The sequence below is a fragment of the Solanum dulcamara genome, chromosome 10 (assembly GCF_947179165.1).
Source record: "Solanum dulcamara chromosome 10, daSolDulc1.2, whole genome shotgun sequence".
NCBI lineage: Eukaryota > Viridiplantae > Streptophyta > Magnoliopsida > Solanales > Solanaceae > Solanum > Solanum dulcamara.
Window position 1 is genome coordinate 63,438,758 of NC_077246.1, and position 72,089 is coordinate 63,510,846.

At 33.4% G+C, this 72,089-nt stretch overlaps 4 protein-coding genes across 7 annotated transcripts in view; 3 read left to right on the forward strand and 1 right to left on the reverse strand.

Annotated features, from left to right (window-relative positions):
* Positions 1-14,136: 14,136 nt before the first annotated feature.
* LOC129870609 (AP2/ERF and B3 domain-containing transcription factor RAV1-like) lies at positions 14,137-15,721 on the forward strand. The gene has a single exon (XM_055945428.1). It carries the CDS (start codon positions 14,401-14,403, stop codon positions 15,487-15,489), a length of 1,089 nt encoding a protein of 362 aa, XP_055801403.1. The 5' UTR covers positions 14,137-14,400; the 3' UTR covers positions 15,490-15,721.
* A 12,361-nt stretch (positions 15,722-28,082) lies between these two features.
* On the forward strand, positions 28,083-28,616 carry LOC129869868 (agamous-like MADS-box protein AGL29). Its single transcript, XM_055944453.1, has one exon. It carries the CDS (start codon positions 28,083-28,085, stop codon positions 28,614-28,616), a length of 534 nt encoding a protein of 177 aa, XP_055800428.1.
* Positions 28,617-53,713: 25,097 nt separating this feature from the next.
* On the forward strand, positions 53,714-60,021 carry LOC129869869 (uncharacterized). The gene is made up of 3 exons (XM_055944454.1): positions 53,714-53,994; positions 56,345-56,400; positions 59,741-60,021. The coding sequence occupies exons 1-3, from the start codon at positions 53,714-53,716 to the stop codon at positions 60,019-60,021; spliced, it is 618 nt and encodes a 205-aa protein (XP_055800429.1).
* A 9,071-nt stretch (positions 60,022-69,092) lies between these two features.
* LOC129871119 (uncharacterized) overlaps positions 69,093-72,089 on the reverse strand; it is a 5,277-nt gene continuing 2,280 nt past the window's right edge. For 2 of the 4 annotated variants that reach the window (XM_055945995.1, XM_055945998.1), the window contains 5 exons: positions 71,918-72,082; positions 71,338-71,599; positions 71,090-71,256; positions 70,776-70,922; positions 69,093-69,659 (listed from right to left, as the gene is read on the reverse strand). In XM_055945995.1, coding sequence (XP_055801970.1) covers positions 69,312-69,659; positions 70,776-70,922; positions 71,090-71,256; positions 71,338-71,599; positions 71,918-72,082 — 1,089 coding nt within the window. In that variant the 3' untranslated portion in view covers positions 69,093-69,311. Of the gene's footprint in view, positions 69,660-70,775; positions 70,923-71,089; positions 71,257-71,337; positions 71,600-71,917 lie in introns of all 4 variants that reach the window. The other 2 variants (XM_055945996.1, XM_055945997.1) reach the window with 1 other exon arrangement.

Here is a 72,089-nt window from a genome sequence, read left to right on the forward strand (position 1 = left end):
CTAAACTGTCCCTATCTCTAACTACCTACTCCTTAACTATCTTAACACTCCCCTTCAAGCTAGGAGGTGCAAATATGTTCAAAACTCCTAGCTTGGACATTAAATGCTCATGTTGAGTTCTGGACAACCCTTTTGTCAATATATCAGCAGGTTGTTCTTGAGTTGGTAGGTAGTCGACTTTAATCATGCCTTGTTGCAGCTTTTCTCTAATGAAGTGGCAATCAATTTCTATATGTTTTGTTCTTTCGTGATACACTGGATTTGCAGCAATTTGAATTGCTGTCTTGCTATCACTGTACATCTGCACTGGTATCTCAACTTCAGTTTCCACCTCCTTCAGCATTCCTAACAGGTAAACAATTTCTGAAACAGTTGAAGCCATATTTCTATATTCAGCTTCGGCTGAGCTCCTTGAAACTGTGGTCTGTTTCTTGGATTTCCATGAAATCAATGACTTTCCCATCTTGATCAAGTAGCCTGTGACTGATTTCCTGGTGAGTGGACAAGTTGTCCAGTCTGCATCACAAAAGGTAGTGATTTGATTATCTGAGTGACTGGATAGTAGTATACCTTGTCCAGGTTGCCTTTTTAAATATCTGACTACTCTTAGTGCAGCTTCCATGTGAGACTTCTTTGGCTGATTTAGGAACTGGCTAAGTGTCTGAGTGCTGAAGGATATGTCTGGCCTGGTCATATTAAGATATAACAGCTTACCTATGAGCTTTTGATATGCTGTTTGATCTACAAGAGGGTCATCTTCTTGCCTTTTGTTCACATGGTCATCATACTGCTTTGATGTTAGTTTGAGATTGACATCTATGGGTGTTCCTGCTGGCTTGGCTGCTGTCATACCCCGAGAGGGTACCCTAGACGTAACCGGCACCCGAAGGTCATTTCTGACCTCCGAGCGAACCACCTGGTCCAGTCACACATTCATTCAATCACATTCTCTTAGCCGAAACTCAATTAATGAAATACTATTCACAATATGGGGGCCGAAGGCCAAACATTCATCAACTCAACAAACAAATATAATAAGACTCCTCAAAATAACCGTTCAACCTCCCCACACTCCAGTCTATGAAGCCTCTATCAAAATCTAAAAGGTGTCAATGACAAGTCCATGGCTACCAACAATCAAAATAAGGGAAATGACAACAAAACTGTACAAGAAGGCTCAACATCCTCCGGGAACTAGGAGGACTCACCAACTAGCGGGAAGTGTATGTGGATCTTCAACGGAGCGCCGATTGATGATCTCTAGTACCTGTCTCTGCATCATTAAACGATGCAGGCCAACTGGCGTCAGTACATGGAATGTACGAGTATGTAAAATGGGTGAATACAACGAACATCAAAGAAGAATCAGTCAACTCGGAATGTCAACTCATATATATATATATATATATATATATATATATATATATATATATATATATATATATATATATATACAGGACAACTCACTCAAATATCCTAAGTCTAAAAAAGAATATGATTTAGACGGGACCAATCACATATCATTCAACTCAGTCTGACTCAGAGTACTGTCAAGACCTATTTGGGAGTTTCTCTTATTCGACAACCATCACTTATGAGCTAGTGACAGTACAACAAGCCGACGTTGTTGCCGCGTCCGTTCATACTTTGCTAGGGCATGAATGAGTCAACCAATCATGGATCCAATCCAACCAAGTCCTATAATGTCAAGACAAACATCTCGGGGAAACATCCGACTTTAACGGTTCAATCCCCCCTACGTTTGGCGACGTAGTTATTGGGTTCGAGTATGGACTATACTCTTGCCCAATTCGGTGCTCGATACTCCTCCCAAGACTCAATGCTCATAAAACTCCATCTAATCAACTCAATCAAATCACATCGACAAGTCTCATTACAACCTTGTCCACTCATCAACTCTATCATGATCAAATCTCTCTCAATCATACTATCCGATCAATCTCAATCATATCTTTCAAAAGAAATTTAAAAGCACATTTATAGCAACATATAGACATAACCAATCATTTACTCTATCCATTTGAGAAATCCTTGAGACTCATCACAACTCAAGACTTTAAATCATACTTTAAAATAGGCAACACTTTGTAAGAAAATAACATCTTTTATCATAATCCACATAGTTAAGAAGATCAATAAAACATATTTTAACAACTCATTTCCATCAACTCATACTCACATAAGGGCTCATTTTAGGAACTTCCTAGCTCAGCAACATCAACACATGTAGAATCAAATAAATTGGGGACAAAACTCATTCAACCATAAACCATACCGAGAAACTCAATTCTCATGGACATCTAACCTCAAAGCAAGAGTAGGGCACATGGGTGGACTCAACCCATGTTTTAGATAGACTTACATACCTTAGAATAGACTCTTGAAGAAACCTTATTGTTGGGTCTTCAATGGAAAGCTTGCAGCAAGGTAAGGACACTAATACTTCGAACTCATCCCACAATGCTTTCAACTTTGTATAATACACTGATACAGAGGAAGTACCTTGCTGTAATGAGGTAATTTCTTTGTGTAGGCTGTAAGTTCTTGATCCATCAACCTTATCAAATCTCTCTTGCAGATCAGTCCATACACTTGAGGCACTTGAGGCAAACGCAATTCCACTTAGCAAACTCTTTAAAACTGAGTTCATCAACCACGACAACACAATAGCATTCACCCTTTTCCACTGTCCCCACAGTTCTTCAATATACATCTCTTTTCTGCATGTTCCATCCACTAATGCTAGCTTATTTCTCCCTAACAAGGCAAGTTTAATCAATCTATTCCACAGGGTGTAGTTTTTCACACCTTGCAGCTGAAATGAAATGAGACTAATTCCACTCACATCCGTAGGGCTAAGGAATAGAGGGTGATTGTAGTCAATACCTTTCCCAATGTTGTTTGTAGAGCTTGTAGACACAGGTACACTAACTCATTGCATATTGAACTGATTTTGATTGAGGTTTTGACCTAGATCCGGAATTGTGGCTTCAACATGCATTGTTTCTTCAACTTTTTCTTTTGAGTTTAGTTGCGGAAAAACACTTGTTGTTTGTAGATTTCAGCTTCACTGGAGCTTAGATCCACAAAACACAGCTTTTGATCGGACGAATCTTTGACTCTTGTCTAGAGTCTATAACTCAACTAAGAACACTTTTCACAGTGTTCAAAGCTCTGATACCATGAACTTCTCTGAGAGTGAGTGCTCAGATACACATCAATACACAGTGAAGAGAATGAGGATGAAGATGAAGATGAGAAGAATGAGAGAAAGAGAGAGCTCAGAATGCGTTTTCATTTTGGGGCTGAAAATGCCCTAATCCCTTTTACAAGGTATCATTAGCTATATATATATACACAGCTAACTAAGTGTTAACTAACTAACTAATTCAGTTAGTTAGTTTTATAACACTGTAAATAACTAAACTGTCCCTATCTCTAACTACCTACTCCTTAACTATCTTAACACATTTCAACAAAGTACTTTCGGACAGAATCTTCAACACTATTGAAAATAATAATTTTGCTGAATATTTCACTGAGGCATTGCCAATTTAAACATTTGAGAAGCTGTTATAGAAGAGTGAAATTTATCGTCTCCAAAATATAAAGTGTTGTTATCATCGTGGGAGTAACATATGCTATGTACTCTTTTTCTTAGTCAATGTATTATCCCTCTGAATTTTTCTGGCAAGGTTCTTAACGATGCGGTAAACAATGTGTATTTACGACATATGCATTTTTTGTCCTTTCACATGATTTTTTTCATTAAATTTTTTGTAATAAAACATCATATATGAACATTCAAGAAAGTGTGTTGTTAATATTTCGTTTATGTGAATGTCCACTAAACGTAATCTCTCCCATCTCCTCACTACACTTCATCATTATGTTTCTCCTCCTCCATGACCTCAAATTTTTAATGCATGTCTGCCACCTTCTCCATGGTCTTTTCTTTTAATGTCATACTTATGACTAGTTCTTATCTCTATTTACTTTGTTTATGTTTCTTGTTGCTTTGTTTTTATAACAAACAATTCTATAACAATTCCAAAATAAATTTGAAAATCATCCATGACCAAATAGACCTTAACTTGAGCTTTGAGTAATATATCACGAGAGTTGAAACCAAGAAGGTGGGTCATCGTTGAGCGTCTATGTTGGCGAGAGGACTATCAAGTAGAGAGCATCTACATCAAATTAATATAACTTTTAAGGAAAAACTACATAATTACACATATTTCACTATCATATTTGTTATTATTACCCATACTTTTAAAATATTATGTATCTTATCACTAAGTAAGAGTTTCATACCATATATTAAGAAAGATACTTTTAGATACATGTATTTTTGTTACTAAATACACTAAAATAGAGAAAGAGGCGAGCGACATTGGGAAGGGAGAAAAGCGAGATTCGTATGTAACTCAGATACATGTAAATCATATATACTAGATACATGTATCTGTATCTGACGTGATTCGCATGTATCTGAGATACCAGATACATGCGGAAGTGGCGAGCGATCGAGATGGGAGAGAGGCGAGGGAGGCGAGTGAGATTTATTATGTATTGCACATACATGCGAATCCACTTTGATACAATGTATTTAGAATAAATTAAACCTAATTTTGACCCAATTATCCGGAGATACATGTATCTAGACGTATCTGGACGCACAAAAATATGATAAGATACGTAATATTGCAAACTAGAGTGTATCTAAGTGATTGATTCCTAAACTAGTGGGATTTATGTAAATTTCTCTATAACTTATCATGATTAAGTAATTCAATAAAAAAACGTTAATTAATCATATTTAAGTAAAAGAATTTTATATTAACAACATATATTGACTTGTTTACATATCGACCCTTACATATAAGTTTTTCTATTTTTCCATCCAGTCGAAGAACAACGCATACCACTAATATTATAGGTATCATGTTGTGCTCATTAAGCAAACAAAACAGTTCGTAAATAACACTCCAGTTTGCTAATAACATACTAGTATATATAGCGTATGAATGCTTTTCAGAGCAAGTTGAAAGAATATATTAAAGAGAACAAACAAACAAATTAAGTCACGGAATATTGCGTGTAATTGGTGCCGCTCTCATAGTAGGTAGATGAGTGTTGTCGTATTTTAAGTGAGAGAGGCAAGAGCTAGTTCCATGTCCTTTCTTCCTTATTACGCAGTAGTCAGTAATTTGGTAGATTCTTCTATATGTTTTACTATCTATTGTTTTATTTGTTTTGTATCTTTACTTTTAATGAAGGAGAGCCTTGGAGTAACTCGTAAAGTTGTTGTCATGTGACTAGGAGGTCAAGGGTTCAATCCTTGAAAAAAGCCTCTGGCAGAAATGTAAGGTAGGGCTGCGTACAATAGACCCTTGTAGTCGAGGCCTTCTCCGAACCCCGCGCATAGCGGGAGCTTTAGTGCATCCACTTTGCTTTGAATAACTTCTCTTTTTGAGCCTTGGTTCTGTAAAGTAAGAGTAAGGTTGCATACACCTACCCTCCTCAAACCCTATTTATGAGATTACACTAGATATAATCTTGTTGGTATCGCCGCAGATTTTCTTTGGAAAAAAAACTATTTTGTGTTCTTTTTCGTCACACATGTTAAATCCTATTTGTTCTATAATAATAATAATATACGATATCTCTTACTATGATTATGGAGTTCAAGATGTGGAATTGAAGTTTTTTTGTATGACCTGTTTCCGTCGTTATAGATAGCCCATGTGGAAGGATTTTGGGCAAGGAAACTTTAGATAGTAACTTCAGAAAAAATTAACCTAGTCCAAACTTAAACGAATTCTGAGTCAGGTGAGGTCTAGGATGACCTTGTGAATGGGGGGGATTGAATCTCTAATTTGATTAGGTAAGTTGATAGCCAAGACGATGGGAGCATTTACGGCTTCGCAGAATCGTATTCAGACAAGTACAATTCCTGAAATTGAATTTGGCGTGAAGAGTATAATTAATACGTCTATGGAAAGGGTGTGTTGTGAAATGGGGGCTTGGAACTCAAGTTACGAGCTCACTGTTTCTGCATATCCCGTCAGAGCGAGAGATTATTCCCACCATAGTAGTCGCCAGAGCAGAATGGGTCCCGTCAGAGCGAGAAAGTCGCGAATTAAGATGGGAAAAACCTCAGAAACTATTTTATTCTGCAATTACAGTTCCTAAAACAATAGGAGGTGACCTAGGGCAATTTTCATCATTTTTCCACGAATTTCCACGCGTAAGATAAGGATTCTACTCCATAAATCAATCATTCGAATCCTAGAACCCATAAACTAGGAGGGGTGGTCATTGTGAGAGGGATTTGGCATGTGGGTAAGGGTGGAAACTAGCCCTAGGATGAGGTTAGGATCATGGGTTTTGGTCCAGAAAGGGAATTATCTTATAATTCATGTGAATAGGTCATTGTATTGATCCTTTGTATATATGTGACTTGTTTTAAACCAAAAACAAGCGGAACGAACCCAAAAAGAGAAAGCTCTTGCATTTTAAGATTGTTGAAGCTCGAATTCGAGGTAGGTGATGGTTTTGTTTCTCTTCTGTGTTTCATGTACTTGTTAAATTGCTTCATGATAGACATATGTGTATATGAATAGAAAAATGTGCTAGATTTTATGTGAAATGGTCATTTGCTGGCCTATTGTATGATGAACCTGTTCTTGGTGACATAATGTTGAATAGTGAATGTAATTGTGGTTGTTTTGTATGTTGGGATTGGGTATCACATTTTGATACATAAATTGGATCGGGTGTCACGTTCCGATACATATTTGGATCGGGTGTCACGTTTCGATACAAACCTTAGACCAGGTGTCACGTTCCGACACAAGTTGAGTGTTTGTAGGTCCCATGAGAGGACCCTTATGTGAAGTTATATGATTTGAGGTGCTTGAACAGTGATCTTGCTGAATATTGTTTGAGATGACACTGGTTAAGTTATTCTGTATATATGTGCTTGCTATGTTGAGTTTACTCGTCGTTGATCCGCTTACTGGCTTACCGTGTGATCCTACCAATACACCGTTGATTTTGTATACTGATACTATATTTGCTCTATCATTTGTTGAGTACAGGGGATATTCAGCTGACTGTAGAGAGACCTCGCCTAGAGGAGTAATTGTGTTCGAGTTCAGGGGTGAGCTATTCTTTCAGGCTGCCATGCTCACTCTTTATTTCTAGTCCTTTTTCGAGGACTAAGATGTCAAACATTGGTTTAGTTTTCATGACTATGCTTTCGGGATTGCATTCCCTTGTCTTCGACTTGATGTTGTTAGAGTTTTGGTACATTCGACTTTCAATTCCTAGGAGTTAATTTCCGCGTACTTGTTTAAGTTATTGATAATACTTTCTTGAGCTTACGGGGACTCAGACTTATATCTTTAATTAAGACTGTTTTTGCATCTTTATCTTGTTATCTACTGCATTTACTAATTGTTGGGCTGTTGAAAATGGTTCTTCCACCGAAGAGTTAGTGTGAGTGCTAGTCACGATGAGTCGGAATCGTGATATTTTTTTACTAAATTAACCATTAAAAAGTTGGTTTAATAGCGATTACATGACATCTATAATTAAAATTTCACTACTTAGTATTTCTTTTTAACATGGTAAGGTGATATTAAATATCTCAAAATAAAATATTATCATATAAATTGTAACTAAATAAGTACGTTGGGAAACAACTCATATTTTTCCTTTAAAAATACTGGCCACAAAAAATTCTAAATCCATTGAAGTTGAATTTCAAATTTCGAAGATAATAGTATGTTTTTCAACTTGAGCACATTTAAGACATGGACATTATTTCAAATATATTTTATAAAATATATAATTAAATATAATTTTATATTCAACTCTAACTCTATAAATTTTAAAAAAAAATGGAAAATATTTAAAATCTATCATCAAACCATTAGCTGTCGAGCTATTTTGATAAGTCACTCAATACGTCGTCCAATTATCGTCATCTTACTAGTTATGCATAAAACACGATGACAATTTCAACTTTAAAGACGTGTAAGTGTGTAATAGACTCTACTTTTTAGTGAGTCGAACTATTTTGATACAGCATCGACACTACAAGAATAATTAATAATTATAACATCATCACCATTCACCAGTATTACATTATCTAATTTTTCGTAATCATACTTGTCATATGCATAGAAAAAGACAATATTATCTTTACAGACCCAAAATGTGCGTTCCTTGTAAGTGTAACAACATATTATTAAGATTTTAAATTTATGGATATGGTGTATCGAGAAAATGACCGTAGAAATAAGGTTGTGGAGGAGACAAATTAAAATAGCCCGGGGCAAATTTAGGAGGTGAATTTCCTTGGAAAAAAATTATATATATTATATATATAGATATAATTTTTAATTACAGTGTCTATATATAGATTTTGAATCTTCTAAACACAAGACTTGACTCAGTAGTTTTGGGGTTCAAAATTTCCTTTGAGGTTCTAAGTTCAAACTCCAGGCATTACATTATACTTTTATTTTCTAAACTTCTTTGAACCCCCTGAAAATCCTAAATCCGCTACTGAGAATAACAGGTTAGTAGGTAGTAGATCGTTGTTTTATGCCTATCCTTCCAAATTAGTAGTCATCGCGTTAATCTTGTAGTTTCTTGTCCTTAGATTTCTATTACTATTTTTTGTTTCTTGTACTTCAACTATCGTATATTTTGAATGATCTATGTCATGCTTTCTTTAGTATTTTCCATGACTTTTTTACTTAATTATTTCTTTCCTCATGAATATTATTCGTTGAGCCAATAATCTATTAAAAACTACTTCTCCAACTTCAAAATAAGAATATATTAAATATATTACTATTATTATTATAATTATTCATATTAATATATAAATATAATATTTAAATAAAAATTACTTAAATTCGATCGAATTGTTATCACGTCCTTCTAACTCCACCCATGAAAACAAGATAATAGTTACTTATGTGATGAATATTTCTAGTCATACATCCATCCGTCATAAGTCATGTCCAACTGAAAACTGAAAAAGAAAAATTGAGTTGGAAAGTGGTCCTAATTATTAAAATAATTATTCCAAGATTCATTAGGATAATCACAACTAAACAAACCAATGAAAAGAAGATATAGTTAAACCAACAATTTATTATTTAATGTACTTTTTTGAGGCATACATCGCACTATAACTCATTAGGCGTACGTACGTCCTCAATTCCTCATATGATACAAAACATGCCATTTGGAAGCTTACTAGGGCCACTTTCCTAATTTGGTGGCTGCTTACACAAACATAGTAGTCTTTAAAAGAATGATCTATTTTTTATTTTAATTTATTTTTAAAAAATATTTTCCTTTTTTAAAATTATATTTGAATTTTATTTTTTCACGTGACATGTTTAAAGTCATAAAATTAAATGACATTTTGATATATTTAACATAACTTTAATTTATAATCACATAATTAAAAAATCTTCTTTATTTTTCTTAAAGATAGGTTAATCTCGTAAACGGGTGATTTATAAGAATGGCTTTGAAATAAAAATGTTTTATAATATGTTTTAAAAATGATAAATAAAAATAAAAAAATATCTATTTTTGAATTAATAAATACGTAAAAGTAAACAGAGGAAGTAATTAAATGGTTGTGTCAATGATTCATTAAGGGATTTTTACCCTATTAAAAATTACTTTAGGTTGAGATGAAATGAATCTAATGAGCCAAATAATAAATCATAGCCCAATTAGATCAACTTTCAACAAGTTTTAATTTTCATGTTTTTGTTTTGATTTATTATAATTCGTTCCATTGTCAAATAATACTAATAAATTATCTTATTTTCTTTTTAAAGTTATATATAATATACCAAATGAAAGAAATTAAACTCTTGTTTTTTGACAAAGTTTTCATGGTCGCTATAGATTTAACCCGCATCAATCAAGCTTAATTTTTAGATTAGTTGAATCTATGCGGATTAAAATAAGTTGAATAATCAATAAATGGATGTATCATTTCTTTTATAGGTTAATTTTTTCACTCCCACACTTTCTCATCAAAAATAAATAAATAATAGAGTTAAAAATGAATTAATTTGTTCTTTTTGGTCTTAGATAAGGATTAAGGGATTAGAGAGAATTATCCACATGTTAAAAATAGATCCTTAAAAGTCTTCATAAGCAACTAATTAACTGAACCTTAATTCAGTTGGATCAAACATAAGTTAATTATGATATCTAGAAGATGACGTTGAACATATATGTGCGTGGTAGTTAACTTGGATTGGTTCGTCTTAATCAATTAAATTAAACTATGTTAAAGTGAAAAAGAGGGTTGGAATATCAAAAAAAAAAAGTTCTTGAGATAAGAATGCTTTAGATAAACTGTCCCACTTAATCAAAATTTCTGACGTACGCATAAAATAAATTATGCAAATTTTATCACAAAAATTTGACCCTACCACTAATTTATGCAAAGATGATCACATTTGTGAAAAGTTGATGTTCATAAGATACCACCAACAAATTTATAATTGTGGAGGGAATTAATAATCTAGAAAGAAATGGAGGGGCTAGTGAGGTGGCGGATGGGTTGTAGTGACTGAGTCAGAATTATCATTAAAGAGGTTTAAAATATAAAAAAGTAATAACACAAACTAATAAAAGAATGTTCAATATTTATTATATTTATATAAAAAAAATAATTTTAATTATATATAAATAATATATTTTTTTATCGAATGAGATCCAGATAAATTCGTAGGCCCATACTCCGCTCCTGGGTGGGGTGGGGATGGGTAAGAAGACTATTAACAATTTTGATTTAGAAAATTATACAAAATCTTATGAAAGATTAATTAAAAAAGAAATGGATTAATGAAGTCATGAAACTCGAGTTTTTTCATAACACGTAGATTTTGTGGCTTTTTTGTTCTTTTCGAGTTGGTTGGTACATTGAATTTGGTCTTATTTAACACTTAGGACAAAATATATTATTATATAATATAGTAATGTATTCCGAAGTGAGCTACAATTTAGTAATTAAAATGGAGTAGAATTTCGAAAACATAAATTTTAGTGGGCGTTTGATCATATTTCACTATAAAATTTGAAAAATAATTTGTGTGTGATTATGAATACGAATTATTATTGTTTTTGATTTTTTGTAAATAATTTAAAGTGAAAACACATTTCTGTTATTTTTCAAATCTTTGAAAAGTCTTAAATTTAACTCTAAGTTGAATTTGAAATTTTATGACTAAACATAATCCAGAGTTTAACTAACTCTTATATCCATCATCATCGCATTAGTTATTAGATATATTACTTTTGGCAAATACACGAAATCCTAAATGATAAATTTTATGAATTATTTATCTTAGATTAACGTTAATTGTTGCAAAGATAATGAGAGAAGTTCAAAATGAGATGTATGCCTCAAGTATCTTCGCACCTTATTCTTTACGTCCCATAATATTATTTTTTTAATGTAAATTAAATCAATATACTGCTTAATAAATACGAAACTCATATAATTATATGTAAAAAATGACTTTATAATCTAAAAGAACACTCAAGGGTGGAGCAATGGCAATCTTGATAAGGCTAACTTAAGGTAAAATGCAAAATTGATGTATTTACAAATTTACATTACTATTAGTGAATTTAACTTGTTATAGTAAGTTACTTATCATTTATTTTTGGTTGTCAGTTAATATAATTATAAACAATTTGATTGTGTAAATATGTTTAACACCGCCACTTATAAACTTAAAACTTATTTACAAACATAGCAAATAATTGTTTAGCTAAACTTTTAGACCTAGTCAATGCCTCCTCAAAAAAGCTACTAAATTGACTTTAATATAAAATTGTAAAATTGTTGGGGAGGAAATTATAACTAAAAACTTTTCAAAATCATAAATAGTTTAGAAGTGTTTTGACTTAGTCGGTGCTTCCTCAAATAAGCTATTCAATTGACTTAATCTAAAACTGTAAAATTCACTAATTTATTTTTGGAACTCACAATCGCTACAATCTATGCAATAGGTGTATACTTTAGATAAACCTCTTTACTATGCAATCGCTCGTAAATCACATAAAAAATATAAAATGCACTAAATAAATCTTTGGAAAGTGCGACCTTCCTATAGAAGCCTCCCTCAAATCAACTCAACCACACCCCCGAAGGTTCCACTAATTTATTTAAAAAGTGTTTTTTTCCACATTTGATGAAATTAGACTTGGGCACCTAATTCATCTAAGATAATTTAAAAAGATCACATATTCCTTCACCAATAAGTATGGAACTCTTTTAACACCCTCTAACACGTCTAGACTTAAACATATGAAACATAGCCAATTTATTTAGGTTTTTTTATCAGTATTATTATTATTATTATTACTTTTATATTTTATTCTTTAATTTTAGTATATCTGTTGTTTTCTTTATTTCAGTTATTGTATTATTTGTTATTGATTTATTTATGATTTCTTCGCTATTGTATGTGTTTTACACACGTGATTTATGGTATACTTTCTTTGAGCAAAACAACATCTCCATCTTCATAAGGTAAAGATATGAGCGTACACCACCCTTTCCGGATTCTACTTATAAAATTACATTGAATCTATTGTTATTGTTGTCAATTCCGAAAATTAATTCATGATTTTTTTAATCCAAAATTGAGTAAAGATATTTTCTCTATACTATTTTATGTTACATTTTTTTATTTGACACAATGTTTAAGAAAAAAATGAAAGACTTTTGAAATTTATAGTTTAAAATAATTCTTAAATATTTCTGTTGCTGTAAATTATTTTATTAATGGTAAAAAAAAATTAAATTATTTTTATATATAGTAAAATAAAATTTATTTTAAGACGAACAAAAAAAATATCACATAAAATAAAACGAAGAGAGTAATGATGATCCTATCAACCATCAATGTGAGAGTACTCTTGAACAGTAAAAGTTGAATCTGGCATAGAAAGACAAATTGAAGATAAAATGAATCAATTCCTGCCAGGTAAGATTTTATGGGAAGAAAATTCTTGTCTTCAACTCCATCCATCCCTTCATTTAACATTTACCCATCACACTTCCCATCCTATTAGGAAGCTGAAATCATGGAAAAATACATCAAAGTACTGACAAAATGTATAATTTATACTATACACTTTCTTTTAATTTGTTTAAAAAACAATATATTTTTATATTTAAAAATAAATAAATTTTAAAATATTTATTTTATTTTTAATAAAATAATTTATAATAATACATTTATCTTAAACCATAAATTTTAAAAATATTTTTTCTTTTTTTAATTTTCATACCAACTCAAATAACATCGCATTAATTGAGACCTGTGGAGATTTTCTTGTGTATCTTATCTGATACTGGTACTCCATCAAAATCTTCTTTATTATTTGTTGTTTCCTTTTAAAACATCTAAACTCAATCCAGATAAACATCAACAAAGAAAGGATGCCCAATATCATTCTTCTGATCAGCATTTCAACTAGCTAGCACCAAAGTTCAGGGGGGATGAACTTACACATGGTCCACTATCATGTGAACATCACCAACTTGATCATATATCCAAACCCCACCTATCATATATTCAGCCGCATTTCACCCCAAACCACAACTCACCCGCTGATTCTTCAACATCAGTCGGTCGGACCTCCACTTAGTTTCACCCAAGCTAACAGACGTAAATAGTGATTAACTTATTTACGTAATGTAGCGTAAAAACTTTTTCAAAATATGAACCAAAAGCGTCATATAGAAATATCGTATAATGTGTTCAGATGCTTAATTGAAATAGGTCATGATTCAAAAATCTAAACAAAATTTACTGATAAATTTATAAGGTTATTGATGTATTCAGCTGCATAAGTATGTATATATGTATATAGCTTATGCCAACAACCTCACCCCACAACATATTACATATACATACACCATACATTAGTATAAATATATTTACCTACCCAACTCCCCAACAAATATGTACCTCATGTAAGTACATACTCAATTCCTCCACCATCTTTGAATCTTCCCATGTCCCTTACCTTATTGGCTTCTAGTAGACCCACAATACCCACATTTCAATATCTTTCAAAAACAATACTACTCTATTATCTAAAACTATATAATAAACAATTTGCATAACCAGTTGTATTATAATTATACTATATTACAGACAAAACTTGGGCTATAGTTCTTATATATATAGGAATTCAACAATTTCATCAATCAATTACCCCAATTCACACTTCTTTAGCTCTCTCTCTCCCTCTCCCTTTTTTCAAAACCAAAACAGAGCAAAACAGAGCAAAATAAATCAAATGGACGTAAGTTGCATAGATCAAGATCAGACTTCCCATTCGGCGGAGTCTCTCTGCCGAATAGGAAGTGGAGTCAGCGTCATAATAGACGCTGACTCAATAAATTGTGTAGAAGCAGAGTCCAAAAATAATAACAACAAGCTTCCTTCTTCAAAGTACAAAGGTGTTGTCCCTCAACCAAATGGCCGATGGGGTGCACAAATCTACGAAAAACATCAAAGAATTTGGCTTGGAACTTTCAATGGTGAAGAAGAAGCAGCAAGAGCATACGATATCGCGGCGCAGCGTTTCCGTGGCAGAGACGCTGTGACAAATTTCAAACCCCTGTTTGATAATTGTCAAGCAGTTGAAATCGAGATTTCATTTTTGAACTCTCATTCTAAGGTTGAAATCGTCGATATGCTACGTAAACACACGTATAATGACGAACTTGAACATGCCAAGAAAGTATATAATAATACTTTTGAGAAGAATGGAAGAAGAATATGCCATACTGATGATGTCGCGACTTTTTCATTTGATAATAATGAAAAAATCGCGAACAAAGCTCGTGAACTGCTTTTTGAAAAAGCAGTTACACCGAGCGATGTGGGAAAGCTTAATAGGCTTGTTATTCCGAAACAACATGCGGAGAGATATTTCCCTTTAGGGGGAAATGGAAATGGAAATAGTACTACTAATACTTCAAAAGGGGTGTTGTTAAATTTTGAAGATATGAATGGAAAAATGTGGAGATTTCGATATTCCTATTGGAATAGTAGTCAGAGTTACGTGCTAACTAAAGGATGGAGTGGTTACGTGAAAGAAAAGAAGTTGAAGGCCGGAGATATTGTAAGTTTCAAACGGTGTATAGGAGTTGGAGTTGAAGATAAACAACTTTATATTGACTCGAAGGCCAAAATACAAGTTCGAGTTGATCAACCGGTAAAAATGGTTAGATTATTCGGAGTGAATATATGCAAGGTCCAAGATGTTAGTAGTAATGTTGTTGTTGACAAAAATATGAGTGGTGGCAAAAGAATGAGGGAGATGGAATTGTTGGCATTTGAGTGTAGCAAGAAACAAAGAGTTATAATCGATGCCTTGTGAACACTAGCTAATTGGAGTATATTTTCTTTTGTTTGTAATTTTATTTATTTTTCCTTTGTGAACTTGCTTTTAGATGTTTCAAATGATAACTTCCAATTGTAAATTAGTATTACTAGAAAAAGAATGGCTCAAAAAAGAGAGCTCATCAACTAAGATGAAAACATATATGAAAATAGAGACAAGAAATTAATTAATGTGAGTTTCTAGCTTTTATATGTTCAATATTTGAACTTTCTTTATTTCTTTATGTCTTTCAAGTTTCATTGAGTTTGGGAACTAATTATCATGCTTTACTTCTGTAAGACTGTAAGTATTTCTTCTTGATTTACCAAAAGAATCTCTATGATTGCCTACATATAACCTAACCTCATTCTCTCACATGTGGAGGTATCTTTAGAGTTATGATTTCGACGTAATTTAATAATTTTAATCAAAATTTCATAGTTCTAAATACATCCTTAATTGTCGTAGACTAATCAAGTTCTAAGCTTTACCAAGTAGGGACATTAACAAACATATGTATAAAGAGGGATAATGGAATGCTTGAAATAGGCACATCATACTCAATGAGGTGTAAAATCTCATGTGTGTGACAATTAATGATGATATGTTAATTAAAGGACGAGATACGTAATGGACGTTTTTGAACACACACATTTTTTTTTCTAAAATATGAGTTTAAAATATTTACAATGAAATACTTTATCATATATTTACGTGCTCAATTAAATTCATAATTCAAATATATATGTAAATGAAATTTACAATTAAATTTAAGATGTTGTAGATATTTTCCCCGTTTTAATTTGTTTGATATATTTTGACTTGCCACGTAGTTTTAAAAAGTAAAAAAAACTTTTGAATCTTGTGATCATAAATTAAAGATATGTCAAATATATAAAAATATATATTAATGTTGTGGTCTTAAATATATTACGTGGAAAGTTGAAATTAAAATATTAATAAAAAGAAAAGAATTATTCTTTTAAACGGACTAAAAAGTAGAATAGGTTAACCAAATTAAAATGGAGGAAATATATTACAACCTTAATATGCATGATTCATCATGTAATTTGGTTTCTCCAATAGTCGAAAGTACAAATTCATGCACTGAATCTTATCCATTTTTTGTACCATATATATTCCACTAAGAACAAAAAAAAACTTCCAAATTATGTCTCCCTGCTTTTAGAATTAAGCTCTTTAATATCTGAGATCGTCAACAATGTACGAGACAATAATATTTTCCCATTTAATAGGTAGCCTATCCTTCCTTGAATCCAATTTATGATATCCATTTCCAATCTATACCATTTCTTTAAGAAATGAATTTAGTCACTAACTAGCCCTCCTTACCAACCATAATCCAATCTATGAGCCCGTTTGGATGGGCTTAAAAAAAGTAACTTTTATGTATGAAGTGCTGAAAGTTATTTTTATAAATAAGCAATTGAGTGTTTGGATAAAAGTGCTTAAATGAGAAAAATGATGAGAATTTTAGGGTTAAAAGAATAAAAAAAGTAGTTTGGAAATTTAGTTAAAATATAAGGGATATAAAAGTAATTTCCATGGTCAAAGAAAATGACTTTAATCACTTAGAAAAAAAAAGTTAGGAATCCTAACTTTTCATTTTTGACTGAATTTAAGAACTTTATGACTTAAAGTTAGCATTAGGCAAACACATCTAAAAGCTAAAAAGGGGTTTTAAGTTGGTTAGCCCATCCAATCGGGCTCTATATTTGATTGCTGTTGCATGAAGATTGTCATACTATTCGTTAGTTAATCATCCACACAAATAATGTAAACATTTGAGGGGTCTTTCGTTTGAAGATAAGTTAGGTTGAAATTAGTTATATTGCGATTAACAATTTGGGTGTTATTTTTTATCGATTGTTTGATTTGTTGTATTAAAATGACATGTGTTGCATAATCTTTAAGAAAAAAAATTATTTGTTTACAAAAATACCCTCCATCTAGTTCTTTTTCCGAAGGCTCTCCATACCCCCCTTCCCCCTATCTCTCTCTCTGTCACTTTGTTTTCAACGCCGCTAATGGCTCTATTGAGCCGGTAACTTTCTACTCGGATTTTGATTAACGAATGATTGGTGACATTGAAAAGGAGATTCAAAACCTTTAATTTGGTAGGACATGGCCTAGGCAACTCTTCGTATTCTAGGAGTGTTAGTTTGAAGTTAACCCTAGTAAGAAAAACTTATACCGATACTCAATCGATAAGGATGTTTTCAACTCAACTTCGTGATGGAAGTTTCTTATGTACTTAGTTCTTATCAAATGCACCCCCACACTAAAAAATTGATCTTAACACCTCTGAACAATTGAATTTCATCGGATTCAGGTCTATCTACACATATAGGATAGTTCAAATCTTAGCTAGAAGGTTTGAGGTGTTACAACAAACAAAGTAATTGCTTCTCGGGCTCAAATTCATATTGGAAGAAAAAAAAAACTCTTACGCCTTTATCGCATATATTTCAGTAACAAGGGGGTTACAATATATTCAAGATTTCCCTTTTGGTATTTTCATCCACACCTCCACAATACACTAGGGTCTTGTTTAGATTAACTTTTAGACCAAATGTTTCAGGAAAAAGATTAAACTTATTCCTGAGAAGTTGTATTGACTTCACATTCCCGCTGTAGGTGTTCTCAAGGGAAGTTCTTCTGGCAATCAGCATATTACTATTCGATTATATTATATTATTTAGCTTGATTGACATTATAATTTCTCCTATGGTACATTATAAATAAATAATCAATTAATTCCAACTTGTTTTGCTAATGTCAACAATATTGTGCAATCCTAGGCAAAGCTAGCTAGCAAAAGCTGTATATATTCTGATTAATTTAATAAAGAGGATCTAAAGTTTGAAAAAATGGAACTGTCAAAAGATCAGAGATGTGACTTTTGGTCAAGATTATTAATGAGTAGCACCAAATTAGCTGAAGTCAATTTCTGTTAACGTTGATTTCATGAATTTGGAAACTTGGTTAGAGGGTCATGACCCAATCAAATATTTATTTTCAACCAATTATAATTTAGACGTTTTCAAAAAATCAATATCATAATTACTATATGTAAATCAAAATTGAACAATCTATAATTACGACTGATTCTACTATATTTTACTAAAATGAAACTATATCGAATTAATTTTAGTATATATGATGATATTATAATATAGTCTATAATATATATATATATATATATATATATATATATATATATAGATCAAATATGAAAATTGTCGAATCAAAATTTTCAATGCATTACCGTACCATCACCACTGCATGGGATGGTACCATTTCTAGTTGATAAAGGCAATTTTCTTTCTTTCAAATGGCGGAGACAGCCAACATTATCTGAAAAAAATTAATAGTACAAGACGTTTAACAGGCAAAGAGATGTTTAAACCCGCACCGTTTTCTTGCCATCTTTACTATGAAAATACACTCAATACAAAAACTAACCAACATTTATGTTGGGTGTCCTTTTATTTATTGCCCCGCTATTAATGGAAGAAAATGATAGAGTATTACTGTTGGATTGATGTTGACAAAGTAAATATATAAGGAAAAATGTGTTGATAAATTTCTATATATCAAGTTATGGTGATTAAAATTTTGGTGACAAATCTTAATGAATTGTCAAGATTTTACCTTTAAATATTGAAATGATCAGGGCAATCCATTAGGATTTAGTCAGAAATACGTAAGATCATCATTGTTGTTATGGCAAGTCTTGCTCAATATTTAATAAGAATTTTTTATCGATCTTTATAATTTCGCTCTATATTATGGTGGAAAGGTTTTATTTTTGTATTACTTTTGATGAGATCAAAAATTAAATAATAGTCGCATATAAGAGGTTCTATTCATGTAAATCACCCAAAATTAAACCCATAAAAGGTCGATTTGAATTTAGGAAAAAGAAAACTATCTAATTAGATAAATATTCTTACTATATTTTAAAATAATTAATCCCTCTCCCTCCCCCCTCTCTGCTCTACCTCCCGTTTCTCTCTCCCTCACTTTCTCCCTCTGTCTCTCTCTCTCTCTCCCCTTTTTTCCTCTCTCTTTCTCTTCTCTTTCAGTTTATATTTGATATTATATATATGTATCTTTGATACCAGATACATGTATCTATGCACATATACATCGCTAAATGTATGAGTGCATATTTTGATACTAGATACATGTACATATATCTATGCACGAATACACTAAATATTTGATACCAAATACACTCATGAAATTGATATTAGATACACGAGATGAAATTGATATCAATTACATTTTAAATACACAAATACATTACATTGATACTATAGATACAAAAATACATAAAATTTGTGAAACTCAGATATATCTGAAAATACAGATACATAGGGAGAGAGGCGAGCGAGAGAAGAAGAGAGGTGAGGAAGAGAATCAGTGTATCCCAAATATATGTGAATCACATTTGGATACAATGTATTTGGAATAAATTATACCTAATTGGACTCACATGTATATTAGATACATGTATCTGTTTTGTTAAATACATATATTCGGAATAATAGTTTCTTCTCAAAAAAATGTAAAAAATTACGCGATATGGCAAATCTTACTATTATATTACGCATTTAGGGTAAATACGGCTCGCAGCAAACGTAGCTATCTATTTATGCGGTATGACAAATCTCGCTTGCCAGATATACAAATATGTATGTATATCAATTATAATTATATAATTTTTCTGACAAATATACATATACAATTTGATATATATACATATAAAATTCGTCTCTCGCTCGCCAAATATACAAATATATATGTATATCAGTTATCATTATATAATTTTTTTGATAAATATACATACACAATTCGACAGATATACATACACAATTCGCCTCACGCTCGCCTCTGTCCTCCTCTCTCTCAATCTCGCTTTCCAGATATACAAATATATATGTATACCAGTTACATATATATAATTATTTGACAAAATATACATATACAATTCGACAGATATACATATACAATTCACCTCTCGCTCGCTTCTCTCCTCCCTCTCTCGATCCCGCTCACCTCTCTCCTCCTCTCTCTCAATCTTGCTTGGCAGATATTCAAATACATATGTACACCAGTGTTCGTATATTTTGGTATACAAATAATTTATAGGTATAACGTTTGTATAATTCGCTATAACTTTTGAATAATTCACCACAACATTTGTATAATGACAAAATTTATATTTGCCATTATAAATAATTAGAAAAATTATACCCATATAAAATAATTATGCTTAAAAAGTTTGCCATATCTGAAAATTCCCTCTCAAAAAACTATTGCTTTAGCATTTAACTAACACCAATAATAGCGTGTGCACTCTTAAATAATGTGGGCTATGGACCCAAGTTTGTGTACCCAACTTTAAGCTTTGACCCACAAGATGCTCATGTAATGTTACTTCAGCCGAGGCCGCAAGATGAGCACTGGGTCAATGAATTACTCTACTGCTCAACTTTACTCGGGTCAAAAAAATTTTTATCAAAAAATTACATTATATTTAGAAGATCAAATTTTCTTTTTATATATATAGTAGGTGTTGATTTCCTTTGGATTTTTCGTGTTTTTCTAGTTTTTTATATTTTGAATCTATTTAATGAAAATTTTGGCTCTGTCATACGTATTAATTGAAAGTTTACATTTTCATTCCATTATATATACTTAGACACATTTATATTATTATTCGGAGAGTCGAATAATTTTTTGCATGGTCAGTGATATTATCTATAATTCTCATGTGGAATTCGCATAGTTGCAGCAACGTAACTATCACGACTCAAAATAATTTTATTTAGTCATATTTCGTAACTTTTGACAAAAATAAGAAAGGCAAACTTAAATATACTATATTAAGAAAAAATTTATCATTTATAGTAATAATTTTTTTTCACTATACACTTATAATACAGTTTTAATATAATTTTAATACATATTAGGAAGAATAATTTGTAAAACTCATATAATACAAGTTTTATTCATGAACAATATATTTATCACATACTTTAATACACTTATAATACATTGTCAATTTCGTACCAAACAAGAATAATATGTTTTAAAACACTTATAATACATTTATATTGCATTCATAATTCGCTTTTAATATATGACAAATATACCATAATATTGCTATGTATTGCTATAAATGATAATAAATAAAAAATATCGCTAAAATTAATAATTATTTATTAAAAAATATTTTTCCGTAATTTTTCCAATAAGATATTATAACAATAGTACCAGCTTTAAGGGAATTCCCTTGCTGGTGACTAGAAGAAGAGGAACCCAGGAAGAATATGTCATTTATGTATTTAGTTCCTTTAGTAAAGTTTACAAACCGTACATTTAGTATTGTTAATGTTTATCGAAAAAATGGTACAATTAAATTTGTAGGCGAACTCAGGATTTGAAATATTTAAATGCATCAATATTATCTTAATTTAGGCGTTAGCGAAATTTTAAATGACAATTAACAGATAATGTCGTATTCGATTGGTCACTAGTTGCTTGAACAAAAATAAAAATATTAAATACAAATATATAGATCAAATATAAGATGTAAACTAATACTTAAACTTTATTTTGTTATAATATGAGTTTAAGCCTTTAAAAATAATATGTAGACTTTTAACTTTTTTAAAACAATTTAGTGCGATAGCTCAATTGTCAAGGTGAGTTTTTTCTACTGAAAGGTCAAATTCGAATCACTTATCTAGCAATTTTGATTCTATAAATAAACACTTCAAATCCAAAACTTTATAATAAAAACAATGAAAATAGGGTTCTAACAATTTTGATGTTATAAATAAGAATTTCAAATTCAAAACTTTATAACTAAAATAGTGAAATAGGGTTCTAGCAGGGATCAAACCCTAGTAACGTGGTGTGTGCTTTGGCTTGTACCAGCAATCCAAGTGCACTTCTATGCTCTCCATGGATGTTTTGTTAATTATATGCAAGCTTCTGTCAGTTTATCAAGATAGATATACATATATACACATGATTTTTTTCGAAGTTAACAGGTGTATGTGCACCCCTATCTATACATGTGGGTCTGCCTCTGATTAAATTTGTATGAGATCAAGGATACACATCTTAGCTTAACTCGTTAAATTCGATTAGGCATAATACATAATGTGTTTTTTAACTTGGTCTCAACTGTCATCTATGCCCTCTAACTTTGGATGTGCACAAGCAAACACTTAAACTTGTATAAAGTTGAACAAATAGATATACGGGTCCTATATGACACATTACACGTAGGGCGTCACCTAGTTCGTGAATTGTCAAATGAAAATGAATGACATAATACATAAACATGCACTTTAACTTGACCTCAACTGACATTTATGTCCTTTAATTTTGGGTGTGCCCTTGAACAAGTTCAATTTATACAAGTTTAAGTTTCTGTTTGAACATACTCAAAGTCGGAGGACATAAATGTCACCAAAATCTATTAATGAGCATATTTATATATTATGCTAAAAGAAATAGAATCTCTCTATCTCCCTTGTTGTAGACATGAAAAGAAAAAGTTGTCAAATAAAAAAAAATGTTGAGATAAAGTTTTTCAAGGATATACGTACTGAGGGCCTTAGAATCTCTAATATGCAGAAAACTCCGCGTAAGAATGCAAATGAACTTTCTATTTTATATGAAATTGAGTGTTTACGACGCAATCAAACTAACATGAGTGAGAAGTGTTTGAGAATTTGTTCTTCAGTTTATGGGTGACAAATGGTTGGATTAAATTGGATTTGGATGAATTGATTCAAAATGGATTGAATTATAATTCATCCATATAAAATATAGATAAATATGAATTTGATCAAATATGATTTGGATAAAATGGTTCTAATCAACTTTAATCTCCTAAAGTCAAAAGACATTAAATCAAAGCAAAATTGGTAATGTTCTAATCCCTACAACCCCCAATCCATCCTTAAATTATTATTTTTTAAACAATTCATTTTTCATACAAAAATGAAATTCCGTAAACTCCATCCCCCACCCCCCACCCCCACCCATCAACCAATTTTTTTGCCCACCCTATCACTATCACCCCTATTTTTTTAAAAAAAAATATTAAAAGAAATTTTGCCCACCCCACCCCCCTCCCACCCACTTCCCACTCGGACCACCTACCCCCACCCCACCACAATTTTTTTTAAAAAACTTAAATAATTTCTAAAAAAATAAAATCTTTTGACCCTCTCTCCATTCTACCCCCATCGGACCCCCTACCCCCACCTCACCCCAAAATATTAAAAAAAAAAAAAATTCCCTCCCCCCGTTCACCTACCCCAAACCCCCACACGAACCCCCTACCCCCACCCCACCCCCAATTTTTTTAAAAAAAAAATCTAAAAGGTTCAAAAAAAAAAATTGGCCCCCTCCACCCACCCCTACCTGCACCCCCCTCCACAATTTTTAATTTTATTTTATTTTTTTAAAAAAAATTGCCCCCCTCTACCTTACCCCCACCCCACCCAAATTTTCTTTTGAAAAAAATAAAAAAATATTTTTAGTGCAATTAGAAATTTTGGGTGATTTAAGGGTCTATATAAATGTCTATATTTTACCCACTTTGTTCATATTTGTATGAGCTTTTAAAATAGATCAATCCATATTTACCATTTAAACAATATGAGTGATCCATTTAAATAAATATATGCTAAACTAATTCATTTTACTTAAATGGACTGAAATTGTCACCCCTACTCCAGTTGTATGGTCTCTTTAGCCATCTAAAGTATAATGTTGAACTCACATGGTTTGAACATCTAATTTTTGATCGAATTTAAATTTTATACTATTTTAGTTAATTTTTATTTTTAGGTCTAAATTAGATATTTTGATTTTATCTTATTTCAGTAAGTTTATTTTAAAAAATTCGAAAACTACAAAAAAGGTCACATTTTAGGATAAGTTTTGTTTTCATTTTTTCAAAAGAAAAGAAAATCTAAAAAAAAATGTTTAGATTTAATTTAGAATTTAATAAATAAGTTAGTGAATTTATTATTTTTTAGTTACATTTTATTTTAGACTAGCCATTGAATTTTATATATTTTTTTAATCTTTAAAGACAAAACCAAAAAAAGAAAAGAAAACCATTAAACTAAAATTTGGATCACTGTGTATTCAAATGGAATCACTGACCGTATGCATAGGATCGACGATAAATAGGTAAAATATTAGGGTTCATTGAACGTTGTATGAGCTAGACATGATTAAATTTTGTTTTGTTTAGAATGCAGCTACACATTTTTTTTGAGATGTTTTAAAAAAGGAGAGGTAGCAGTTAATGCGTCTTGATCTAAATATTTTTCTTTCTAATAATCTTTGGTTGAATCAAGATGAGATAGGTTCAAACATTAGGTGTGATATATCAATTAAAGTCGTGATTAGGTATCTGTCACGATTCCCACACTAATCCTCTGGGGGGAGAACCGAAACTACTCCCAAACTAGCATCCTAACACAAAAGTGAGTATAAAAAGATGTGGCAATAGTTTTTATATAAGTTTTAAGTTGAGTCCCCATAAACTCAGAAATTTAATTTCAACACAAGCAAAAATAGTCAACAAAACATGCGGAAGTTAAAACCCTTAAACATGAAAGTCATTGTACCAAAACTCTTCTAAAGAACAAGTCTAAGAGTACGGGGATGCAACCCAAAAAACAACAATATAAAGGAAATAAGTCTGAAAGGTCCAAGCCCGAAAAGAGTGGACTGAGACTTTAGAAGAATCCATGTTAGCCTGAAAGAATTGGCTCATCCTTGAATCTTGAGCAGCCAGTGGTCCCCTAACTGAGGTCTGTCAGCAGCAGCCTGAAAATGCCCTATACTCAATAAGGAAAGAGTAAGTGCAGTATCACTACACATAATCAACAGTGTACTGGTAGGATCATGAGGTCGGCCTAATCAATGAACATATGCAAGCAACTATAAAGTAGTAAAGACATCCATATGTGAAACACATTACTAATTAGCAAGTTCATAAGCATTATTCAGTTTCACAATGTCATTCTCAACAACAGCCAACAATAGTCCTCTCATGGGATCCACATCTAAACAATAGTTGTGTCGGAACGTGACACTCGATCTCTCTCTCTCCATATATATGTATATGTGTCAGAACGTGACACCCGATCCCTATACGTATATGTGTCAGAACGTGACATTCGATCCCTAGGTACATATTTATATCAACTACAACCACAATCACATTCACAAAAACCACAATGAATGTTTCACATGCTTGCACAGTCAAGTAGCATGTTCATTTTGTACAAGTGATCTCAGAATTCGTTTCATTAAGTTTTTTACATATTTTGTAGTCTCACATATGCAAGCAATACTATCAATAATAGTAACAAGCACATGAAATATAGACATGAATGTAAACACTATCACCTACCTAGAAATCAAGCCTTGGAAGCTCTAAACAGCTGAAGCTTTCCCTTTCCGAAGTCTTTCAGCTTGTTCTTAGTCTTAAAATTACACAAATCAATGAACTATTGTCCACAATATCTGGGTTATATCAAAATCCTAACCATTGACCAATTTCATGATCATAGCACCAATCTAGGTCTATTTTCCACATTAAATTTAGGCCAAGAACCCTTCCCTACGATATTTACCCTAAAACCTAGGTTCTACGAATCAAATTACGAAGTAGGGGAGTATTTAACTTACCTTTGATAATGGGTGAAAAACTGAAAGGAATAGCTCTAGTTTATCCCTTTGCTCTCCAAAAACTAGAAAGTGTAGAAAATAATACTTTTAGGACTTTTCCTGTTTAATACTGCGTCTGCCCCGCCATGGTGGCACTTACCCGGCTATGACATCCCCTCCATAGCGGAAATAATCCCACCGTGGTAGGTTGCACGGAAACAAAAGCTTAGGATTTGTGTCTCGAGTCCCCATTTTGCAATATGTCCACAAAACATAACGTCCTAAAATTAATCCTTCACGCCAAGATCACTTACGAAAGTTTTACTCGTCCGAATTTGATTTCGTAAAGCCGTACAGACTCATTAGTGTCTAGACTATCAATTTCAACTAGCACACTGTTAAAATCATCTCCCACCCATAACCGGATTACCCCAGACCTCACCTGACTCAGAATCCGTCCAAGTCTGGTCTAGGCTCAAATTTTTCAAGTTATTACTCAAAAGTTTTCTGTCCCAACTTCCTTCCCCATTGGCTTATCCATAATGACGGAAAGATATCATTACACTATCTTGTCCTGTATATCGAAACTGAGGTTGCAACATTGAATCTTAGTTAAGATTAATAAAAGTTCAACAATGTTAAAGTGAATCATAGATGTAAGTAAAATTACAATCTATTCAAAATTAATTAAAACCGTTACAGGTTGATATAACGATCGTACTAGAACCATCGATCTTAGGTGTGCCTTAATATTACAAGTGAAAAAGTGTTGCATTTGAGGTTTAGAAGGCATGCTTAATTGCTACGTAGGACGCCAAGTAGAACTTGTGTGTCTACTTATTCAACTCTATATATACAAGTCTAAGTGTCTACTTGTACAAATTTAAAATTGAAGATTATTAATACTGGATGAAATAAAATAAAATAAAATATTTATGTATTATGTTTTTACGGTATGTGTTAGGTACTACATACTACATCTGACAAGAAAGAAATGCAAGAATCTTTCAATAGAAACAAAGGAGCATTGAAGGTTTAGTGAAAAAAATGTAATGGGAGTGAGTAGTGTGGTGTGGACTAAAGCTTGTCGTTTAGTCACCCACTAAGGCTATTTTTTGTTTTTGTTGATTTTGAGCTGTACAGACATTACTTGGTAAATAATATGTCAATTTATTTACTAAATGAAAAGGTTAAAAAAAAAACCGTCAAGGAAACTATTAGAGGAGTTGTACATCATTATATTGAATTTTTTAAATTCTTTAAAATTTGAAATCTTACTCAATATATTTAGATTAAGGTAATCTACCTTGGTAATATATAATTACACTATTTATTCATAATATAAATTTAAATAAATCTAAATATATTTAGATTAAGGTAATCTACCTTGGTAATATATAATTACACTATTTACTCAAAATATAAATTTAAAGAAATCTACATTAATTATACATAACTACACTATTTACTCAAAAGATGAAGATTTAACAAAATAATCTACGCTAGTTTTATTTAATTACTCTCACTTCCACTCTAGTTTTAGAATTATATTGAAAACCCCCATATGTATTAGTTATTGCAATGTTCCACTTATTAGAGGATGATTGATAGCAAAATGACATCAAAAAGAAAATGACATTGCTTAAAAAATTCAAAGTAGTTGACCATCATAAAAGTTGGGACGTAATAACATATTATAAGATCATAACGGAGGATTTTGTTAATATTAAAATTTGAATTGACCAAGGAATAAATTCATGACAAGACAAAAGAAAATTGTTATAAATTTGCACGTTTGGCTTGAGCATGTACTCATTTTGTATCTTGCCATCTCCTCTTATTAGGACATGGAAAGAAAGAGTTCTGAAATAAGAAAAAGTACTGCTGAGGTTAAGTTTATCAAAGATAAACGTGCTGAGGGCGTTAGAATCTCTAATATGCAGAAAACTCTGTCTAAGAAAGCAAATGAGCTTTCTATTTTATGTGGAGTTGAGATTGCAATTCTTATTTTCTCTATTGGATGTCATGAGCCATTTTTGTTTGGTAATCCTGATGTTGACTCAGTCGTCCATCAATTTTTGGAGGCAAAACAACAATCTGCATCTTCGTTTAATATAAAGAAGAAGAAAAAGGTGGAAAGAAATGAGGCCAATGGAAAATCTGTTGAAGGTGATTTCACACATCTTCTATCAGAAGATTTCAAATTGACTGAAGCAGAAAGACTTGAGAAATTAAACCACGAGATCGAGAAACTTGAACATCATTTGAATAAGGAAATTGATTTCTTACAAAATGTGATTGGCTTTGAAGATCCAAAATTTATGCTTGAAATGAATGGGCCTACTTCTTTGACCATACCACCTAATTGGTTGAGTCTTTAATCAGAAACTTCAATAATGTATATCCAAAAAAATAATTATTTTGGATATTGCTTCTTCATTATAATGAATTATCCAAGTAGTAAAATATTTATCATTGTTTAATGATCTGTCTGACTGTTTTGAGTATTAGTATCTCTTTCTCCAAAATGATATTTCTCATAGATTTATTATATGTTTTATGACTTATGGAGATGATTCACAGGAATCTCGACGAATACAAATGTATTTCAGAGGAAAAAAAACCCAAAATTACAAATTTGAAAACTTAATATTTAACCAAAGTCAACATTTGAAGTTAACATACTCAAAAATTGAAATTTTAAAGTTCCTATGGATTCAAATGATTATTTTGGACTTAGTTTAATTGTGTGTACGGGTGCCAAAGAGATCGTAGCGATTAGGAGGCGTAAGTCACAAATTAGTCAATTTAAAAATAAAAAGTTAAAGTTAGTTTCCTATTACTTTTTATAAAACAATTAGAACTTACCGACCTCAGGAAGTCGGTATTTTTTATTGTTTTTAATTTTTTTAGGCCTTTTTTTTGTTTTTTTTTTAATTATGAAACTGAAATTCTGAGGTTGATTTTGTCAAAAATTTGGGGAAAAAATCTGACTCGGTTGTGGCTAGAAGAAGATTTTTTTGGCTCAGCTGATAGGTCCAGATTCTTACAGGCTCATATTAGAATTGAGTTATGGTATCACATTATGCATATAGTGTTAAATGATAAGAAATTGCATAAATTTCAGTATCAGAATGTTTACTTGAACTTGAGATCCAAATATTATAAGTATTTATGTTTCAAAGAATTGCATTGTCACACATTTTTATTTGAACAAGAACATATTAGAAAGTCAAGATGACCCGCTCAGTTAAATTAAGGCACAAAATATCGATCATAGCTTGATCATAAATCAGGTCGTGATAATCTCCTCAGGTGCCTTCACGACAGTCACATCAATCAATACTTCACCCTTTTGAAGTATTGATTGAACTTGTAACATCTACTAAACATATTTATTGAAGGAACCCCACAAGTTTTACTAATCCTGCCAATTCATTTCCTTCTTTAAAAAAACTCCTTACGAGCAAAGAAGAAACAGATGAACCCTTAATAGCATCGAATTACAAATAAATTGATAAACTAACTTATTAAGATCCTAAAATGTATTTGTCGAATAGAAGCTCAGCCTTGGGAGATGCTATGAGGAAACACATAAACTCTTTGGTGATATTTCTTTCTTCGGCTTTCCTCTGCTTAATGTTTATCCTAACCAAAGATAGAGAACCAGAAAACAATTGCTTTATAAAGAGCAGTTCCCGTTGTGAACCCTTAAAAGAATGAACAATGATATCTTTGAGCTTATCGAGTTGTACCAAGACCTGAGGCGATTTTATTGGTGGCCTAGAATGAAGAGAGACATAGCGGAGTATGTGTCAAAGTGTCAAAATTATTAGCAGGTGTAATATGAGCACCAAATGCCTGCAGGTTTGCTTCACAGGATGACCATTTCTGAGTGAAAGTAAAAAATGATAGCCATGGACTTTGTGGTGGATCTTCCTAAGACCTTAGGGAAATATGATTTGATTTTGTTCATCGTGGATAGGTTGACTGAATTGGCCCACTTCATTCCAAACAAGGTGGATTACAACTCCCATTAGTTGGCCAAGAACTATGTCAACGAAATAGTGAGGTTGCACGGGGTGCCCCTTTCTATCATTTTGGACAGAGGAACACAATTTACTTCTAAATTTTTAAGCAAGTTGCACGAAAAGTTAGGCATATAACTCACTTTGAATACTTTTTCATCCTCGGACGGATGGACATTCTGCGAAGATGATTTAGGTGTTGGAGGACATGATGAAAGCATGTGTGATTGACTTTGGGGGCCATTGAGATTAGTTCTTGCGTTGTGTGAATTCTCATACAACAACAATTATCACTTCCGCATTGATATGACACCATTTGAGGCACTTTATGAGAGGGAATGTAGATCCCCCATATGGTGGTTTGAGGCTGGTGATGTGAAGCCTCTAGGAGTCAAGTTGGTAAGGAAATCTCAGGAAAAGGTGAGGGTTATCTAGACCAAGTTGTTGGCAGCCCATAGCAGACACAAGGAATATGCAGACCGCAAGATAAGTGACAAGGCATTTCAGGTTGGTGAGTAGGTTTTATTGAAGGTGTTACCAAAGAAAGGAGTCACGAGGTTTGGTAAGCAAGCTTAGCTCTCAATATTTCGAGTGTCTTTGAGGTTCTTGAAAATGTGAGGTCGGTAGCTTACAAGTTAGAATTGCCATTCAGTTTGTACGGATTCCATCCAAAGTTTCATGTATCTATGCTTAAAATATGCTATAGGGATGGAGAGTACATCATCAAGTAAGATTCAGTTTCACTAGATAAGGACCTTCAGTATGAGGAGGAGTCGGTTACTATTCTTGTCGGGATATTCAGAAGTTGAGGAAGAAGGAAATTAGATCACGAAGATTCAATAGAGTATCATCCGATTGAGGAAGCCACTTGAGAAACTGAGAAGAACATGCTAGATAAGTACCCTCACATGTTTGAGGATATAATGCTACCTTATTGTCGAATTAACTCATTTTTTCCTATTTGATCGCTCAGAGACGAGTGATGAATAAATTGATATCTATTGTAATGACACATGTTTTGCTATGGATGAGCTAATGGTGAAAGGAATTGAGTGAGAAAACTTTCAGATTTGGAAATTGAAAATTTAAGGCTAGGCTAGGTTTAGATGATTTATGAGCAAGGTGAAATCTAGGACAATTCAAAAAATGATTGGGGATAATCTCTAGACTTAGGTTGGTTTTTCCATCAGCAAAGATGTTAAGGAGTCCATAAGACTTTTTTAAAGTGAATTCGGGTGAGAGGAACTCCCGATATCAAACATGGCGTGAAAGGATTGGTTCGGAACATCAAGATTCCAAGGTATGTTGTGAAACATAATTTTTTTAGAGATTTTTGAGTTTCTCTCCCTTGCAAGCCTCCATGGAGGATGACACACCATTATAGTGGGTGATTTAATTCTTGTTATAGAGGGTATTTCCGCTACGTCGACGCCGTTATAACGGCATTGGGCCATTATAATGGAGTTACTGGCAATAAATGCAAAAAAATTTCAAAACGGCTCATTATTTTGCAAGTGCATTTTGGGGACAAGCAAGGGAGACCTAGGGAAATTTTGAGCAGTTTTTCATCAAATCATCTAAAAAACTAAAATCTTTTTTTCCCCTGAAAATTCTTCATTCCTAGGAAGAGGAAGAAGAAGATAGGACAAAGGTAAAGATAAGTAAATTACTCCACTAACTTGATTCATTGATATCTAGGTCCAAAATAATGAGGATTTCGATGCATAAGACCTTGTGTTGTTTATAAAAATGGTTGTCTTGATTTATTTACCGTAATTCACTAGTGTAATCATTAAATTGATAGTTATAGGTGAATTAATGGTCGGAAAACCTTGGATTGGGTAGGAAGATGATAAATTTGGCTTGGGATTTTGGATTAAGTTATACTTAGGCCATTTATGATTAATTATTGTATTTGTGTGTTATTTCTAGACCAAGAATAAGCTAGGATTCATAACAAGGAGAAGGCTCAGGTTCAATAGAGCTTGCAAGGCTTGATTCGAGATAGGTGATGGTAGTTTATTTTCCAAGTTATGAAATGTGTGCATGATAACTGTCTCTATGGTATTACTTGTACAATGCATGTTGGGAAAAAATATGAAATGATAACGTGCTGTCAATATCATGCAATGAATGTGTTTAAATTGCTTGTGGATTTATAAATGTGGCTATTTCATTGTGATTGTGATTATGTGATAGATGTGTCTTGTTGGTTGGATTGGGTACCACACCTGGTACAAGTTCTATTATCGGTTGGATCAGGTATCACACTTGGTATAGATATTTGGGTGACTAGGATATTGAGCCCGATACAAATTATCGGTTGGCTCGAGTACCATGCCTAGTACAGAATACTATCGATTAGCTCGGGTACCACGCCTAGTACAGGTTACTATATAGTTGGCTTGAGTACCACGTTTGGTATCAGTGGCGGATGCAAAATTTCGATTCAGGAGGTTCAACATATAATGAAGTAAGCTAATGAAAAACAAAGAAGACACCCGCTAAATTTTAACCCGCCTTATTTGTTCTTTTAATATTTCTTCTCATTTTTTCTCTACAACGTAGAGCCTTTTTAAAAAAATATCGTATTTTTTTACTTTCACTTTGCAATGTCCTACTTTTTTTAAAAAAGAATAATCTATTTTTCTTTTCGTATTAATACCCCACAAAAAAAATTCTTAAAAAAGTATAATTGTTGAATTATTAGTATCATAATATATTTTTAGTACTAAATACTAATAATAATAATTAAAAAAATGAACAACATCAATATATTAATACATAAAATAATAAAAATATAGTTAAAAAGAGCGCACTATATAACTCATAAATGATATGTATAAGTTAACAAAATGAGATATGCATAGTGTGTTATTTTTTTTCTTTTGGTTGAAAAGTGTGTTAATATTGAAAATTAATTAGAACTTATAGAAATCTAGCTAGGGCTTTAAACTAGTATGCAAGCATGAAAAAAAAAATGGAATATTTTTATTCCAATTACATAAAAAAATATGTAAAAAATATTTCAAAGCAATATATAAAATTTTAAAAAATAATTAACTATTAAGTAAATAACAAATACACACAAATAGGCTAAAATGTTAACTAACTTCTTTTTATTCAGCCCCAATTGCTCATTTCATAACCAATAAAACCCACACCCAACATAATATCCAAAGCCCAAATACACATTAAATAGAAAAGGGAGTGAAAAACTTTTAAAAGCTACAAAAGACATAAAATTGACCAAGTATCAAACTCATGACGTCAGCTATCAAATGAACCCCCTTAACCGCTAAGATATTCCTTTCAATTATTCTAAGAGAGATCATTAAAAGCTATATATCCGTAATTTAATCTTCTATATACAACATAATATTTTCGATTGAGGGGGTTCGGGTGAACCCCCTCACTCTCACATAGCTCCACCTGCATGATGCATGTTTGGTTGTGTTTATATTATGTTGGTTCCTTGAGTAAATCAAACTTGTTTGTAATCATGTGGTACATGCTTGTGTGGTTGTTGAGTCAGGTATGGTGACTGAGAGTCATGTGATATTTTATCGTGATTCATGTGTTGTTCTGTATTACTATATTTTAGTTATATGTTTACATTCTTCCTTGAATCTGACCGATGATTCAACCAGTATAATGTAATTTTGTGTACTGATACTACTCTTGTTCTTTCTTTGTTATGTACAAGACATATTGAGGCGGCGACCTCAACTGTGATCCACGAAGTTTCTGAATCCAAGAATGAGTTGTTTCTTCGGGGCTGTCATGGATTCCTTTTTATTTCTTAGTCCATCTGTTCAGACTTAGACTATTAGACTTTTATTTCTTCTTTTGGAGTTGCATTTCCTCATTCTAAGTTATGTAGTTTTGATACACGACTTTCAGATTTTAGGAAGGGTGGGAGTGGAAGGGGTTATTTTTGCAGATTTTCTCTTAAGTTATCACGAATGTTTACTTTAATTAATGAGATTGTTCCTTTTTATTGTTTGATTGATTAAATTTTGGGTTAATAATAAGTTATCCCATCAAAGTTTAGTGTGGGTGTCACTCCCTCTTACCACTATTTTCTTAGTTTTCACTGAAAGTTGAGCATTTATTGCACAATCCGTCAAATTTAATTTCAAACTTTTCAAAGTTTGGCACTATATTGAAAAGAGATAAGTGTAAAAAAATGCACCTGAACTATCTCCATTTTTTGAGTTTCATTCCTAAATTATTGGAAGTGTGAGTTTCATACCTAAATTATCACTTATTAGTTTAAGAAACACACATCTCTCTTTTATTCCACTCTCATCATGGTGTGTATACTACACTCTCTCTTTCATTTTTTTATCACATTACACTCCACATGGACAAAATATTCTATCTTAACAAAAATTAAACAAATTATTAGATTTAGTTAAAATTATGATTAAAGTATTACTATCTCCCGCCAAAAAAAATTATAAAATAAAATATAAAATATTTTTCTTACCTCACTCCACCACTTACTCTTACCATAACCCCCCTCCCCCCCTCCAATTTTTTAGTTTTATTTTTATTCATTAATTTTTTTTTATAAAAGTGTATTAGTGACAAGAGTAGTATCAGTACAAACAACACATACTGGTAGACATCATCGGTCAACCCGATACCCACCGCATAATATAAAGAAATCGACAAGAAGAAAGCATGCTTTTAAGAGATTCACCGTCAAATCTTATGCAAAACTCTTATCATTCTCATTAACCTCATTAGAGTCGTTCAAGCCTAACTTTCATCTTTTATAGTTGGTCTGCTGCCAATTCTTATACAGATCAAGGCCTAGCTCTTCTATCACATAGAGAAGTTTTCAAGCTATGGGTCATTACTAACTCTATCTAACCCGTCTACTATATTTAGTTTCACACAATCACATGACCTTAGGATAATTAACATCTCACTTGAAAGAGGACAACATTAGAGGGACTGTCTCGCCATAGAGGGACCTCTCCCGCTTTGGCGGCCTCTCCATAGCGTGATTCCTCCCGCTAGGGCGGCATGCCCGGATATAAAATCTCCGAAAACCTTCCAATCCTCTTTTTAACCCATGTGCCTACAAGACATCAACAATAATTGACTTTAAGTCATTAATCTCCCTTAATAACACACTGATTGTTTTTCACTCATTTACCCACAAACTCATACCTACTATGCAGATGCATCTAGCATCCATAACATAATCCAATCATGCATATACATGAATATATTATCAATTTGCCATTTCAGGAGAAATGTACAGTTTCACAAGGTAAATCTCAATTACAACAGTCAATATGATAACACTAGGACCTTCAGTCCTTTCATATCAGTTAATACACAGGATGGACATGCTCAGTTATAATTTGATCGGTTTCTCTATCATCACCCAGATAGTCAAGATCAATTCACAGATGATAGTCACATATTGGTTCTCTCATAGAACCCATACCCAAACTATATATGTGTCAGAATCTGACACCTGATTCTATATATGTGTCGGAATGTGACACCCGATCCTATATACGTGTCGGAACGTGATACCCAATCCTATATATATATATATATACATATATATATATATATATGTGTGTGTGTATGTGTGTGTGTGTGTGTCGGAATATGACACCTGATCCAATATATATGTGTTGGTACATGACACCCGATCCAACATCACAATCACAACCATAATCACAGTCCACAATGAATAATTCACATATTTGCACAATCAAGTAACAGGTTTATTGAATGTAATTGTTCACAATAGTCATTTCATTAGTTATATTCTATCTTTCCCTTCATTAACAATATTTCATCAAACCTTCTTTATTTAAGGCATCAATTTTGGTAGAGCAAGTTCAATATTATGGATTTCACAGTCCTGGAATTGAAGACCCATTACAATAACATATCAACCATTCAACCATAATAATTAAATATATAGAAGACGTCATAACCTTACTCAATCACAATTGAGAGTCTCTCTATGATATAGACTAACCATAACCTATAACCACAAATAATTAATAGGTTCATTCAAAAGATTTATCAATACTAAATCAATTACCTCCTCCCCTTATTTCATGATTCACATTACTCAGATAATTCACATAGAACCATCAATATGAACAAACTCATATAAATATATGTATATAGCCCCTATATTGCTATGGACCCTCCTTGTTTATCACAAGCCTTAAGATCTAACTCTAACCCGACAATTTCCGTCACCTTAATCTTTACAAGAACCATCAATCATATCAACAAGCATTATTACAATTATCAAGCAAGAACAAGACTATCATCACAAGTCATAGGATAATAATACCTACATAGTACATTCCTATCCTAAACAACAATAACAATACATTTAGCCATTCAAACTCCGTGCCCGAATGCCTAGGCATGAAATCTCCTGTCAACTACAATATAAAATGTGTGGGAACAGATTTACAACTAATAAATTAGATAAACCTAGCCTACCTGGGCGCCAAGCAATTATAAAAGGATTATAGCACGATCCTTGAATTTTAGAAGGAGAATCTATGGAGACGGGCCTGAATCCATGGGTTGTAGCCTTCCTTGCGTTAGAAATCTCTTCTGCTCTTCTCTCCAAGCCTAGAATAGCTTCTTGGGGGTTTCTAGGGTAACCCTTATCTATTTTGGCACTAAGGGGAAGAAGGAGATAATAAAAATACGTCACTTTTAAGTTCTGTCCCGTCGGATCCCGCTACAGCGGCCTCAATCCCGCTCTGGCGGACTGACCCAGATAATGTTCAGTAAAATGGGTATAACTTTTTACTCCGAACGTCAAATAAGGAAAATCCAGTAGAGTTGGAAAGAAGACTCAAAGACCTTTAATTTGATAGGTCATAAGCCACCTAATTAATTATAGACAGAGAGATATGGCCATTTGAAGTTGACCTTAGTTTAAACTCAAGTCCAAAATTAAATCGGAAATACACTTTCAACTTAACTTTGAGATAGGAGCATATTACGACCTTAATTCACAACTAATGCACTCGCATACCAAGGAATGATCCTAGTATTATGACGAAAGAGATTCGTATACCTTTACTGCAAATATTTTTAGTAACGACGGGCTAGGTCGTTACAGTTTAGCTATGAAATTCACATTTCCAATAGTTTAGGTATGAAATTTTAAAAAAGGGGATAGTTTAGGTGTGTCTTTCACATGCGAAAGGCAAGACATTGAGAAGGGCTTGTTCTTGAATTAGATGAAACATTAGCGCTTTTCCATTATTTTGGATGTTCCTGCTCGGTCTATTGAAAAACAAATTTATGCGCGTGGCATTTATCGTCGTATTTCATCCGATCCAAAATGAGTAATATTTTTATTTAATCAAAATGGTATCAATTTAATATATTTAAATTTATCATTATTTACATATTCTAGTTAAATCTTTTTTCATTACTGTTTTCCTATGAGCACATGAAATAGGTTTTCTTCTTATTATTGTTCCTTATGAATTGTTTCTGAATAAGTATTCCTGAAAATAAAATAATATACTTCTTCTTATATCACTATTTAAAAAATTATTTTTCTATATTAATTATAATGTATATTATTTAATAACTCTAAGAATCCTATAATAGAAAAAAATAGATTTAATTATGTCCTTACACATTATATTACTTATGATAACTTTAAGTCATCACACGTTTTAATAGAGGATACAATAATTTTGAAAAAAACTAGTAAAATAAATTTTTAATTAAAATATTAATGTTGGTCATCAAAATTTTATTTACATAGAATTAGCATTATATAAAAATTATCATTTAAAATAGTCAAGTGATCTCATAATCTATCATAAAAATTTTCGTTCAAGTTTTCGTAACTAACAACACTTATCTTGAACATTAAATGAAGGGAGAAATTGCCCCATTTCAAATGCAAAATTGGTTCATTCCCCTTCTTTTGGAGTAATCATTAGTAGAAAGGGTATTTTTGAATTATTTACTAGTTGGAAGACAATAATTTTGAGCAAAATACGTAATGAAAAATAAAATTAACCTAATTTAAATAGTCCGCAAATATATTTCCCCCTCCCCCCATTTTTTTACTTTGTAAAGAATCATCCAATCGCGTTCGTATTTGTAAATCTCAATTTTGACGAGAAAATAATAAATATGCCTTATTAGTTGTAAGCGTATCTTCATCATCTTTTAATTGGTATGACAATGTAAAATTTCATTGTGAAAGTCAAATTTATAACTAACACACACCTAATTATACACAAAATGAATTAGCACTAATCTTTGATCCCCACTAATAACATGTGATATAAATATGTGGTTGATAATGCTTTATACTACCAAGCTTTTTACAACTAATTAAATCTATATAAAGCCTACAAGTTTTAAATATTTGTACACCACTTTCTTTTCATAACTTGTTGTTACTTCAAGAACAAGAAATTATGGGTGTCAAAAGATAAATTGATTGCTTCAATAGAGGTGAAGTGTAGAGGACACTCAATTCATGATACTCTTCACATCAATACTCATCATCTACACACTTAAGTCCTGGAGTGGTCAATCATTTTGAGATACATGAAGATGAAAATATGAAGGGGCTGGTTCGGTTGTTAGCTGGAAATTTAATCAAGGTAACACACATTTTTTTTTCTCTCTCTCACAATTTTCTTGCATCAACTTTTTGTAAGGATAGAAACACTCCTAAACTATGATGAAATTGTCAATTACACACTTAAACTACGTCGAAATCTTATCACCCATTTGAATTTATTTTTTTCAATATTGTTTAGCCCTTCACTGATAACTTGATTAAAAAACAAATGAAAAACGTCATGTGCATAAATGCACCTATACTAGACCAAAACCGACCAGAACCTCATCGTCTCTCACGTTTCAACCATGTTAAGGGTGGTTGAATTTTTACTTCATTAGATGTGGTATATATTTTAATGGAGCATGAATTTTTTGTTTTTTTTATAGATGAAAATGTTCCGTATCTAATATATACGAGAGTTACTGAATATTACTCAGAATCTTGATTTTGTACTTTATTATATTTGAGACCTGAGAAAGGTCCAGTCAATTTGGATCTAAACGAATTAAATTAAATAACATATTAAAATTCCCTTTTCTTTGCCTAATATAGGCGGGTGAATGCACATGATATACTTTAACTTGTTTTCATTATTAGAGTGAAGGGGAGTAAATAATATTTTAAAAAAAAGTTCAAGAGGCTGATAGGATACCCTCACATAGTGTAGGGGTAAATCGTACCAAAAAAATATATTCAAGAAATAATAGGTCCCCAACATAATTTAAATGTGTGATAAATAATGTTATTATATTTTAGATGTGTGTCTATGCCTTGGTGTATTTTGTATGAAAGCCATTTTTCAAGAAAATTATATTCATCAAAAAGTTATTTGACCGTATTTAGTTACCATAAATATATTTCAAGTAAGAAATGTTGCTTTAAAAAAGAAAAAGAAAAAACTTCTTTCACTCGTGGGTGGAAGTCATTTCTTTAGTTAAAATTATCTGAACATTTAACTTTATTTTTATTTGCTCCATCAAAACACATGGATATCATATTTTAGCACTCACAAGTTCTGTCAAATTAAAATATTTTATGATTTATCAATATTATTAATATCTAATATATAATTTTTGCAATATACCTAATCAAACACAAATAAATATTTTATAAAAAAAAACATGAAAAATTACTTCACTTCTACCAAAAACAAATACAATAAAACTTATAACATGTCCCACGAATTCTCATATTCTCCACATTACGAAAAATAATATTGAAAATAAAAATGAGAAAAAACAAAATAAATTAGATGAGAATATTATTTAGTGAATTTTATGTTTTTATGAGGATTTAAACATTTAAATTAGGAGTAACATCTCTTCTATTTTCTGATTTTAATAATTATAGATAAAAATGAAATATTTCTTAAAGAAGTGATTGAAGCGGTCGACCAACATAATAATTATTTTTCTCATTTATCAAGTTAATCCAAAATGTATTTTTCAGGTGCTCACGTCTGGAATTATCCCAAGCTCTTATAATACGTTAATCTCATTGGTTTGAGCTTGCATTTTTTACCCAAATTAAAAATTTTAAAATATATATAATATATAATTTAGGTGTGTTCGTATGAATCTAATCAATATATTTGTATAAACATCAGTACCATAGATCCGATATGATATTTGTTTCTCACACTGCATGCACACAACTTTATAATATAGCTTAGGAGTGTTATCATCTAAATATTAGATAGTTATTATAATGTGGATAGTAATTAATTTTTTTTTAAAAAAATACGCACAAATTAAACAGTGGCATTAAAATAGAACATTTGTGCAGTTGGCCCATATATTTGGTGTATTCACCTGTCGCGCGTAATTATAAAGTGGGGAAAACTACTCAGGCTTCGTTATAGTGAAGGAAGGTTCGCTATAGCAAAGGCAACGAAGCTGCAAGGCTTTGCTATAGCGAAGGGATAGAGTTATGGCAGCCTTTGCTATAGCAAATGTCGAGATTTTAATTTTCGTCTTTTAAGTCAGTTTTTCACTCAATTTTGGTCATACTTTTTGTTGAAGCTAAATTTTGATGATAATATGCAGGTACCACAAAAAAAAAAAAAAAAAACAAATCAAGATTTGAGGAAGATCTAAAGGCAAGTATCAGCGGAAGAAGAAAAACAAATAAATCAAGAAGGATCCCAAAGAATCAATTAAAGGCAAAGATCTTGATACTCCACAAAGAAGGCAATGATAGAAAAAAATCTTTCTACTCCACAAAGAAGACAATGATATCAAACGGATTGTTATCATCACTGAAGAAATGGACTGCAGCTAAATTAAGGAAAAATTAGACTCTTAATCTACAAAGGAAAATCAGCTCTCAATCAAATAAGTCGAAGAAGAAAATCAACCCCAACGGCTAAAATGATTTGCAAAGTCTTCAATACTTTGCCCTTATTCTTGGAAAGAAGGACTCAACTTCCTTTCCAAGTATTAACTCCTTTGGGTTGCATTCAGCCTCAACAAACTATAAAAGGACCAAGTCTATGGCTGAAGAAGAGACACTGTCGAATGCACTCACACAATCTCTATTCTACTTTAGCAAGCATTGTGATTCCTTGTGAATTTCTATGTAATCAAAAAGAGAGGAGAGAATAATAGAGTGGTGAGACATTGTAAAAAAAGAAAAAGAACTTAAAAAAGAAGAGTGATCAAGAAAAGAATTGAGTGTAGATCTAGGATCTACTTTTGTTCCATTTGTAACATTCACAAGCTTTAGTAGGACACCCTTGCAACCCAAGGGGACTAAATTAAGATCCACATTGGATTCCAACCAGTATAAAAACATCCGGCGTCACATTTCCTTCTTGCTCTTTACTGTCAATATATTGTCCTTGATATTATCAGTTAACTGTTTTGATAGCCAGTCGACTAACTAAAATAGAAATAGTCAATTTACCCCCCCCCCCTCTACTATCCGTACAAATCTCCACGAGTCGTAATGTTGACCCACCATAACTTCTGATGGTCTAACAGCCTCTAGTATAATGGTCATAACCTTTTACTCCAAACTCGAAATGAGAAAAATTTAGCGGCATTGGAAAGAAGACACAAAGACCTTTAATTTGATAGGTAATGGTTCACTTAATTCACTATATTATAGGAGATAGGATCATTTGAAGTTAACCTAAGTAAAATCTTATATCGAAACTCAATCGGTAAAAAAGCTTCCAACTCAACTTTGTGCTAGAGGATTATTGTGACCCTAATTCAATTCAAATATACTAAAGAATTATTCATAACAATTATATTACAATAAAATTTATTGGCTTTGGGCCTGTATGCACACAAAGAATAGTTTGGATCTTAGCGTAGAAATTTTTGGGGTGTTACAAAACTAATTTATAGTTGAAGCTATTCCTAATGAATTGAAAGATGAACCTGACTATCCAAATAATTTCATTATTGGAGATACAAGTGAAGGAATAAAGACAAGATTCTCTAGCAAGAAGAATACAAATATTTCTCTCATATCTCAATTGGAACCAAAGAAAGTTGATGAAACATTAAAGGACAGTCACCGAAAAAAGGCTATTCAAAAAGAATTAGATCAATTCGAGAAAAATAAAGTATGGACACTAGTTTCAAAACCTGAAGAAACCTCTATTGTTTGTATAAAGTGAATTTTCATAAACAAACTAAATGAAGCATGTGAAGTTGTACGAAACAAAGCAAGGTTAGTAGCTTAAGTTACTCTCAACAAGAAGGAGTCGACTATGACGAAACTTTTGTTCCTGTAGCAAGGTTGAAGTCGATTCGTATACTTCTTGCTTATGCTGATTTTTAAAGGTTTTAAATTATTTCAAATGGATGTTAAAAGTGCCTTTTTAAATGATTTTATTGACGCAACAGTATTTATCAAACAACCTCTAGGTTTTGAAAATTCTGAATTTCCATAGCATGTATTTAAATTGTCTAAAGTTTTTTATGGTCTCAAACAAGCTCCTAAGGCTTGGCATGAATGATTGAGCTCTTTTTTAATTTCTGAGTAATTTTCAAGAGGAAAAATTGATATCACTCTCTTTATCAAGCGTTCTTCTCTTGAAAATCTTATTATTCAAATTTATTTAGACTATATTATTTTTGGAAGTACTAATGCTTCATTGTGCAAGAATTTTTTAAATTTAATGCAATGAGAATTCGAAATGAGCATGATGGGTGAGTTAACCTTCTTTTTGGATCTACAAATTCATCAATCTGTCAAGGGCATCTTCATTGTCAAAATAAGTACACAAAGGAACTCATCCACAAGTTTGGAATGAGAAATGCCAATGTTATATAAACTCCCATGAGTCGTACATGTTCTTTGGACCTGGACAATAAAGGTAAACCTGTAGATGAAACCAAACATCGAGGTATGATTGGATCTCTTCTGTACTTAACTGCTAGTCGACCAGATATAATGTTCAGTGTTTGCAAATGTGCTTGATTTCAGTCAGCTCCTAAAGAGTCTCACTTAACTGTTGTTAAAAGAATTATTAGATATCTTGTATGTACTACATCTCTTAGTCTTTGGTATGCTAACTCTACTGATTTAAATCTTAAAGGTTTTTCAGATGCCGACTTTGCAGGTGACAAAATTGATAGAAAAAGTACCAGTGGTATTTGTCAATTTCTTGGAAATTCATTAGTTTCATGGAACAATAAATAGATAAATTGTGTTTCAATTTCTACCACAGAAGTAGAATACATTGCAATTGATTTGTGTTGTATTCAACTATTATGGATGATTGATCAGTTAGTAAACTATGATTTATCTTGCAAACCTGCTCAAATATTCTGTGATAATTCTAGTACTATTTGTCTTTCTAAAAATCTTGTGCATCACTCTCGAGCTAAACATATTGATATCAAGCATCATTTGATAAGAAATCATATTTTAAAAGGTGATGTTGTAATTTACTTTGTTAATACTAATTGTCAATTAGCTGATATTTTTACAAAACCTCTTCTTGAAAAGAAATTCTGTTTTCGCCAAAACTCTTTGAAAATCATTGAGAATTTGTATTAATTTTTTTTACCTTGATTGTGTTTTCATATTTATCTCTTCATTTTATTTATTACCACTGTCGTTCTCTTTAGGTAATTATTACTGCCTCTTCTACTCCTTGTCTTCATCACGTCAACCTGTCTCCTCCATTCTTTGATAATTATTTTCTCCTCTCTCACCTTCTTACCCTTCCTCTTCCAATTTCCTTTTTTTAAACCCTTCATCTCACTTGTTTTTCAAACATCTCTCTCAAATGACAAAAACTTCTGAGTCTTCTCCCATTCCCTCTCGCAAAACTACCTGTAACAAAGGAAAGAATATTATTTCTTCCCCTGTTCCAGCTGACTCTGATGGTTCAAAATATCAATCTCTCTCATGTTCCTTTGAATCGTCTCTTCTTCCTAAGCGTCCCTTTGAAGAAAAAGCAACTAGAGGCATGAAGAAAAAGGTAAATTTTAACATGATAGTTTCGTAGATGTTAAAATCAACTTTTGGGGCTCTTCTCATGAAGGTTTATTCCACTCCTTGAAATCTAAGATCATTGTTCATGGCCGTATTGTCGATCTAAATCTCTTATTTTCTCAAAACAGTCTCATTAAAGAACTCTTTGAATATCAAGGGTGGACAAACATCTTTTCTTCCACATCCAACATAGTTTATGAACCTCTTGTCCGTCTCTTTTACTCCAATCTCAAGTCGTCTAAGCCCGGAGAGTTGGAAACCCTTTTTCTTGGTAAAAGAGTTTTTCTTGACTGTCATATTTTTATGCAATCTTTGAAATCTCTTGCTCTGATATTTATGCTCCTTCTAAATGTTCATGGCACTCTGATCTTGGCATTTTCTTTGAGGAAGCAAAAAGGTCCATCTCCCTTGAATCCTGTGTTAATCTTCCCTCTCAATTAGGTCCTAAAGACTTGACTTTTGAAACTAGGGTATCACATAACTGCAACTACTCTCCTTCCTCGAGCTTGCTCTCACCACTCGAGACATTTTGTCACATACTGCCTCTTCTTCAAACATCGTATCAAGCTATCATCTTTTATTCTCAATTTTATACTGGAAGCCACTTCTAACACTTCAAGTCTTCCCTATGGCATGTTAATCACTCGTATTCTTCAGACAAATCACATATATCTAGATGACTTTCCCCATTCTTGTTAAATAAAACTACAATTTCAAAGCTTCTGATTGCATAGGATACGTCAAATCTGGTGACTCTTGGCTTCTTAAATCAGATTTAGGTGAGGAAAACTATGCCCCCTCTTCATCTAAAGACAAACCTTCTAACATTCCATCCTCCTCTCAGTTCATTCCCACTGCTATGCTTGACAATAAGTTGCTAGAGGACATTTTGGCCAAGCTAAATGAAATGGATGGTAAGTTTGAATCTCTTCAGGATCTTCTTCTCACTTCTCACTTTCAGTTGGATAAGCTGAAAGAAGTCACTAAAGAATCTATAGTTGATGTAGCTAAAATTCATCTCAAACTAGATTACGTTATCAAGGAAGCTGTTAAGATTGCAAATCTTGTCCATGCATGTACTGAAGGAGTTGGTGCCTCTATCTTTGTGCAGTTTAAGGCTCTCAAAACCGTGACTGTCAATACTTTGACTTAATTCCTTCGAAATCAACATTAGTTCTTTTTAAATCTTTTTATGGACTATAAATTAGGCATAATCCCACTGATAAACTCTCTTATGTTTTTCCTACTCTTCTCCGGTTTGAACTATATTTTTGTTGGACTGTAAAATGGGCCTAATCCCACTTATTTGCCTACTTGTTATTAGTTGGTGCTTTTTCTATACTATGGTCTATACTTTCTGTTCTTTCCTTTTTGTTGATGTCATAGGGGGAGAAAAATAGACAGGTATACAAGTCAAGGAAAGTCGACTAATCAACTGAAGAATGCACACATTCAGGAGGAGCATTACTCATAAAGGAAAGTCACTACTTATTTATTGTCATCATCAAAAAGGGAGGGATTGTTAAAGCTAAATATTAATGATAATATGCAGATACCACAAAAAGAAAAAAAGAATAAACAAATCAAGATTTGAGAAAGATCTAAAGGCAAGTATCAGCGGAAGAAGGAAAACAAATAAATCAAGAAGGATCCCAAAGAATCAATTAAAGGCAAAAATCTTGATACTCTACAAAGAAGGCAATGATAGGCAAAAATCTTGCTACTCCACAAAGAAGGCAATGATCGGCAAAAATCTTGTTACTCCACAAAAAAGGAAATGATATCAAATGGATTGGTATCATCACTGAAGAAATGGACTGCAGCTAAATTAAGGGAAAATCAGATCCTTAATCTAAGAAGAAAATCAGCTCTCAATTAAATCAGTCGAAGAAGGAAATCAACCCCAACTGCTAAAATGATTTGCAAAGTCTTCAATACATTGCCCTTATTATTGGAAAGAAGGATTCAACTTTCTTTCCAAGGATCAACTCCTTTAAGTTGTATTCAGCCTCAACAAACTATAAAAAAACCAAGTCTATGTCTGAAGAAGACACACTGTCAAATACACTCATATAATCTCTATTCTACTTTAGCAAGTATTGTAATTCCTTGTGAATTTCTGTATAATCATAAAGAGAGAGAGAATAATAGAGTGGTGAGACATTGTAAAAAGCAAAAGAATTTAAAAAGAATAGTAATCAAGAAAAGAATTGAGTGTAGATCTAGGATCTACTTTTATTCCATTTGTAACTATTCACAAGCTTTAGTAGGACACCCTTGCGACCCAAGGGGACTGCACTAAGATCCACATTGAATTCTAATCAGTATAAAAACATTCGGCGTCACATTTCCTTCTTGCTTTTTACTATCTATTTACTATCCTTGATATTATCAGTTAACTATTTTGATAGCCAGTTGACTAACTAAAATAAAAATAGTCAATTAACCCCCCCCCCTCTTGCACTTTCACTTTAGAATATTTGATCTGAGTACACCAAAGGAAAGTTTTTCAAGACTTAAGAATTTTATCCCTTAAGGTAAGTGATTGAAATCCATCTTTATCTTTTGTAATTTATATTTTTCATAGAATCGAAGGATAATTTCTTCGTAGAACCTTGTGGGTAAAACCCTAGGGTTATAATTGTTAGGATATAATATAAAGTTAGGATAATTATGGATATTTTTAATTCCTTTCTATTAAATTTGATCTTTCACCATGAAATTTCAGTCATTCTTATATATTTGGACAATCTACTCATCACAGAAGATAGTGGTAGACAACCTATGAAGGCAAAAGAGTCTTTGAACAAGAACTTCAAAACGAAGGATCTTCATGAGTTCAAATACTTCCCGTATTCCTAGGAATTGAGGTGCTTAGGTCCAAACAAAAAATTACACTCAGGCCTTATATTAATTTTATTGTTCAGATGGTAAGTCGGTCCATGCAACAATCAAAGGTGTCCTATTGGAAAACAACATTGAGACAGGTCAAGTATATCATAAAGTTTATCAACATTGTAATTCAATCTTATATTCCATGAAAGAACCAATTAGCATTAGTCATAGTTGGCCACTTTGTGAGAGACAAAATATAAAATGATGTAGTACACAAAATAAATATTGGACAAAGGATCAAGTGGCAGGCTTACTCACCAAAGAAGTTGTACAACTACAACGATTTGTACAGTCGTTATGAATGGTTAGAGCCATAGTACCCCTATTAGATACCGCATAGTGAAATGAGTTATTAAGAGATTAAGGTGGGGAAGCTTTAAAACTGATTATTGATTAGTGTGATGAGTTGTGTTGTTATATCGTGTTGTGTTCGATTAGAAGGTGACCTAGTTTTTAGACCTCCGTAAAAAACTCTAAGACTGTGAAGAGAAGTCAAAAACTAGTGTTTTTGATGCTTGCTGTGTCCGTTTTTATGTTTTGATGTCTTGTGATAATAAAGTGTGATGTGAAATAGAGATATACTCTATTTTTCCCCAAGTTACTATTTTGAGAGGGGCTTTGCTACAACTGTGGGACATTTTTTCTACAATGAGACACTGTAGAGGGCCTTGGTTCTCTGTTGCGAAGGTTGGCCTAGGTGATTGGGCTCGCCACAACGAGTCCTTTCTCACCACGGTGGGTATGCTGCAGCAAATGTGGTGATCATTGCAGAAAATGACACGAGGTAGAATATGTTTAAGTTAGTTTTTTCTACCAACTCTTCCCTCATAACATAAAATATTCGAATTAGAGAACCTTAGAGGTGACTTTTTAAGATCTAGGGATATTTTCTCTCTAGAGATAATTCTTCTTCGTCAATTTTTTCATCTAGTAATTCAATTTCATCCTTAAATCGAAGGATATGATTTTAATGAAAAATTATAAGTTAGAACTTTAGAACTCATGAAATTGGTGGGAAAGCATGTGGGTTAATGTAATTGGCATGTATTTAGTGTAATTACCCTGAATATCATTTTTGGAAAGTTTTGTAAAATGATCATTTTACTCCTCTCAATAGTTGTTCCAAGTCATTTTTGTTCAGTGTTTGGTGTTGGTATAGGAAATTCGTTGAAAAGTTTTGAGTTTTGATGATTTTAGATTTTAGAGGATTAAATTATTCAAAAGTGGTATTTGGACCAACTGGAGCTACAAGGATCAAAATAAAACTCCGTCAAATCCATCAGCTTTGAAATATGGAATTTAGTCTAGGAGAGTCATCGTTTCAGAAATTGAGTTGTATCGGAGATTTGAGGTCATAAGTTGGAAGTTAGAGTTATTTTGAATTAGGGTTTGACTTTGGTCAACATTCGAAGTTCGGGTGCTTGGATTAGAATTTCGACTACTCCGTTGATATCGGGGATGATTTTATGCCTAGGAGTGGTCTTGGTTGAATTTTTAGTGGTCCCGAGCTTGAATTAATATTTTGAGGTCTTAAGATTGTTTCTTTGCAACTTATTGGATTTCAAGTCAAGGAGAATTCGAATTGGAATTTTGATGGTTTCATTGAGTCGAGAAAGTCAAATTTAGTATGGTAACATATGTGGTTTTTGTGTCCGAGGTTCCGAACGAATACCGAGCGTTCAATCTGTGACATTGTGACTTAGGTAAATTTTCTACAATTTGGTGTTTGTGACTTCTTCTCCGCGTTCGTGGGCCTTAGGCCGCATTCACAGAGCTCCTGCTGGTTCGCTCTGCGTTCATAGGATCTAGGCCACGTATGCGGAGTACCCAATGTTTCTTCTTTATATTTGCGGAGCTTATGCCGCGTTCACAAAGGGTCCGATCCCTTGCCTCCGTGTTCGCGAAGTTAGTAATCCTCATTCGTGGAGAGCATAATTACCCCTGAAGAGTAACCTTCACCAATAATCGGGGTTTCAATATTTTTAGCCATTTTTGATATTTGATAGCTCAGGATAGGCGATTTCTAAGGAGATTTTTAGAAGGATTTTATTTAATAAGTTATTTTAACTCGCCTTCTTCATAACGAACTGATTATTCATTGATTTTGACATGAAATTTGGAGATTTTGAATTGAGGAATTGAGGTTATTCAAGAACTTAACATTTTGAATGAATTGATAATTACGAATTGATTTCAACTCCAAATTCAATTTGATTTTGACCGTTAATTTTCAAATACCTCAAGGAATGTTTTTATGTAAAAGTTCTAGATTTACCCCCTTCGTTTTCGTAATTGAGTTTTTGGATCGATTCGACCCAATTTTCAAAATTAATGATTTAGGTGTCGATGAACTCGTATTCTTATTGAGAATTTATATTTGATTAGATTTTGTCGATTCAGAGCGCTGACATAAAGGAAAGGCACAAGTTTTAGAGTATTTGGGGTTGAGATTAAGACAAGTGAACTTCTGAACTTCATTTAAGCTTGAAGGATCTCGTATTCTTGTTATGTATGTTGGGGACAAATGGGAAATGGTTCGGATTATTTGACTATATTGTGAATTAACTTAATAATGAAGAATAGGGGTAATAAAATAGAAATTTGATTAATTATAATGGTGTGGTTGATATGATGATGATTTTGATAAATTGTGGACATATGACTCGATTATATTGATATGAGATGTGAATTATTGTTAATATATCATTTCATTATTGTGACTTGTATGAACACTGCTTATTTGAATTAGTTCTAATATATTGTGATGGAATTGAAATAATGATGATGCCAAAGGGAAATAATTTCGGCGATTAATGATTATGCTGAAAGAAAATAGTTCTGGCAATGTCGAAGGAAAATGGCTCCAGCGATTGATGTTTATGCCGAAGGAAAATGATTCCGACGGATACATAGACCATGTGAGTCCCCCATGAGTTCTTGACTGCTAGTCAGTGGATGTGTATCATTAGGATCGATATGCATCACTATACATGACATTTCATTGCACATCTTTTGCCATTTGCGAAATGTGTTAACCCCTTGTTGTTCTCGTGATTTACTATTGATTTGATGTGATTTGACTAAGACTTGTGAGTTGTTAATATATGTGACATATTTATGATATTAGAACTGTTAGACTAGGATGATTTTGATGTAGGTTGTAGTCTGAGCAGGTTTGGTTGGGATGATAGGAGCACTTGTATTCTATTTAGCGTTGCTTAGTTTTAGTTGTCCGTTTGCTAAGTACCGTGTTGTTTGGTACTCATTTCTTGCTTTTACACTTATGTATATTGTGAGTTCGGACCTGTGTGACTTCTACCCTTTCCTACTATATTCGAGGCTACTAGTTCGAGTGTTGAGGCAGTTGTTACATCCATCCGGCGGACACCTCTTACACTTTTATTATGATTTAGTCCTATTTTAGAGACAAAGACATTGTAACTATATTTTCTTTCTTATTTCTGTAAAGTATTAGTGGCTTGTACACTTGACAATCAGTCTTGGAGAATTTTTGAGATTATTTACCTGTATTTGATTAAGTTAAACCGTGTTTATTTCATTTACTTCCGCATTTACTTTCTATTGAATTTTAAGTTGACTCGTCTCAGTGGGTTGAGATGAGTTCCATCACACCTGAATTTGATTCGTGATATTTTAATTCTAAATTGTTTAATTATACTTCTTAGGATGACATGCATTGAGGCTTTAATTATTATTTATGATGTTGGAGAATCTAGGAATCCCATAAAAATAGGTCCTTTGAGCATATAAACTGTTTAAGAGAGGTTAATCGGTCTATGCCTGTCAGTATATAGTGTTTGTACTAATGCTATTCCTACACTTTTTTTGAGTGCAGAATGTGTTTCAGAGACATCTACGCGGCCCCATATCTAGCGCACCCACTTTTCAGATCTGAGGATAAGCTACTTTCGAGGCAACCACAGATCTTCTGATAACAAATGTATTTGTTTTCCAGACATTGATACATTTTATTTTAGTTTTTGATAACTATTCTTGGACTATTTAGTTAGAGTTCTAGTACGAGGACTTTTGAATTCGAAAAATAAAATGGTTAGAATTTTCTTTTCTTTTTAATTATTGTATTTTTAGACTCTTATTTTTTTTGCTTACGTCTTTAAAATATGAATTGCGATTTCGTTGTAGCATGCTTTAATCGTTAGGATATGATTTGCCCATTGGAAAGGAGATAGTGTGGACGCCAGTTATAACGATTTAAATCGTGACAAGAATATAATCTCTTATTTTCCAAGCTAGGAGTATTTCATTTTTTTTCTCACCCTCTAGCTAGGAGTTATTGACGAACCTTCTTCTCGACTCGTCGCGAGCGCGAGAGGAAGCTGTCGTGCCTTACGATTGTGTCAATTAATTGACAAATTGTTAGTTAGTTAGCAAGTTAGTTTGTTAGGAACAATTAAATAAGAATTAAGTGGGTTAAGTGAGCGGGCAACAATTGGTCATGTGTCAAAGGTAATGTAACAATAATACATATAGGTGAGTAAGGTTTTTACTTTGAGTTTTGATCAATCAGAAAATATCTCCTTCCTCTACTTTTATATGGATTCTCTCTGCTATCATCTTTCAAACTCATATCTATTAATGGATTCTTAGATTCCATAATTGCGCTCCACACAGATTGTGGACAATTTTCTATATACATATATACACTTATATTTTTAAAAAGTATTTGGATACTTCTAAAAAAAATTATTGTATTCTAATTTTTTTTGTTCACTCTAAAGTGGGCTAATACAAATTGAGATTGGGAAATTAATAGGTGAATTAACGAGAGAGAACGAAATTTACTAGAAATCATCTGAAATTAGAGGTTTAATTTGTTAATTAAAAATAATCAAATAAATTATACACAATATATAGCAATAATAATTTTTGGAGCTTCAAATTTTTTAGGCTTGAAACAACAAGTGATTTACTTATTTTTGAAGAAACCAAGGATTTTAAATATTTGACTTTCTTAACCACTTTAAAAGCAAAGATTTTAAATATTTGACTTTCTTAGCCAACTTAAAAGCAAGAATTTCGATTATTTGATTTTTCTTGGCCAATTTAACGTGTAATCTATTTGTTGAATTGTTAATGAAAATGTCATATTTTAATCATAAAATAATATCCTTTCGAATGTCACAAAATATTGTCAAAAATGGCTCTTTGTTAACTTCTCATCGCTTTGGTTTTTTTAAAAAAAATGTATGAACATTTTGCATTTTTAAGTTAAAGACATTTATTTTATCGATATAAGTTTATAAAATGTGGTTGCAAAAAAGGAAATCAAATCAAACGAGAATTTAAATAATATTTTTAAAAGAATGAATTGATATTATTTTATACCGGGAATATGATATTTTTCATTTACAATCCTCTCTCAAGACATAGGCTGGACCTCATAGGTATTAGGGAAAGAAAATTAATCAAACATACATGACACTTTAATTTGGAGAAGAAAGTCAAATGAAATATTTATTTTAAATTGGCCAAGAAAATCAAATAAAATCTTTCATTCATATCTCACTATCTATAGTCCTCTGTCAAGTAATCTCATAATTTTTCATATAATTTTTTGTTCAAGTCTTTATAACTAACAACATTTATCTCCAATTTTAAATGAAGGGCGAATTGCCCCATTTCAAATGCAAAATTGGTTCATTCCCGTTGTTTTGGAGTAATCATTACCAGAGAGGGTATTTTTTTTAGTTATTTGATAGTTGGAGGACAATATTTTTGAACAAAATACGTAATGGAAAATAAAATAAACCTATTTTGAATAGTCAACAAATATATTTAACCCTTTTCTCCTCTTTTTTTTTTTTTTTAAAAAAAAAGAATCCTTAATTAGGTCAGCACAAAACATAATGCATTACACCATAATAAAGTAAATCTTGTAGGTCTATGTGTACTATGTAAATAAACACCAAATAAAACCTTCTTTAGAGAACAAAGTTATTTAGTGAACAAAATCACCTAGGCACAAGTATATAAGGATTTATACTATTTTGTTTGTTAAATTATTCACTTGTTTTACAAAGATGATTTTACAATACTAATAATCCAATTTTCTTCGTGTTTTGATGTTAGTAATTAAATTAATGTTAATAATTTTGTGGTCCTTAAATTATAAACCGTGTATTTATAAATCTCAATCTTGGCGATACAATAACGAATATGCCTTATTAGTTGTAAACGTATCTTCATCAGCTTTTAATTGGTATGAGTGTGTAAAATTTCATTTAGAAAGTAAATTCATAACTAACATACACCTAATATACACAAAATGAATCAACACTAATCTTTGATCCCCATTAATAACATGTGATGTAAATATGTGGTTGATAATGCTTTCTACTAGCAAGCTTTTTATAACTAATTAAAATGTATATAAAGGCTACAAGTTCTAAATATTTATTCAGTATTTTCTTTTCACAACTTACTATTACTCTGAGAAGAAAAAATTATGGATCTCAAAGGCAAGTTGATTGCGTCAATAGAGGTAAACTGTGGAGGACATCCTATTCATGATACTATTTACATCAATACTCATCATATACCCAACATAGCCCCTAAAGTGTTCAACCATTTTGAAATTCACATGAAGGTGAAACTAGAAAGGTTGGTTCGATTGTTAGCTGGAAAATTAACCAAGGTAACACACACTGTTATACTCTCTCTCTCTCCCTCAATTTTCTTGCATCAAATTTTTGTAGGAATAAGTTATAAAAACACACCTAAACTATAGTGTAATTGTCAATTACACACTTAACCTATGGGAGGGTCCTATTACCCCTTTGAATTTATTTATTTTCTTCTATTATTTACTCCTTAACTAATTACTTGGTAAAAAATAATAAGTTTAAAACATCATGTGCATAAACGCATCTATACTAGACAAAAAAAGGAATTTTATTATTTAATTTAATATCTTGAGGGGCATGAAATTTTACTCAAAATCTTGACTTTGTATTTTTTTTGTGTGTGTTTAAGACTTGAGAGACGATGAAAGAATTAAATTAAATAAAACATTAAAACACTCTTTCTTTGCCTACTCTAGGGGCGAGAATGCACAAGATATACTTTAACTTGTTTTCTTTATTAGAGTGAAGAGTTAAGTAATACACAAAAGTAAGTTCAGGTGGCTGATATATATATATATATAAACCCAACATAATTATTTAAGTGTAATAGATAATTTCACCATATTTTAGGTGCGTTTTTATGCCTTGGTGTATTTTGTACAAAAGTCATTTTAAGAAAATTATTTTCATAAAAATGTTATTTGACAGTATTTAGTTGAGTTTTTGGCTAAAAACATTCCTTAACTATGAGACAAACTTAAGGTACATTCTTGTGTTATAAAAATGAACAAAAAACATTTCTTACGTATGTCAAAAATTGCAATATTCATCCTTCCTTTAGTTTCTTGGCATAAACTAATGGCTATGGTCTAAAAGTCAGCAGTTTGGCCTGTCAATTTGGATTCAAGAAAAGATAAAATTCAAAGTTGAATAAACAACATAAAATACTACATACAACTTGCTTAGTTTTGTCATCTACCAATCAATTGATTCAAATCCAATTTGCCAAATGCATACTTAAGTCAAAAAAGAAAAAAATATATCAAGAATTAAGTCTTAATAGATATGAACAAGAAAATCAAAGCTAAAATTGAAGCATTGAAATAAAAGAACTGGCAGTAATAAATACAATGGAAAACTTATTTAAAAAGAAAAAAATTGTATATTGACCAAGTAAATCATCCCTTTTATGCAATGTTGAAGCATTCATATCATAAAGAGTTAGGTTGAAAGATTATACAGAAATGAAGTTTCTTGTACTAAGAAGTTCCACTGAAGCATTTACTTCCGCTAAATCCTCTGTTGTCTTTCTTCATCGGACCCGTTTCCATTTTCGTTGTCTGTTAGCCTTCGCTATTTGATCCAAACGGATTTAGCCCATATTCACTCGTCGGATTACTGTATTGATCACTGTTGCATAAAAGTCGTCACACCCTATTACAAGGTTGTGGAGAAAAGATACAGGGAATAGAGCGGGAGGAGGGAGGAAGAAAAATGACCATAGCCGTTAGATTTTGCCAAAACTAACGGAAGGATGAATATTGTAATTTTTAACATATATAAAGGATGTCTTTTGTTTACTTTTATAACACAAGGATATATCTTAAGCTTGTTTCATAGTTAAGAAATATTTTTAGCCAAAATCTCGTGTTTAGTTATCATAAATATATTTCAAGTAAGAAATTTTGCAATAAAAAGGAAAAACAAAATTTCTTTCACTTGTGAGTGGAAGTCTTTTCTTTAATTAAAATTGCTTTTAACTTTTAACTTTATTTTTGCTTTTTGCTTTTAACACTTACCCCTTATTTGGATGGTTGTTACCCGTTGTATTAGATTGTATTGTTAGTTTAAATAAAATATTTGAGTTGATTATTATTTACGCTTTGTTTGGATGATTTTTATGTATTGCTACATAATGTATCATATTGTATTGTATTTTATTGTGTTATATTGTATTATTTTAATTAGTACAATGTTTGCATAGATTGTATCATTTTCCATCGTTACATAATATCACACATCAAGAATTTGAATGATAAACCTACAAGAAAAGTAGGATACGGGGTAGAGCTATTATGAAAATGTAGATAAGGGATAAAAAAGAATTATTAAATGATAAGTAAACACAAAATGAGAAGAAAATATATATTAAGGTAATGATGCAGTCACACCAAATCGATCATTACATAAAATGGGACTATTTGTTGTTACTTAAAAATGGATTTAAATAATACGATACATTACAATTTAAGTAATAATCAAAACAAACATTGTATTTAATCTAACAATACAATAATACAGTAACAACCATCCAAACAAGGTATTAAATTTTATTGTATCGTATCGTTTAAATTCATCGTTAGATAATTACAAAAAGTCTAATTTCGTGTAATGATTAATTTGGTGTGATCACATCATCACCTTAATAATATTCGAAAGAAATTGATCACTTGGAAAGTGATTGGAGGAAATATGTTAGAGTTGTATAATTCCTTCACTATTATCACATCCAGTGAACACCAGTGGACGACAATCACATTTATGTACGAGAAGAAAACTGAAGATACAATAAATACAATAGATATTCATTCCTTAAATTTCTCCCAATCAATTTTTCAACTTTCACAATTCTCTCAATTTTACATATAATGCGCTTCTGTCTCATAACTAGAATATCACGTATACTATTAACACTCAAAAATCTTAATTTGTTCAAGCTTAATTGGTCATCTGAAAAAATAATTTCATGACCGAAACTAACAACATCTAAGTTTTAATTTGATACAGTGGAAGATGGGACTCAACAAATATCATGTTGAAAAATTGATTCGAATAAAAAAAAATGTTAGACTAATAGTTCTAAAGTTTGTTTTTTTAAAAAAAAAAATGTAACGACTTGTTCCCGCCATTATGGATAAGTCAAATGGGGAAGAAATTTGGGCCAAAAAACTTCTGAGTAATAACTTAGAAATTTTGAGTCTAGGCCTGACTTGAACAAAATCTGAGTCAGGTGAGATCTGGGGTAAGCCGGTGTAACGACATGTTTCTGTCGTTATGGATAAGCCAATTGTCACGACCCGAATTGGAATCATGATGGCGCCTACTATAATCTCCGAGTAGGCAAGACAAATCCAACTCAAAAGCAGAAGTCAAACATAAATTTAAATAAATAGGTAAAAATATAAAAGAGCGGAAGCAAGAATAATATAACAAAAGAGATCGGGCCAAGGTATAGATATGCAAATACGATTCAAAATATACAAAAAAGTCTAAAAGTGACCAAAAACGACGAACTAATGTTAGACCAAACTCCGGACCTGGTGTCACCTATATAGAAGCTACTAAGTACAAAATCTGACAATATATACACAATACAGAACTGATTGTCCAAAATAAAAAAAAACAGTACAAAAAAATGAAGGTAGCAAATCTCTGAATGCCGGGAGCTCACCACAATCCGAATCTGGCACAGTTACGGATGGTTAGGCATGCGCTGGGGGTGGCTCGAACTAGGAGCTGCATCAAAAGGATGCAGAAGTGCAGTATAAGTATCAAAACACGGGGTACCCAGTAGGCATCATAGGCCGATCGAGATCAAAAAGAATAAATATATATAAGCATCACAGTGATACTAATGATAACATCAATGAATCATAAACTACAACTACAGGTGTATTGGGGGTATGGAGGGGCATACTAGGCCAAATGACCCAACAACAACAGATAACCACAATAATTGCCTTGACTCACAAAATACTGAAAGAGCATGCATATACATCAAAGCACATATGTAATAATAAACCCAAAATATTACGGAGCGCCAGAAATAACACTCGAGCTCATCAATATCAAGGTAATAACCAAAAATATGTATTGACGGGCCACTCGAAATTCACACCTCGAGCTTATTAATGGTGAATATAATAGTGTAGCCCAAGTTAATAAAAGGGCGCCCAAAATCATTTCTCGAGCTCATCAACATCATAAAAAGCCATAAAAAATGATATCACCAGTACTTTCCAAATCCTTATACTTATTCATTAACCCAAATCTTGATCCCTTCATTACTTCCATCCATTTAAGTGATTTTAAACATCGGTGGAGCAACCAATACAAGTAGCATAACAATAATCATGTATTACTCAAAATAGGGGAAAACCCTCGCCAGAGGCATCAAATTACTAACCTAGAACTCCAAAGTACCAAAAACACGGCGTCGGGCAGCCCAATAGTTCAACAACATAGTCAAGACAAAACACATTTACAACCCGAAAGCACACCAAAAGGGAAAATGTAACCAACCAAGTCAAACAAACGGTATCCTAAGTTTCAATCCTCTCCTTTTGGAATGTACTGAAAGACAAAGTCCTACTATCAAATATTTCAAGTTCTTACACTGTTGGGCTGAAAATGAAAACTTCATTGATACTGTAAGATCTTGCTGGGAAAGACCTGTGGATAGAAATCCAATGAGGACTTTCCATCAAAAACTGAAAAGAGTTTCTAATACCCTTAGCCACTGGTCTAGAAAGCAATATGGTGATATATTTGCTTCAGTTAAACAATTTGAGGAACAGGTTATACAAGCTGAAGAGAATATCATCAATGACAATTCTGAAGATAATAGAGCCAAGTTGAATCAGATAAATGCCCAGTATATTAGATATTTGAAGATAGAGCAGTCCATCTTGAAACAAAAAACTCAATTGCATTGGTTCAAAGATGGAGATGCCAATACCAATTACTTCCATGCCATCATCAGAGGGAGAAGAAGAAGGTTGTTCATCCATCAAATCAGTGATGAACAAGGAAACTCTATCCAGGGTGATGACAATATTGCAAGTGCAGCCTGTGCACACTTTGAGAAACTTTTTACAGCTGAGGAGAAACAAATCAATGAAGATATGATTAAATGCATCCCAAGGATAGTTACTGATCAGCAGAATGAATTATTACATTCCATACCTACAAAGTAGGAGCTAAAGGAGGTAGTATTTTCTATGAGTCCTACTTCTGCTGCAGGGCCAGATGGCATGAGTGGTAAGTTCTTTCACTCATGCTGGGATATCATTTGTGATGATCTGCTGAAGCTGGTGCAGCACTTCTTCAATGGTCACTGTATTCCCAGGTACATATCACATGCTTTTTGGTTCTACTTCCTAAAACTGAACACCCCAACAAACTGTCAGAGTACAGGCCCATCTCCCTCAGCAACTTCACTAGCAAGATCATATCCAAGCTCCTCTGTCTCAGACTTGCTCCCATTCTACCTCAGCTCATTTCTGACAATCAGTCAGGATTTGTTAAAGGTAGGAGCATCTCAGAAAATATAATGCTGGTTCAGGAGATTATTCACAACATTAAGAGGCCCACAGTTGGAGACAATGTAGTGATTAAGCTGGATATGGCTAAGGCATATGACAGGGTCTCTTGGTCCTTCACTTGTATGGTCATGAGAAGGATGGGATTTGGAGAAGTCTTTATTGATATGGTATGGAGGATCATGTCTAACAACTGGTATTCAGTCATCATCAATGGGGTAAGACATGGTTTTTTTCATTCAACAAGAGGTCTCAAGCAAGGAGATCCCTTATCACCTGCCTTATTCATTATAGGAGCAGAAGTGTTATCCAGGATGCTGAATAATCTTAACCAACACTACCTATATACTGGATTCCATATGGAAAGAAAGGGTCCACAAGTGAACCACTTGAGCTTTGCAGATGATGTGATCATCTTCACTGCTACAAACAACTTTTCCATGACTCTTATTATCAAGACTTTGAAGGTTTATGAAACAACTTCAGGCCAGCTAATCAACAAGGACAAGAGCCAGTTCATGCTTCCTCTTAATACCAATCCTGATATTATTGATAGGATAGGCAGGATCACAGGCTTCAAGTGCACACATGGTCCCATTACTTACCTGGGCTGTCCACTTTACATTGGACGACAGAGAATCATATACTATACAGGTATGGTGTCCAAAGTTATAAGAAAAATTAGAGGCTGGCAGAATAAAATACTGAGCTTTGGAGGCAGAGCAACTTTGGTGAAATCAGTGCTGCAATCTTTACCAATCCACTTGTTGTCTGCGATCAGACCTACTGCTACAACTATCAATCAGATTAAAAGCCTCATAGCTAACTTTTTCTGGGGGTGGGACAAAGAGAAGAAGAAATATCATTAGGCATCATGGGAGACTCTCAGCTATCCTGTGGAGGAAGGGGGTATTGGCATGAAAAATATACAAGATGTGTGCTTAGCCTTACAATACAAACAATGGTGGACTTTCAGATCCAAGAAGACACTATGGGAGAGTTTCTGAAGGCTAAGTACTGCCAAAGAGCTAATCCTGTTATAAAAAAATGGAACAAAGGTCAGTCTATTATGTGGAAGCACATGATGGCTAATAAAAGTGATATTGAGCCGCATATACACTGGCACATCAACTCTGGTACATGCAGCTTCTGGTGGGATGATTGGCTGGGTATTGGCCCCCTAGCTTATCATAACAACCATCTACCTAGACTCAACAATAGTAGAGTATCTGATTACATGGAGAATGGGGAGTGGAATGTGCAGAAAATCAGAAAATATGCCCCTCCTCAACTGGTGCAGCAGATACTAAGTACTGAGGTAGACCATCATTCCAACACAGCTGATCAAGCTTGCTGGAAGTTGACTTCACATGGTAACTTCACTTCTAAATCAGCTTGGTAAATAGTTAGGAAGAAAAGAGCCAAGACCCTGATTGATAGATGCACTTGGCACGCTAACATTCCCTTCAAAGTATCTTTCTTACTATGGAGAGCTGTGAGACAGAAACTCCCCACTAATGATAAACTTGTCCAGTTTGGAGCAGCACCAGCAGCATGTTCTTGTTGTTACAGACCAGGATTGGACAATGTAGATCACATATTTGCTTTTGGAAATTTTGCCAAGCATATTTGGCAACAATTCTCTAGCTCATGGGGGATAATACAAGGGACCTGCTCACTGAGAAGCATACTGATGAAGTGGTGGACTGCCAAGTCCAGTAATGAGGCTCAGAAGCTCATGTTGCAGGCCACTCCTATCTTTGTATGTTGGCATTTATGGAAGAATAGATGTGCAAGTAAGTATGGAGGAAAGAAATCTAGTACTACTAGAGTTAAATTCTCCATAGTCAAGGACCTTTACATGCTGATACACAATGCTTTCCCCTACATTAAGTGGCCACAGAGCTGGAAGGAACTGGTTCCTATGCTAGAACAGTGTCAACAAGACATGAGAGTGACCAAAGTTATGTGGATCAGACCTCCATCTTCCATTGTGAAATTGAATACTGATGGGAGTGCATTAGACAACCCTGGGAAAATTGGAGCAGGGGGAATATTAAGAGACCACAATGGTAACTTAATATATGCCTTTGCAACTCCATTGGGAATGGGTACTAATAACCAAGCAGAGGTGCAGGCAGCAACTATTGGCCTCACTTGGTGTCTTCAACATGGACATAATAGAGTGATATTGGAAGTTGACTCTGAATTATTGACTAAGTGGCTGAAACAAGACCTTAAGCCACCTTGGAGCATTCACAGATATGTTACAAAGTTACAATCCCAGGTCCAACAATTGGAATTTTTTCAGTGCAAACATATATTCAGAGAAGCAAACCATCCTGCAGATACCTTATCAAAATGCAGCCACATGTTCAATGATACACAACACTTCTACAACCTCCAGCAGCTACCACAGGAAACAAAAGGTTACATCAAGATGGACAAGCTAGGAATGGCAAGTTTCAGAAGGAAAACTCTGAAAAGAATCAAACTATCCTCTTGACTGATCTCATTCCCAATGTGTAATAGACTATTTACCTGTATTTTGTTTTACTTCTTCATATTCCACCTAGTTATTTCCTATTGTAAGAGGAGAGTCTCCCTTGTTTATTGCTTCAGTAGAAATAATATCACAATGCTAGAAGTAAAAGATAGAGTAGAAGTGCCCTCTACACATCTGCACCCTCCAAGAACTTCCACCTATCACAACACTCAAGAGCATAAAGCAACAACAACAAAGACCAGCAACACAACATCACACACATGGATCCACACTCAACAGCCATCAAAAAGGAAGCTTAAGTTCCAATTCTGTTTTCTATTGGGTGTCTCATTGTCCAGGTATCATGCAACTTTGAGCCATGTGGTGGTGTTGCAGCAGCTGAGCAACAACACATGGAGCAACTACAGTACATCAACAGCAGGTGGAGGCTCATTCAACTCTAGGAGTTACCTTTTTATTGGTTTTAATTTTGCAGGAATAATGTTTAAGGACCAACAACCCACCATAGACCTGCATCAACTCAACAACATCAATATCAATTGCAAAAGCTCCATTACATCAGCAGAAGTGAAGGCCACTAATCATCATCAGCAGCAACCTAACATCAACAACAGAAGTCAGAGGAAACCACCAACACTCAACAAATACATCATGCAACACCAAAAGAACTCCAAATTGGGCAAGATTACAGCAAATACACCTCCTGTAGAGCCCAAGAAGTTTCAACTCAAATGGATAAATAGAGACGTTAGTCGAGCGACCTTGAAAAAGTTGGCCGACTTAAGTCTCATAATGGAGCAAGTCTCAATTTGGAACTTCCAACTTGTGGAAAAGGCCTCCAAAAGTTGCAGGACAACAGAAAATACAGTAATTGCAAAGCCCAAGAAGTTTCAACTCCAACGAACAATCAAAGATGTTAGTCGAGCGACCTTGAAAAAGTTAGCCGATTTAAGGTTTGTGCATGTTTGTTTTTGGTCTTGCAGGCTTGGTTCTATGCATTTGCAGATAGCTGGAGATACACTAAAACATGGAACACTTGGAAACATGTTCACAAGCCACAACACACAACAACTCCAACAACATGCAGCATACAAGGAGAAACTACATGCCCACAATGGACATTCAGAACTACAGCACAGTTTTAGCTGTGCAGAAGTCCTGGAGGTAATTTTCCTCTGGTTGTTTTACTTGTGCAGGTACAATACACAATTGAAATCTCTAAGAACAAGGTCTACAGCAGGGCATGCTAGGACCTCTCTTCAGCCTCCCATTCAAGCCAACTTCTTCCCTGCAACATCTGTAACTAAGCTACAGCAGGGAATGAAGTGCAGGGTGAGTTGCACCATGTGGACCTGTCCAAAGGCCTCCAAACTTTGCAGGATGGCAGAAAATAATATAGGGATAAGCCCCAAGAAGTTTCAGCACAAACGGACAATTGGAGACGTTAGGCGAGCGACCTTGAAAAAGTCAGCTGCCTTAAGCCTAAAGAGGGTGCCTTTTTTCCAACTGGTGCAAAAAATCACCAAATCTTGCAGAACTAAAGAAAGGGCTGTTTGTGCATATCTCAAGAAGTTTCAACTCAATCGGATAATTGGAGACGTTAGTCGAGCGACGTTGAAAATCCTAACAAACTCCAAAGCACTCCTGGAGGTCCTTTCCTTATTGCTAGCTGGTGCAAGTTCTTTCTTGCCTTTGGTTGTTTGTTGTATTGTTGTAGGTTGCTGGATTGATTCATCAACATGCACTAACAACAACTACAAAGAAGACACCAGAGATACAACCATCAACTCCAAGAACCCTATCTGTCTGGTTGGCTTTTTGTTTTTCTGTTATGTTCTTTGTGCAGGTACAACAACTGATGGAAAACCTTGGCAGAGGAAAAGCATCAACAGAGAGACAACAGCCTTCCAAGATAGGACCTCACCAACACAGCATCCCTACACCCATACATATTCCATCCCTGCAACACCTGCAACAGATCCAATGCTTCCCAAAACTCTTGAACCTCCTTGCTCCTTTAATTGTTATGTGCAGGCACATAAGATACCCTCAAAGGAGCTGCTCAATCCTTCCTTGGAGACAACAAGAAGATGCCTACAGGTTTGCAACAACCCCCACAACTATCACACTTGTTTGTCTCTCTGTTTGCTTGTTTGTGCAGGTAAACAAAGTCACAGACAAAGGGAAATAACAGCCACAATTGCAAGGACCTCACCTACTACCACCAACTCTCCATGCATACATGTTGTATACCTTCAACACCTGCAGCAGCCTACTTTCATCCAAGTATTTTGGAACTCCTTGACTGTTTTCATTGATGAGAAGACAAGAAGATGGAGCACCAACAGACACAATGCTGAGTATACAACCTCCACCTGGAACTCTTGGCTTGCTTACTTGCTGATGTGCAGGCATATAAAACAGCAACAATGGACCCTTCCAAAGTGCAAGACACCTTCAGACATACATTTAAGCCAGGGATTCACCCTTGGAAATCTTTCTTGGTTTAATTGTGGATGTGCAGGTACATCCCTGATCAGTCGACAACACTGGAACCACCCAACCAGCTGGTCAAGTCAGGGCTGCACCACATACAAAATGCATGTTACACATACTCTGTCCCTCAGCTTCCTTAACTACAACCCCAAGAAAGCTGGCTGCTATGGCTCCATTTATTTCCTATCATTTCACCCCCCTTAAGCTGCTATTGTTGTTGCTGCATAACTCCTTGGACCTACTTGGTACGATATGACTAAAAAGGGCAAAGATGAAAAGAATTTCCCCAACCCATGCGAGATAGAAGGTTCGTATACTTGTTCTTCTCAATGTAGCTATGCCTGAATCGTAGCATAATTGAATAGGACTAGTGTAGGTTACTTTCTTGTATTCTCATGGAAGGGGAGAGTCTCCCTCATTTATGCTTTCTTAGTCGATTTGTATTGGGAGGAGTCCTCTCATAGGTTTACTGCTTTCTAGTTATAGTTAGCCCTTTTTGTATCGGGGATGAGTTAGCCAACCTTAGTAGGTTAGCCGACTTATGTACCAACATAGGATCGGAGGTAAGGTTTTATGTCCCCCTCCTTGTATTTTTCTGTTTTATTTTTATGTTAAGGCTTGGGGGTGATGCTCAACCCCTGACTGTGCACGAGAGGTGGGAGCCTCGTGTAGGGTCTGTTCCCAAAAAAAAAAAAAAAAAAATTCAACTGGAGCAATTTCTAAGGATACTAAACGGTACAAACATGACAAGAAAGCGCCTAAACTAAGGCTTTCACCTAGGAGCAATTTCTAAGGATCCAAGCTAGTTACTCACGATGGTCATCAACTCCTATTTTGCTTTAAAGGATATCAACACCTAAATTTATCAACCTAAACATACGTTACTACTCAAAATATACAAATTCTAACAAAGCCAAGTCACAAATGAAGAAATCATAGCCTACCTCAAGGCCGAAACTGCACACAAACTGCTAAATCAGAATTTTTCCTTTCCGGACCATCTCCGAACATGCCACTCTATCAAATTATCGAAGAACATATCAAAACAAAGCCAATGATACCCATATTACATATTACAAATGGAACCAAAAATTGGGTAAAAATTTAACATTAGGACCCGCGCAAAAAATCAAAAAACCAACTTTGTCACAAGGTTCCAAATAGCTCAAGGAACTTGTGACTCAAAAATGAGCACATTACGAGCACCGAAAGGGCTCACATTAGTCCCACTAAGTTCAAGACCTAAGATAGACAAAAATGAAATAAATGATGAAAATGTGAGAGACTTACAAGATTTCTAGGACAAGAAAAAGTTCTGGAACGTCCCCGCAAGAGTTCATGATGCAAGGTAACAAGAATTATTAAAAAAGATCTAGAGGAGCTCTCAAAATTGAGTTTTGATTATGTTGGAAATGAAAAAGAGACAACCAACTGGAAATGGCATTCCAGACTCAATGGAATCTATGAAATGAACAACGGAGGTCATCTCGTCGAAATGTTGACCAAAGTCAACACTTTCAAAGAAAAACATAAAAAATGTTCAAACTGCTAAAAGCTCATTCTGAGCACCTTGGGAATCGAATCAAAGGTCATTCTAGACCAAACTCGATGTGCCAAAGCTAACTGCACTGATGGAATTTTCATCTGAACGCATTTACTCAAAATGTTGAGCAAAGTCAAACTTGGTCAAAACTTCAAAGTTAAAATGACAAATCACACAAATTAAAAACGAAGACTCCAAAATCCAAACCAACCTTCCTTCTAGACTAAAAATGACCTTCTGGATATGATGAAACCGTCGAAATTCACATACGATAATCGAATCTCCAGATGTTGACTAAAGTCAACTATTTTCACTTTAAACCTCTAAAAAGGAAAAAACTCGCACCAAGCTCACTCAACCACCTTGAAGAGCATGTCATCCATCCCAACATCACACAGGGGCTATAAGGAAGTTACAGGGAGGAGAAAATAGTAAAATCACGTGAAAGTATGAAAATGACCTTGGAGGTCATTATACCAACAGGAAATGAATTTGGACTAAAATACTTCTGAGTAGTAACTTAGAAAATTCGAGCCTAGGCCAAAGTTGGAAAAAATATGAGTTAGGTAAGGTCTAGAGTAATCCGATAATGGATGGGTGATTAACTTTCAAGTTTGATAGATTGATTTGTTAGCCAAGACATTAAGGAGTCTGTACAACTTTATGGAATCGAATTAGAACGAGTAGAACACCCGTAATAAATTTTGGCATGAAGGGTTGATTTTAGAATGTAATAGCTTTAGGTTGTATTGCGAAATAGAAATTTGGGATGCGAATTAGGAGTTTTTTCCCCGTGCAATCCGCCTGGCGGGATTACTCCCTTTATAGTGGGGCTGCTATGGCCGGACCGCCATGGCGGGGTAAGTAGCGCCATGGTGGGAAAGTCGCAACTTTAAACGTGGAAAAGTCCCAAAACTATTTTTATTTCCCCCACTTCTTTCTTAAGAGACCAGAAGCGACCTAGGTCGATATTTCTTCATTTTTCCACCAATTTTCGTGCTAAAGGTAAGTTAATCGCTCCCCTAACTTGTATTTGGATTCTTAGAACCTAGAATCTATAGTACATATCTTGCGGAGGGTTCTGGGCCTGAATTTAATAGTGGAAAAGCCCTAATTAAGGGGGAATGATCATGAAAGTATCCAAGGGTTAGGATTTTGATGTGATTGGGATATTATAGACCATTATTTGTTGACTTCATGTAATTCTTGTTGTTTTTAAACCAAGAATAGGCTAAAAGACTTCAGAAAGGAAAAACTCCATCTCTTTAGAGTTTTCAATGCTTGATTTCGATGTAGATGATGGCTTATTTTTTATCTGTGTTATGTGTGCCTGTTTACTGCTATTGATAGTATTGCCTACATGCATGAGACTAGGAAAAGATGTAATGAACTTAATGAAATGACTAATGTGTTCAATTACATGCAATGAACATGCTACTAGATTGTACAAGTATGTGAATTATTCATCGTGGACTATGATTATGATTGTGATTGTGATATTGGATCGGTTGTCACATTCTAACACATATTGAATCGGGTTTCACATTCCGACACATATTAGATCGGATGTCACATTCCGCTACATATTGAATTGGGTATCACATTTCGACACATATTGAATCGGGTGCCACGCTAGTACAAACTAACAGTTTTGGGTATTGGTCCCATGAGAGGACTAATGATGATTGTTGTATTGAGATTGGCATTGTGAAACTGCATAATGCTTATGAAAAGATAATTGGTAGTGTGTTTCCATATATGCAAGTCTTTATTATGTTGTTACTTATGCATGTTTCACTTACTGGGCTGGTCGCGTGATCCTACCAGTACACCGTTGTTTGTATATACTGCACTTGCTCTTTTCTTGTTGAGTATAGGGCATCTTTAGGCGGCTGCTGACAGACCTCAGCTAGGAGAAAAGTGATCATTCGAATTCAAGGGTGAGTCAACTCTTTCAGGATGTCGTGGATTCTTCTAGGATCTTAGTCTAATCTTTTCGGACTTAGACCTTTTAGACTTTATTTCATATTATTATTTTTGGGGTTGCATCTCCTTACTCTTAGACTTGCTATGTAGTAATTTTGTTACTATGACTTTCAGGTTCTAAAGGGTTGACTTCCGCATGTTTTGATCATATTATGCTTGTTGTTTGAATTTTCTTCTTGAGTTTGTAGGAACTCAGCTTAACACTTATATAAAAAAATTGTTTCCACATCATTTATGCCTACTTTTATGTTAGGATTCTAGTATGGGGTGTAGTTCTGGTTCTTCTACCGAAGGATTAGTGTGGGTGCCACTGATCACGGTCCAATTTGAATCGTGACAAAGTTGGTATCAGAACCCTAGGTTCGTTGATCTCGTTCTACCAAAACAAGTCTAGTAGAGTCTTGCGGAATGGTACAGAGATATTCTTCGAGAGGCTATAGGACTTTAAGAAATCTATCTTTCTTCTTCTCCCTTCGTGCTATAACTTGATTCTAATTGGTATCTGGTGATCCAAATTAATATTTGGTGATTCAAATTGATATCTAACCTCTTTCACTCTCCTTTCCGCAAATGATTAATACGTGATACAATGATGTCCGGCCCGTAGCTCCCATCGAGCCAGGAGTTAGAAAGCGTGGCTGAGGCCGGGGTAGAAGAAGAGGACACGGCAAAGGCCAGAAAAGGAAAGTACCCGCCAGGGATGAAGCTCAATTTGAGAATGTCTCGCAAGAAGAGGCCCCTCCTGCACCCTAGGATCAAGTTAATCCAAAAACATATTTTTTAATTGCTCACGTCTAGAATTATTTCATACTTTTTCTTTTGGTAATATTTATATATTTATATAATATGCATCATTAAATCAAATGTGACTGCATTAGTGCTAGCACTAGTTAATATAACTTGGTCTGGACTAGATAGAGAGTTTAATACATTCCATGACAACATTCTATTACTAGTCATTCTTTGCCTAACAAAAAGCATGTCAGCCTTACGAGGGTGGCTCAATACTATTCGTGCCTAAAGCAAAATTTTAATGAGATGCAAAGTTGTGAATAGTTGTTTTATAATCAATTTCTCTTAATAATTCTATTTCAATTGATAATATACCTAATCCATTTAATTTTTCTTGAGACATTGTTGATCTTAAGTAAGATTTTATCAATTTTAATTTTGAAAAACTTCTTTCAGCTGAGGCAATTGTAACGAAAATTGTTAACATTATTCTATGAGCAACGTAAGTATTCGAAAAATAATCTAGTCTTTTTATTTGATTGAGGATATCGATTAGAGTACTATCATCTACTTGATCTATTTGCAATAACACTTTTAATTCAGCAATCTTTTTTATAATAATTTTTTATTTTTACTTATAACAAATTTCAAAAAGTTATTTTCTTATATTTAACATGTATGTGATCATAAGAGATCATTCTTTTTTATAGTACATGTGTAATACATTTATCTTTGGACAATTAGCCGTGTCTATTATGTCATTTATTACGGCTTCAAGTAAATTGCACAAAAATTTGGGAATCTACACTCAAGAAAAATGCTTTAAGAATAATATTTCACCTTTTCAAAACACTCAAATGGACTTTGTAGTCCTCTCAACAAAAGAAAATTTACTTTTACATTTTGAAAACAAGTGTTCTTTCCCACCTTTGTGGTTGATAAGGTATGGAACTAACAATCTTGACACCTTGAGGTACAGGCAACTCATCCTGCATCGGAATTTTCTCATGCCACACAAACTCATTCTCGTGCTCATACTTCAGGAGCAGCACAGTCAAGTCATCAATCACTTGCTTATAAACTATTCTCCATGACTCTTCTCTTGGTGTATGTTTTTCTGAACTTTGTATCACATGAAGAAGAACTCCAATAGCAAAGCCTATTTGCCCCTCAATCTTTAGACTCTCCGCAAGATACTTGTAACTGAGTAACTCATGCAGCATTTTACAAGTCGTAATATAATCCTGTTTAGGCCAGAAATATCACCCAAAGACATGTCAGTTGCAGCGATAATGCAAACAAATTAACTACATTAGAAAAAACAAAACAGTTGGCATTTAAATTTTTTCCATTTTACTCAAAAGTCCCAAAATTTGATCAGTAAGAATGCCTATGAGCAAGCAACAAATAACAGAAGATTCCATTGATATATATATATATCATGTACTCCAACAATGATAAGGCTTTTCAACATTTACAACAAAAAATTGTGGCTTTAGGTGAAAAAGGTAGTTTACCTACCTTAAGCTACTCTAATTTTGTTTCCTGATATATCTTAGATGAAAATGCTATAAAGAGAATCAAAATCGGATTATTGAAATGGAGAAGTGCTATCGGGCTGTTGTGTGATAGAAGGATACAAGATGAAAGGTAAGTTCTATAGAACAACTATAAGACCAACAATGTTTTTTTCTGAAATGGGAGTGAACGTTGGGTCATTAAAGTCCAACACATCCCCGACATGAGTTTCGTAGAGATGTGAATGCTAAGACGGATGAGCAGTGATACAAGATTAGATAAGATAAAAACTGATCACATTTTCCAAACTGGTATCCTGGTATTTCAAGGGCTAATAAAGTATTCCACATGAGTAGCATTTCCCTTACTAGTTGCCTAAATTTAAAGCAAAAGTCAAAAAAGTGTGCACTACAGTTCTGATACAAGACAAAAATTCCTCAACAAGGCATGATAACTGCCATAAAATACCACATTATGAACTATGTTTCTGAGACTGTTATTAATTATTAGCAGCAAAAATGAACTAGGAAAACAAACTTCTGGACCAAATTTGATGAAAAGAACTTTTCCTGCTTTTTTCTTTTTGCACTACAAAACGCTACCTCCTCTTTTCTATTTCTACTTTTTTAACTTCCAAGAGAGCCTTATGAGCTCAAAGAATTCAAAGCCATGTTTATAATTTGCCGGAAAGTCAATAATAAACAAAATTAGGCTCTTGAAGTTAAAAGCATCCAACGATACAGCTGAACAGATGAATCTAAAATGTGGATCAAAGTATTGGCATATAAAGAACCAATAAGAGGAGCAAGAAAAGATGAAAGAAGTAGGTCGACTAGGCATACCGTTAAAGATGAAATGTCTTTGCACTGCTTGGTGGCTGAATGCAAGATATGAATAGCTTCATTAAGAAATTCACAAACACCATAGTGCAGCTTCGCCAAAAGTCCTCCAGTATTCCCTTTTTGCTCCGCCTTCTTCACCGTCACAGCCTAGGCCCAACATCAGGCAAGCAAAAACAGAACATTATTACTATCCAAACAGAAGAGATAAAATGGAAAACAACGTTGATGCTCAGTTCTGATTAAGTAAAAATAGATAGCATCATTGCTGGAAGTTTGAGCAGAAAAAAGAAAGCAGGACAACAATTAAGACTAACCTGTGCCTCAGCTAAACAAACAAGGGCAGTTGCAGCAGAAACACTCATTAGAGCTTCTGGTGGGCTTTCTGGTGCCAACGCACGCTGTAAACACGGAAGGACATCCTGAGCTAGATGTTGGTAAACTCCTGCAGCTTTTCTGAGAATGGAGGCAGATTGGACTAAATCTGAAATAAGGGAGATAAATAAGATATTTCCATGAAAAGATAGAGATGAGATGAAGGACCGGACATATATATCACACACACCTGTTGACAGAACTTCCAGAGCTTGATCTCGAAGCAATGCACCAAGAACAAAAAGTGTCATCCCAAGTTCAAAATGCAAATTATCCATTTGATAAAGTTTTGGACCGTTAAGTTGGAAAAAGGAGGATGGAGTGAGAGCGCTGCTCCACCTAATCTTTAGGTCAGAAATCCATCGAACCATCTTAGGATTGTCACCAACTATATTTACATGGTGCATCAAGTTCCCCAAAAGTGGTAAATATTGTTCTACCTTCTGTATATTCTGCATAGATCGAAACAAAAATTAAAATGAGAAAGTTTCTTACACTATTTGTTGCTTTTGAAAGGTTAGAAAGCAGCTGGTCGGTATGGAAGGCCAGCTAGCTCAATTGTCTAGCTGAATTTGCGACACAGAATGTTACTATTACCATGTCACTATGTTAGCAAGCAGTAATATACAAAGACTTAAACATGTTAGTAAGGAGTAAGCAATATTGTTTAGAAACTTTAACAAGTCTAGGACACAAACAAAGATGAAAAGGGTCTAACTGAAACTACATTTTTCATGTTTTCTTGATAGCACATCAAAAAAAATGACTACCTGTTCACATCGAGAAGTCAATCCCCCAGACATTTCCCTAGCAATGGCCTCTGTCACAAAGCTATTCTGGTTGATGGATTCGATAGCTCTCCTTCTGGAGCTCAACTCTTTTAATTGCTCCAGGGTGCCAGGATCACACGCTGGCAATGCGTTTTCAAATAGAACCTGTCAA

What these genes read in the sequence shown, in the direction of transcription:
- LOC129870609 (XM_055945428.1), top strand. Translation starts at nt 14,401, where the DNA reads ATGGACGTAAGTTGCATAGATCAAGATCAGACTTCCCATTCGGCGGAG.
- LOC129869868 (XM_055944453.1), top strand. Translation starts at nt 28,083, where the DNA reads ATGGAAAGAAAGAGTTCTGAAATAAGAAAAAGTACTGCTGAGGTTAAG.
- LOC129869869 (XM_055944454.1), top strand. Translation starts at nt 53,714, where the DNA reads ATGGATCTCAAAGGCAAGTTGATTGCGTCAATAGAGGTAAACTGTGGA. An exon ending in AAAAACACACCTAAACTATA is followed by an intron (nt 53,995 to 56,344) that starts GTGTAATTGTCA and finishes TATCACATCCAG; the next exon opens with TGAACACCAGTGGACGACAA. An exon ending in GAAGAAAACTGAAGATACAA is followed by an intron (nt 56,401 to 59,740) that starts TAAATACAATAG and finishes TCAAGTGCACAC; the next exon opens with ATGGTCCCATTACTTACCTG.